Source organism: Phyllobates terribilis, unplaced genomic scaffold (genome assembly GCF_046119375.1).
Source record: "Phyllobates terribilis strain yellow unplaced genomic scaffold, ASM4611937v1 Scaffold_1__5_contigs__length_1240528914, whole genome shotgun sequence".
Taxonomy (NCBI): domain Eukaryota; kingdom Metazoa; phylum Chordata; class Amphibia; order Anura; family Dendrobatidae; genus Phyllobates; species Phyllobates terribilis.
Genome location: NW_027362761.1, coordinates 537,233,467 through 537,302,392, shown reverse-complemented (window position 1 = coordinate 537,302,392; position 68,926 = coordinate 537,233,467). Strand labels below are relative to the sequence as shown.

Genomic DNA, 68,926 nt, shown 5'->3' with positions numbered 1-68,926 from the left:
TGATGGGGCTGGGGAGAGCAATGATGGGGATGATGGGGCTGGGGAGAGCAATGATTGGGCTGATGGGGCTAGGGAGAGCAATGATGGGGATGGTGCTGATAGGAACATCTATGATGGGGATGGTGGCGATGTGGAGAGCAATGATGGCGATGATGTGGCTGGGGAAAGCAAAGATGGGGCTGGGGAGTGCAATGATTGGGCTAATAGGGCTGTGGAGAGCAATGATTGGGCTGATAGGGCTGTGGAGAGCAATGATGGGGATGGTGAGGCTGTGGAGAGCAATGATGAGGCTGATGGGGCTGGGGAGAGCAATGATGGAGCTGGGGAGAGCAATGATGGCGATGGTGTGGCTGGGGAGAGCAAAGATGGGGCTGGGGAGTGCAATGATTGGGCTGATGGGGCTGCGGAGAGCAATGAAGGGGACGGTGGGGCTGTGGAGAGCAATGATGGGGATGGTTGGGCTGGGAAGAGCAATGATGGAGATGGTGGCGATGGGGACAGCAATGATGGGGATGGTGGCTATGGGGAGAGCAATGATGGGGATGTTGGCGATGGGGAGAGAAATGATGGGGATGGTGGGGCTGGGGAGTGCAATGATTGGGATGGTGGCGATGGGGACAACAATGATGGGGATAGTGGCAATGGGGAGAACAATGATGGGGATAATGGTGATGGGGAGAGCAATGATGGGGATGGTGGGGCTGGGGACATCAATGATGGGGATGGTGGGACGGGGGAGAGCAATGAAGGGTATAATGGTGATGGGGAGAGCAATGATGGGGATGGTGGGACTGGGGAGATCAATGATGTGGATGGTGGGACTGGGGAGAGCAATGATGGGTCTGGTGGTGATGGAAAGAGCAATGATGGGGATGGTGGCAATGGGGAGAGCAATGATGGGGATGGAGAGAGCAATAATGGGCATGGTGGGGCTAGGGAGTGCAATGATGGGGCTGATGGGGCTGGGGAGAGCAATGATGGGGATGATGGGGCTGGGGAGAGCAATAATGGGGATGTTGGGACTGGGGAAAGCAATGATGGGGCTGATGGGGCTTGGGAAAGCAATGATGGGGATGGTGGGGCTGGGGAGAGCAATGATGGGTCTGGTGGCGATGGAGAGAGCAATGATAGGGATGGTGGCAATGGGGAGAACAATGATGGGGATGGGAACAGCAAGGATGGGGATGGGGAGATCAATGATAGGGCTGATGGGGCGGGGGTAGAGCAATGATGGGGTTGGGTAGAGTAATGTCGGGTTGGGAAGGGCAATGATGGGGTTGGGGAAGGCAATGATGGGGTTGGGGAGAGCAATGATGGGGCTGGGGAGAGCAATCATGGGGCTGGGGAGAGCAGTGATGGGGATGGTGGGGCTTGGGAGAGCAGTGATGTGGATGGGGAGAGCAATGATGGGGCTGGGGAGAGCAATGGTGGGGCTAAGGACATCAATGATGGGGATGGTGGCGATGTGGAGAGCAATGATGGGGATGGTGGGGCTGGGGAGAGCAATGATAAGGCTTATGGGGCTGGGGAGAGCAATGATGGGGCTGATGGGGCTGGGGAGAGCAATGATGGGGATGGTGGTGATGGGGAAAGCAATGATGGGGATGGTGGTGATGGGGACAGCAATGATGGGGATGGTGGCAATGGGGATAGCAATGATGGGGATAATGGTGATGGAGAGAGCAATGATGCGGATGTTGGGGCTGGGGAGAGCAATGATGGGGATGGTGGGACTGGGGAAAGCAATAATGGTGCAGGGGAGAGCAATGATGAGGCTGGGGAGAGCAATAATGAAGCTGATGGGGCTGAGGAGAGCAATGATGGGAATGGTGGGGCTGAGGAGAGCAATGGTGGGGCTGGGGACAGCAGTGACGGGAATGGTGGCAATGGAAGCAGCAATTTTGGGGATGGTGGCAATGGGGAGAGCAATGATGGGGCTTATGGGGCTGGGGAATGCAATGATGGGGCTGGGGAGAGCAATGATGGGGCTGGGGAGAGCAATGATGGGGATGTTGGGGCTGGGAAGAGCAATGATGGAGATGGTGGCGATGGGGACAGCAATGATGGGGATGATAGCTATGGGGAGAGCAATGATGGGGATGTTGGCGATGGGGAGAGCAATGATGGGGATGGTGGGGCTAAGGAGAGCAATGATGGGGCTGATGGGGCTGGGGAGAGCAATGATGGGGATGGTGAGGCTGGAAAGAGCAATGATGAGGCTGATGGGGCTGGGGAGAGCAATGATGGAGCTGGGCAGAGCAATGATGGCGATGGTGTGGCTGGGGAGAGCAATGATGGGGCTGGGGAGTGCAATGATTGGGCTGATGGGGCTGAAGAGAGCAATGATGGGGATGGTGGGGCTGGGGAGAGCAATGATGGGGATGGTGGGGCTGGGGAGAGCAATGATGGAGCTGGGTAGAGCAATGATGGGGCTGATGGGACTGGGGAGAGCAATGATGGGGATGATGGGGCTGGGGAGAGCAATAATGGGACTGATGGGGCTGGGGAGAGCAATGATAGGGTGGGGGTATAGCAATGATGGGGCTGGGGAGAGTAATGAGGGGTTTGGAAGGGCAATGATGGGTTTGGGGAGGGCAATGATGGGGTTGGCGAAAGCAATGATGGGGCTGGGGAGAGCAATGCTGGGGCTGATGCGGCTGGGGAGAGCAATGATGGGGGTGGTGAGGCTGGGGAGAGCAATGATGGGTCTGGTGGTGATGAAGAGAGCAATGATATAGGTGGTGGGGCTTGGTAGAGCAATGATGGTGATGGGGAGAGCAATGATGGGGATGGTGCGATGGGGAGAGCAATGATGGGGATGATGGGACTGGGGAAAGCAATGATGGGGATGGTGGGACTGGGGAAAGCAATGATGGGGCTGATGGGGCTTGGGAAAGCAATGATGGGGATGGTGGGGCTGGGGAGAGCAATGATGGGTCTGATGGTGATGGAGAGAGCAATGATAGGGATGGTGGCAATGGGGAGAGCAATGATGGGCATGGTGGGGTTGGGGAGAGCAATGATGGGGTTGATGGGGCTGGGGTGAGCAATGATGGGGATGGTGGGGCTGGTGAGAGCAATTATGGGGATGGTGGGACTGGGGAAAGGAATGATAGGGCTAATGGGGCTGGGGAGAGCAATGATGGGGAAAGCAATGATAGGGATGGGGAGAGCAATGATGGGGCTCGGGAGAGAAATGATGGTGCTGGGGAGAGTAATGAAGGGCAATGATGGGGTTGGGGAGAGCAATTATGGGGATTTTGAGAGCAATAATGGGGCTGATGGAGCTGTGGAGAGCAATGATGGGGCTGATGGAGCTGTGGAGAGCAATGATGGGGATGGTGGGGCTGAGGAGAGAAATGGTGGGTCTGGGGACAGCAGTGATGGGATTGGTGGCAATGGGGACAGCAGTGATGGAGATGGTGGCAATGGGGAGAGCAATGATGGGAATGCTGGGGCTGGGGAGAGCAATGATGGGGCTGGGGAGAGCAATAATGGGCTAGTGGGGTTGGGGAGAGCAATGATGGGGCTGATGGGGTTGGGGAATGCAATGATGGGGATGGTGGGGCTGGGGAGAGCAATGATGGGGATGGTCACGATGGCGACAGCTATCATGGGGATGGTGGCGATGGGGAGAGCAATGATGGGGATGGTGGCGATGTGGAATGCAATGATGGGGATGCTGGGTCTAGTGAGAGCAATGATGGGGCTGGGGAGAGCAATGATGGGGATGATGAGGCTGGGGAGAGCAATGATGGAGCTGATGGGGCTGGGGAGAGCAATGATGGGGATGGTGGTGCTGGGGAGAGCAATGATGGGGCTGATGGGGCTGCGGAGAGCAATGATGGGGATTTTGGTGATGGAGAGAGCAATGATGGGGATGGTGGCGATGGGGAGAGCAATGATGGGGCTGGGTAGAGCAGTGATGAGGCTGATGTACCTGTGGAGAGCAATGATGGGGATGGTGGGGCTGGGGAAAGCGATGATGGGGCTGATGGGGGAGACCAATTATTGCAGAGCAATGATGGGGATGGGGAGAGCAATGATGGAGCTGGGGAGATCAATGAAGGGGCTGGGGAGAGCAATGATGGGGCTGGGGAGATCAATGATGGGGCTGGGGAGAGCAATGATAAGGTTGGGGAGAGCAATGATGGGGTTGGGAGGGCAATGATGGGGTTGGGGAGAGCAATAATGGGAATGGGAAGAGCAATGATGTGGATGGGGAGAGCAATGATGGGGATGTGGGAGAGAGTAATGACGCGTTGCTGGGAGAGAGCAATGACAGATTGCTGCGAGAAAGCAATGGTGGGGACGGGGAGAGCAATGGTGGGGGTGCTGGGAGAGAGCAATGATGGGTGGTGGGAGAGAGCAGTGATGGGGGTTCTGGGAGAGAGCAATGATGGGGAAGCTTGGAGAGAGCAATGATGGGGTGCTGGGAGAGAGCAATGATGGAGGTGCTGGGAGAGAGCAATGATGGGGTGGTGGGGGAGAGCAATGATGGGGTTGGTGGGAGTGAGCAATGATGGGGGTGGTGGGAGAGAGCAATGATGGGAGTGGTGGGAGAGAGCAATGATGGGGGTGCTGAGAGAGAGAAATGATGGGGTGGTGGGAGAAAGCAATGATGGGAGTGCTGGAGGAGAGCAATGATGGGGTTGCTGGGAGAGAGCAATGATGGGGTTGCTGGGAGAGAGCAATGATGGGGATGCTGGGAGAGAGCAATGATGGAAGTGCATGGAAAAGAGCAATGATTGGGGTGGTGGGAGAAAGCAATGATGGAGGTGGTGGGAGAAAGCAAGGATGGGGGTGCTGGGAGAGAGAAATGATGTGGGTGGTGGGAGAGAGCAATGATGGGGGTGCTAGGAGAGAGCAATGATGGGGTTGCTGGGAGAGAGCAATGATGGGGTTGCTGGAAGAGAGCAATGATGGGGGTGCTGGGAGAGAGCAATAATGGGGGTGCTGGGAGAGAGCAATTATGGGGGTTTCACTTTGCTTGTACTGTAAAGCCTTGAATATTACAGTTAATTGGGGAGAGTCACAGAGAGTGAATAATTTATATTGGCAGGTGGAGATTATAGTTAAAGGGGGGCACAGTGCTGCTTATCACTTTATATTTTGATTACTAAGTGGCTAATAGTATATTAATGGTGGGGTACATAGCTGTAGTCAAAAGCACAGTGTGGGGGAGACATATGTATATATACAATATATGTGACCTTGTTATTTTTAGGGCTGCACTGATCATCGTGAAAAGACGAGTGGTGGCTGGGAGATGTCGTCATGAAGGTCTGACCAGACGGAGAAGAAACAGCAGAAACCGTCTCTGATCAGATGAGACGTCAGCGGTAAGTACCTGGATATAAATATTATTCTGTATCTGCACTGTGTGACTTGGAGTGATAATGTTATCTGTAAAATCCCTTAGGCCACATTCTCACATTTGTGTGAAATGTCCGTGTGCTGCCAGATTTTTTTTATCAGATGGTCCACGGACTCGTAGAGTTTTATAGATCCATTCACACATCCATGAAAATCACGTATCTGAGAATGAGATCTGTGAGGATCAGAGAATGTCCTGTTCTGATCCAATTTTGAGGATTAGAATAGGACATGCTCAATGCGTCTATAAAACAGGGCTGCACACTAACACTGCACATGGATACAGGAATGTAGCCATATTATGTATAGCATACTCCCTTAGTATATAGTGTACTCACTTATTATGTATAGCGCCATCCTTAGTTATATACAGTAGTTTCATCTTTTATTATGTATAACACCCTCCTTTACATACCATCATCTCTAGCTCTAGGGGGTCACAGTTGTGGATCATACTGTATTGGGGTCACCATACTTTGCCCTGGGAGTTGAGTTGGGGTACAATAGGGTCATTATACTGTGCATTTGGAAGAATTCACCATGAGGGCATCATACTGTGTTTGGGGGGGCACTTTTGTTGGCATCACACTTTATGGGGCAATGAAAGAGGAATCTAGGACTTCAGCAGTAGGAAAATTACTATGTAAAGGATGGAAAGTTGTGAGAGCTGCTCTTCTGTGACCTCGACAATTATTTACATTTTTTAGGGGGGGGCCCAATTAGAATTTCTGCTATGGGGCCCCATGATTCCTATGTACGCCCCTGGTCATGCCGATGTAGTTTTTTTACATGGAAATTGGGCATAGTTTATAATGCCCTTCAAGCGCAGATTAGCAAAGGTTGAATTTTATAAAGACATGTTCAATCAGAATTTCTAAATTTCTTGTTTTTCACAAATTTTTTACAAGCTTTACAGAATGTACACGGGAAAAAGCCTTGAATATAATTTGCTGAATAGTCAGATTTCTTTGGGTTTGGTAAATAATGACTTCTTACTAAAAGATCTCAAAGATTTTTGGATCTTTTTGCTATAATGAGTGGCCTCATTAAATACAGTAGCTCCAGCAGGTCTTCATGAGAACCTTGGGTTCAGGTCTGTTTTTGTTTAGATGTTCTTTTGCATACTTTTGACGCTGAATTTTATGATGAGGACGAAGGAGAGGTTTTCTTCTGATGACTGTTCCATTAAGGCCATATTTGTGCAGGTATCTCTGAGCAATAGAACAATGTACCACAACTCCAGAGTCTGCTAAGTCTTTCTGAAGGTCTTTTTCAGTCAAGCGGGGGTTCTTATTTGCCTCTCTAGCAATCCTATGAGCAGCCCTCACTGAAATTTTGCTTGGTCTTCCAGACCTTATCTTGACCTCCACTGTTCCTGTTATCTGCCATATCTTAACTACATTTCAAGTTGCGGAAAGGGCAACTTGAAAAAGCTTTGATATCTTCTTATAGCCTTCTCCTGCTTTGTGGGCCTCCAGCATTTTCATTTTCAGAGTGCTACATAGCTGCTTAGAAGAACCCATGGCTGCTGTTTTTTGGCACAGGCGGAGGAGGCTGGATTTTTATAAAGCTGGGAAATTTGCATCTCCTGGCCTTTCCAAACGATGATAGTGAACAAGCCATAACCCTAACAAGCTAATTAAGGTCTGAAACCATGGTCAAAGTTATCTCAGCACACAAATCTCCAATGGTGCCAAAATTTTTGTATCAGCCCATTTTCCTTTTTGTAATTTTTAAAATGAAAACAAAAAAGACAACCATTTTTTTTTGCCTAAAATGCAAAGGAAATGTCTCTCTCATCTTTAACTTTAGGCCTTTTGGAGATCATTTCATCTTCAACTTGCTTAACTGTTCACAATAACAGTAATTTTGACCAAACTTTTACATGCCACTGTTGATGTGCTACTGCAGCCACTTTACTCATGTAGTTGGCAGCTGGACCATAATGTTCTGTAAAACCCATGCTTGTCATCATGTATGAAGTGGAAGAAGACAATGTTCTGCGATTCTGGTTGAGCACTAGAGATGAGCAAATAAATGTTCCAGCAGCCCGGTCAATATTCCGTTACTGCTGGATGGTAGACCTGCAAATCGCCTCTTACCAGTCAGCATTCCCGGTATCTCTTGTGTTTAGCTGGTAGGGTGCGATGTTATGTGTGCATCACACCGCAACATTGACAGTCCGACTAATGAAAAGTAAAGCGTGACGCCAACAGATATGAGGAGGTTCACAGGGCTCCCGTCCAGCGGTCACAGAATGCCAACCTGGCATCTGGACCAGGGTCCTGTTAATCAATAAGGTCCTCTCCCTTGAGTACCTCTCGGCACCAGTGTCCATTCCAAAAACATAACTGTATGGATTCTGATACATTTCTATTGAAGCTGACAGAATCTAAGAAGACACATTGCACCAGAATATTACAGATCTCAGTATGACCACACAACATTTTATGCATCACTTTGTTTTAAAACTTTGGACTTATTGTACACTCTTAAGAGGACCTGTTTCTTATTTGTTCCTGAATTTCTTTGGATCGCAGCATGATGTATAGCTTTTAAGGATCTTTTGATCTACTTCACTTTGTCAGGCATGTCCTATTTAAGTGATTTCTTGATTGAGAACAGGTGTGTCAGTAAACAGGCCTGTGTGTGGCTAGGGAAATTGAACTCAGCGCCCCAAAGATGTGATAAACCACAGTTAATTTATGTTCCAAGGGCAGGGGGGATCACTTTTTCACACAGGGCCCTGTAGGTTTGGATTTCTTTTTCCCTTAATAATAAAAACCTTAATTTAAAAACTGCATTTTGTGATTACTTGTGTTTATCTTTGTCTAATATTTAAATTTGTTTTCTGATCTGAAACATTTAAAGTGTGACAAACATGCAAAAGAATAAGAAATCTGGAAGGGGACAAACACTTTTTCACACCACTGTATAACCTTCAGAGAAAGAGGCTCGTACCACAAAAATATATGGTGGCCATAAAAACAACTATTATTTTACCACAATAGTAAAACACTCATTAAAAATGGAATGTCACACATAACTGCAAAACTGTGAAGATCACTCGGCCTGTAAGGTGCACAATTCGAGAAGTACATGTCAAGTATGGAGAGTAACACAGTGAGAAACGACAGCAGCAAGACGAGAATACCTAGTATATAACCAGGGCTGTTGATACAGGATAAATTCCCATAACTCAGAGGCACTAGCTGGGTTATTACGGACTTACGGTGTTATTACTGCACTATATACTGGGTGTGTGACCTCCGATTTTATTATGTGTGACATTCCATTTTTAATTAGTATTTGTGCTATTGCGCACATACCATACATCTTTGTTCCATGAGATTCTTCCTCTGCAGTTTTTTACATAGGAAACCAAGTGGCTCTATATAACATTACACGCGCAGGGTTTGCTGCTTGTTTATTAGGTTCACATTCATCTGAAGCTTGTAGAAAATCCTGCCCTGAGATATATGGGATGGATCAGTCAACAAATACGGTAAGTCTTGTGTGAACTTCGATCCTGTGATGTCTTTAGGGCTCACGTTTACTTAGGAAGATCACATTGCAGGAGTAATACTATTTCTAAGGAAAACATGCAGTATGCTAGCAGCTTTGGCTGTGAATGGAGTATAAGACTTGGTGTATTCCTAAAGATGAGCAAATCGAATCCTGGTCCAGTGACCAGGTCATTAATCCGTGGCTGCTGGACGGGAGCCTTGCAAACCACCGCCTACCTGACAGAATCGAAAAAACAGAAAGCACAATAATGAAATTGACCATGTCAGGAAGCAGATAAAATCGATCTGATATGTTGCTGAGATATGTCAGGAGACATTATAGGGTCTGTGCCCCACTAAGTCTGTTGTCCAAATCTTCCATCCCGAGGAAATCTGTAGATCCAAAAACATCTGAAGATGTAAAAGTGAGATGTAGATTCATGTTACAGACTGAAAATCTGATGCCTACTAGGATTGTTGGACTGGGGTGGCAAAGGCCCACCAGTAACATTGACTTGGGGGGCCCACTGTTCAGCTTCATGCAATTATTATATTACCCTCTTTCACAAATTTACTTCTGCTTCTATATAAAAATAAACTAGTTAGTTTGTTGAATGAATGATGAGATCCTGCTTTTGTCTGTATATAGTGAATTAATCTATTTGCCAACTACTGCTCATGTTGGGGGTAGGTGGCTTACAATTGCATAGGGGCCCACCGAAGGATTCTCCAGTTCTCCTGTGGGCCAGTCCAGTGCACTATTTTTCCGAGGACAGTATGTGCTGAACATACCATTTATTTGGGAACCTTACACCACTATCTGGACAATGCATTTACTATTTATTCTTGTGTTATTATTCAGTCTAACAATATACAGGGTGGTCCAAAAGTAGGTGGCCAGAAAATAATAACATTTATTTTGATTTATATATAAAATTATATTTACTAACACAAGCATAACATTGACAATTAAATTTTATTCTGAACAATAATACAAAAGCCCTTAAATGTTATCAACGCAGGTGCTCAAACTGTTTTCCATTATAATTTGCACAGCTTTGAAGTCGCCTCTTACGCTTCGACAAACTTTTTTGCACAAGTCTCTTTGGGTCTTAATTTCTTGAAATGAATCTCTTATGTCATTTTTCAAATCACTGACACTTTTTTGGTTTTTGACTATAAACTTTGTGAGGAATGATAAGTGGAAATCTGATTGGCTGCTAAGGGCAACTGAGACAGTTTCACTTTACACCATGTTTGATAAATCTCCCCCTTCATAACCTTATTGGCACTCTATTGTTTGATATTTAGTTGGGACTGTACCTTCAATACAGTTTTATGGCACTTTACCAGGCTGTGACTCATTTTGACACTATATGGCATTTCTAATTAGAGAGTTACAGAGTTAATTTAATGTTTTGTTTCATCTTATTTGTCATAAGCGCACCATTCTCCAGCCTCCTGGCTTCCTGGTTTCTGGGGGGGTGGGCACTGCTGCATGATTGACAGTTCTAGCCAGCAGCATTGTGGTGCAGCAGAACCAAACTGTGAGTGCTCTAATGCTGCAATATGAGGCAGCTTTGCTTCTGCAGCAATGGAAGCACAATGTGACTGAGGCTGGACGGGATTGCGAGCTAACAGTGCACTCATCCGATCCCGGCCAGTATCAGTGCAGTGCTTACAAGCTCAGCATCAAAGCTTGTAAGCATTGCTCAGGTTCTGACACCGCTTCCAAATAGCAGCCGATGGAAGCGGTACCTGTATTACATCCATTCTTTCAACGCGCCCATTGAGTTTAGTGAACGTCTATGATGAAAAAAATTATAGATTAGGCTACTGCATGCTGCGATTTTTCCCACAAAACATTCATGTTAATTACGCCATTGAGGTGCATTGGCCCGTATGTTATATGTTTTACAGACATCTCTCGAACGTAGAATAAGCTTGTCTGAATGAGTGATAAACTTTTCAACTCCTCCATATTTTGGACTCAGTCCTCCAGATTTTGGTTGACAAATACTGATGCAAAATATTGCCATGTGAAGTAGGCTGACTGTATACTCTGGCCCAGACATAATAAGACTAACTAAGATATTGTATGCAATGTAAGCCTATGGGAAAGGATGACATGCGCTAATGATGGAAAAAATCCAACAATGTTAGATTAAATTAGTTTATTTCAGAAAGCATGTTAAAGTCCCATCCCTCTTGTTACACTGAACATGGCTCCCATACCGCATGCAAGCTTGTACTGTGAAGTATTGGGGCAATATAACACACTGAAGCTCTAGCCTTCAAGGGAGTCTATAAGCACAAAATGACTTTTCAAACCAAGGAAAGGAGCTCGGTGCACCATTGGCGTGGCCAAGTAGTTCAGCGCACCTACTTGTTTACCATCTATCTACTCCCAACTCTTCCTTGATTGACAGATCAGGCTGTAGAGGAACCTGAGGATGAGAGAGATGGAAAACAAGTAGGTGGGAAGGTGCACCTGAAATGGTTGGCCACGTCAAGGGTGCACCACTTATCCGGGCTTGGTTTGAACAGCGATTGGGGTTGAGCTGTAATACCTCACACACAAGTAAACTTTTGGAAAAAAGCAGCCATGTTTCTCTAATGTTGGACATCCTCTTTAATCTAAAAGGTTTCCCCTAGTCAGACTCAACTAATTAATTCATTATAACTTGACAGAGAAATTCCTGAGTTTTATTTCAAAAAGTTCAAGTCAAAAGAAAAAGGCAAATCTTACACCCGACATGAAAAGAATGAAAGAGTTTAGTCCCTGAGAAGGACCATATAGAAATCATAAACTGCTGTTGAGACTCCACGTATTAAGACCATTGTACAGGAGGACGACTCTGCCGAGTGACATCCGATATTCATACAAAAAGTTTCCTTCTCTGATTTTGGTCTGACATCAAAGACTTTGGGATCCTCAGAAGATTTTGATAATTCAATTCCAGCTTTAATAGAATCACCCATAGAAGAATCTGGAACAGGAGAATGATATAAGTCATCTAATGCTCTTCCCAGAATCACAGTCTTTAACGGATCATAGACCGAACAATCTTAAAATAGATTTCCACCACCTTGATGTTGATGATCTATCCCAGATGAAAGGAGTTCCGATGCTCGGCACACCCACTAATTAGCTGTTATCAGCACTGGCAAATGGCGAATGTAAAGAGGGTATGAAGCTGAACATCACAGCTCTGTACACTGCTTAGTGACTGCAGTTGATCCTATTATGGGGACCCAATGGCAAAGTCTCCAAAAAATCATTAGAACAGGTCTTCCCCTTTTCCTCCTGACCGCATAACTTCAGTAACAATGAGTAGAAACGGGACCGGTCATCAATTTTATACCCCCCCCAAAAAAAATATCAATCTATCTATTTATATGGTCATTCTGAACATATATGCTAATGAGGCGAGTGGACCTATGCATGCCAAGTGCATGCATCAGTCTTCTTCATTACTCTCCACCTGAAGCCAAGGAGAAGAAGGTAGAAGTGGGCAGGAAGTAATGAAGAAGACTGATGCACAAGCTTTGCATTGGTCCATCCCCAATGAACTTCCTGCCTCATTAGTATGGAATTTCCCAGCACTACAGTAACACTTTGGAGCCATTACTTAGGTCCACATGGGCATTTGAGACTCACATTTGTGGCGTTCACTGCAGGCTTACCTATTTATATATGGCTTTAATGTCTATACAGCTTGTTTGATATTCTCATATTATATATTATTGCTCCTACCCTGTGCATCCTTTGAACATTTGATCAGATTGCACGTGTTTTCTTATATTCCCCTGCCTGTTTGTACAATTTTTTATTAATGAAGTTTTCTATATTTCTAAATACCGCAATGGACTTTTTGTATTGTCAGTTTAGGCTTTTTTGCCTCTCTCTCCTGTATCAGGTGCAGGATAGGGTTGTTTTTATTGGCCCGGTAGACTTTTAGTAAATGGTCAGTATTTTACATTTTAGACATACAGTAAGTGGACACAGCAATAAACCACTGCCCATGCTTTTTGAAGATTTACTGCATTCCTGAAAGATTGGGGTGTCAATGGAATTTTTTGAAGTTCTACCTGATAAGTCTACCTGACAAAAGGACCATACAATGGACCGCATCAATGAATAGACCAAAGTCATCCTATGCTTGCAGGTCATTGATTACCTTATTACTGACTCTCTGGTGACTTCTGTGGCTCCTCACTGGTTGGAGCATCACCGACAGGTTCTAAGATTATAAGAAATGGTCGTTATTGTGAAGTTCCCAATTAATACAATATCCCAAACAGCAAAGCACTACCTTCATTCTCAGCACTAGCCACCACCTCAGCTGGCTCTCCAGAAGACTCAACATTCACATCTATATGAAATTCAAGAAAAAAGTAAGCATCACTATGTTATAAGGGGACTCGTGCGCAGAAAACAATCCATTAGCTCACTCAATCGTAACCAGGTGTTAAACACACAATCTACTCCTCTTAAAGGTTTTTTTTATCTTAGAAACCTATTAAACCCTAGTTTTGTACACTCAACTATGGAATTCTGAGAAAGGTCTAACATCTAGGTGTCATTTGTGGCTAGAATTGAGAGTGGTTACAAAGAGTGACTCTTGCTCTGGAGGACCTTTCCTGTCATACATTACACAGACAACCTAAAAAATGTAGTGGACAATGTGTAATTCTTCATTTCCCCTGTGGTGACGCTGCAGAAAATTAGAACAACAGATTATAGCTGATTGCTGGTGGTCCCAGCAATGTTATGATTAAAAGGAGCTTTCCAACAAGCACGGATTGTCCAAAGTGAAGAATCTTTTCAATAGAACCACTCATAAATTCTTCTGGTAATATAAGAAGACAAGTGCATGGCTTCTTGTCACAACCCTGTATATCAGACTTACCAGGTGATTGTACTTCATTTTCTACTGATGGTGCATTATTTTCAGCTGATGGGGCATCAGTCTCTGTGGCTGTAGCTTCAATGGCCTCTGATGGGGCATTCTTCTCTTCAGCTGGAGGATCACTCTCTGCAGATGATGCCTCAGATGACACAGATGAAGCCTCACTTTCTGCAGCTGGAGCCTCACTTTCTGCAGCTGGAGCCTCACTTTCTGCAGCTGCATCCTCACTTTCTGCAGCTGGAGCCTCACTTTCTGCAGCTGGAGCCTCACTTTCTGCAGCTGGAGCCTCACTTTCTGCAGCTGCATCCTCACTTTCTGCAGCTGGAGCCTCACGTTCTGCAGCTGGAGCCTCAGTGGCTACCGATGCAGCCTCATTTTCCGTAGCAGGAACCTCAGAGTCCTTGGCTGGAGCCTCATTCTCCACAGGTGAAGCTTCACTGTCTACTGCTGGAGCCTCATTCTCTATACTAGCAGGCTCATCGGCCACTGGAGGAACCTCACCCTGTTTGGGTGGGGCCTCGTTTTCTACAGATGGAGGCTCATCAGCCACAGATGAAGCATCAGTGTCTTTGGATGAAGCTTCATTCTTTGCAGATGGAGGCTCTTCAGCCACAGATTGAGCTTCAGTGTCCACTGGTGGAGCCTCACTCTCTGCATTTTCAGCTACAGTGACGTCTGATTCAGCTACATTTTCATTTTCTGTAGGAGAAGATTTACTGTCCTCTGCAGGGACATCAGTTTTCACTGATACATCCTTCTCAGGGAATGATGCTTCAGCCTCTGAAGACACGGCTGGTAGAGCCTCAACTTCTGCATCCACACTGGACATTTCTGAAAAAGGAAAAAAGAGAAGTAAAACTGATATTATCAATATTTCTTCTATTTATTCATATGCTAATGGATTTAAAAATGATAATTCCAGACCGTTCTCCATGATCACATGGTTACATACATTACAAAAGCGAACAGGTCCATCAAGTTGAATCTTTCTCGATCAATAATATATTCTCTTGATTTTTTGTAACCCTCAATACCATGTGTTGTGAGAAAAAGAAGCCAGACACTTTTTAAATGACAATACAGTATCTGACATTACTACCTGGGATGTAGCTATAGAGGGTAAAAGGCTTGCAGTCACACTCAGGGCCTGGAGCATAGTGAGACCCTAAAGATCTTTTTGGCCCATATGAAAAAAACAGTGATAGTTGGGGAACATTGTCATCGGTTTTACATTAGAGCTCATAATCTTCAAGTTACACCACAAGTACTACCTTTTCCAATTGGCCATTACACAGTTTGACAACTGTAACTGTAAAGAACCCTTTCCCATTTAACTGCCGGAATCCTCTTTCCTTCACATGTAATGAATGTCCCCTGGTCCTTTACAAGGTCATTGGAATCAATAAATCATGTGCCAGTCCTTTGCATTGACCACACGTAGTGATTAGTGTTGAGCGAGCACTAAAATGCTCGGGTGGTCGAAGCTCGGGCCGAGCTTGCCGTGATACTCGGGTGCTCGACCCGAGCAACGAGCCCAATGCCGCTATGGGAGACCCGAGCATTTTTGCGGCGGCACCCCCGGCAGTCTGTAGAAAGCCTAAAAAGTGCCTAAAACGATAGAGACAGTGCTCAAATGACATGGGGACAGCATGGGCATCGCCCCAGGAAGCATTTCTGACCCCCAGGTCACTGCTGTCAACAACGTGGTCAGATGTATTAAGCCACTTTTACGGGCTCACAATAAAACGTTCAAAAACGAAACTGAAACGGTTTTCCTGTGAAATATGTTAAGGAACTTCCTTTCCAGGGTAAAGACTTGTATATAAGGTAAAATAAAGAACCAAAAACAAAAATACTCCTCCACACCTTGGGCTATGTTCACAAGTAGCATTTTTCATGCGTTTTTGCACTTTTGTATTGCTTTCAACCGTGACACATGCATTCACCGGGAAATGTCATTTTAACATTTTACAATCTTATCTGGCCATGTGCTGTGTGACACAAGCATACAGTGCTAAAAAGACATGGGAACAGCATGGGGAAGACCCCTGGAAGCATCTCTGACACCCAAGTCACTGCCTAAAAGTGTGCCCATCAGAAATGATCCTTTCCGCATCAGAAGATGCAGACTTGCAACTATCCCCGTGCAAGTCCTTGTCCCAGGGCAGTGTTCAATTGTACCTCCCCCATTCCTTGCAATGTAAGCGTAAGTGTGCAACCTGCCACCCACCCACCCCCGGGCTGCAATACCATACTGCTAGCTTGCTTGCACTTGAAATGGGGCCTTTTAGTTTGGAGGAGGCCGAAGCTGGCCACTACCTCATGGCTGCTTCGGCAGCGTGGTATCCATACTCAGTCCATACACGGTCCCGAGCTGCCTGGGGGCGGCCAGGTGTCCATAAACGGTCCCCAGCCACCCCTATTTCTCCTTGCAACATCCCCCCCACACACTTTTCTTAGCACGGCCTGCTTTAGGGCAGCATTGGACGAGCCCACCAGAGAACCAGACTCCTCCGGTGGGCCCTGGCTTCTCCATCAGGGGAGTTGAGAGTGCCAAGGTGAGGAGCATGATGATGATAGAAGTTAGCATCTGCTTTGTTTTCTTGGAATGCAAACGTAAGTGTGCAACCTGCCACCCACCCACCTCCAGGCTGCAATACTGCTAGCTTGCTTGCACTTGAAATTGGGCCTTTTAGGCATGTGGAGGCAGACGCCGGCCACCATGTCATGGCTGCATCAGTGGCCTGGTATCCATACTCAGTCCCCAGCCGCCCGGTGGCTGGGTGTCCATACTCGGTCCCCAGCCGCCCCGCGGCCGGGTGTCCATAAACGGTCCCCAGCCGCCCCTATTTCTCCTTGGAACTTCCCCCCACACTTTTCTTAGCACGGCCTGCTTTAGGGCAGCATTGGACGAGCCTACCAGAGAACCAGACTCCTCCGGTGGGCCCTGGCTTCTCCATCAGGGGAGTTGAGAGTGCCATGGTGAGGAGCATGATGATGATGATAGAAGTTAGCATCTGCTTTGTTTTCTTGGAATGCAAGCGTAAGTGTGCAACCTGCCACCCACCCCCAGGCTGCAATACCATACTGCTAGCTTGCTTACACTTGAAATTGGGCCTTTTAGGCATGTGGAGGCAGACGCCGGCTACCATGTCATGGCTGCGTCGGCGGCCTGGTATCCATACTCAATCCCCAGCCGCCCGGTAGCCGGGTGTCCACCCTCGGTCTCCAGCCGCCAGGGGGCGGCCGGGTGTCCATACTCGGTCCCCAGCCGCCACGCGGCCGGGTGTCCACACAGACGTGGATTACAGCATTCTAAAAACCTTCTACCCATTATTGGGGAGTGGGTTTCCCTTAGTGTTCGCCTATGCATTGAAAAGCAAAAGCAGACTAAAATTAGGAGGAAATGCAATGCCTGTTGGAAGAATGGTGGAGTTCGCAGTGATATAAAAAGACAATATCAATGCCCCTTGAAAAAGTGGTGGAGGTCGCAGTAGCTTAAAAAGACGGTTTTAATGCCCCTTGGAAGAGACGTGGAGGTAGCAGTAGCTTAACAAGACGGTTTTAATGCCCTTTAGAAGAGACATGGTGGTCGCAGTAGCTTAACAAGATGGTTTTAATGCCCCTTGGAAAAGTGGTGGAGGTCTCAGTTGCTTAACAAGATGGTTTAAATGCCCCTTGGAAGAGACATGGAGGTCGCAGTAGCTTAACAAGATGGTTTTAAAGCCCCTTGGAAGAGACGTGGAGGTTGCAGTAGCTTAACAAGACGGTTTTAATGCCCCTTGGAAAAGTGGTGGAGGTCTCAGTTGCTTAACAAGATGGTTTAAATGCCCCTTGGAAGAGACATGGAGGTCGCAGTAGCTTAACAAGATGGTTTTAAAGCCCCTTGGAAGAGATGTGGAGGTCGCAGTAGCTTAACAAGACGGTTTTAATGCCCCTTGGAAGAGACGTGGAGGTTGCAGTAGCTTAACAAGACAGTTTTAATGCCCCTTGGAAGAGACGTGGAGGTCGCAGTAGCTTAACAAGATGGTTTTAATGCCCCTTGGAAGAGACGTGGAGGTTGCAGTAGCTTAACAAGACGGTTTTAATGCCCCTTGGAAGAGACGTGGAGGTCGCAGTAGCTTAACAAGACGGTTTTAATGCCCCTTGGAAGAGACGCAGAGGTCGCAGTAGCTTAACAAGATGGCTTAAATGCCCCTTGGAAGAGACGTGGAGGTTGCAGTAGCTTAACAAGACGGTTTTAATGCCCCTTGGAAAAGTGGTGGAGGTTGCAGTAGCTTAACAAGACGGTTTTAATGCCCCTTGGAAGAGACGTGGAGGTTGCAATAGCTTAACAAGACGGTTTTAATGCCCCTTGGAAGAGACGTGGAGGTTGCAGTAGCTTAACAAGACGGTTTAAATGCTCCTTGGAAGAGACGTGGAGGTCGCAGTAGCTTAACAAGACGGTTTTAATGCCCCTTGGAAGAGACGTGGAGGTTGCAGTAGCTTAACAAGACGTTTTAAATGCCCCTTGGAAAAATGGTGGAGGTCGCAGTAGCTTAACAAGACGATTTTAATGTCCCTTACAAGAGCCATGCAGTACAGCATATTAAAAACATTATTCCCATTACTGGGGAGTGGGTCTCCCATAGTCTTTGCCTATGCCTTCCAAGCAAAAGGTGGCAAAAATTAGGAAGGAGAAGAGCAAAATACAGCCGAAATGAGGAAGCGTACACCCATGTGTGGGTGTGAAGCGGTGCATGGGAATACACCTCCCGAAATAACACAGTGGATTTGACTTTATTACTCTGCTGTCATTTGGTGGTGATGAGAAGTCTGGCCCAATCCAGCCCTTGTTCATTTTGATAAGGGTCAGCTTGTCAGCATTGTCAGTTGACAGGCGAGTGCGCTTATCAGTTATAATTCCCCCAGCGGCACTAAAAGCACGCTCTTATAACACGCTAGCGGCAGGGCAGGCCAGGACCTCGAAGGCGTACAGAGCGAGTTCATTCCAAGTATCCAGCTTGGATACCCAATAATTAAAAGGCACAGAGGAATCACGGAGGATGCTGGTATGGTCGGCAAGGTACTCTCTCACCATCTTTTGAAACTTTCCACTCCTTGTGAGAGTACTCAGCGCCTCAGGGCCTGTAAGCTGGGCGGGTCTCAGAAAACTGTCCCAGAATGTTGGCAGTATTCCCCTGCCTCTGCTGGATTGGAGTTGCGTCTCTCTTGCCTGTATGCCTTGGTTGGTCAATGAACTGTGACCTCTGCCGCTAGCATGTTCAGATGGGAATTTTTTTAACAGTTCTGCAGCACGGGCCTTCTGGTACTGCCACATTTTTGTAGACCTCTCCACCTCAGGAAGAAGAGAGTGAAAGTTGTCCTTGTAGCGGGGGTCTAAAAGTGTCACCAACCAGTAATGACTGTCACCCAATATTTTGACAACGCGAGGGTCACGGTTAAGGCAGCGTAACAGTCAGCCATGCGTGCCAGACTGGTAAGGGGCAAAACTTCCGTGTCCTCACCAAGATGATGACTGACCATGCTCTCCTCCTCCTCCTCCTCCCCCCTGTCCTCAGGCCACCCACGCTGAACCGACTGTATGACAGTTGTACAGGTACTACCGTCTACAGCGCATGATACCAGCTCCTGTTCTTCCTCCTCCTCCTCCTCCTCTCCCTCATTGTCCCCCAATGCACATTGGGATGAGATGAGGCTGGGCTGTGTGTAATCGCCCGCTACGGCTTCTTGATCCATCTCATCATACTCTGGCTTCAATGCCTCCTCTTTAATTCTCTGCAGAGAGCGTTGCAAAAGACAGACAAGTGGGATGCTGACGCTAATGATGGCGTCATCACCAATCACCATCTTGGTGGACTCCTCAAAGTTTGTCAGGATGGTACATATGTCAGACATCCAGGTCCACTCCTGAGGTCTTATGTGTGGATTCTGACCTAAATATTGATGGCCTTGTTGCAGCTGGTACTCCACAACTGCTCTCTTCTGCTCACAAATCCTTTGCAACATGTGGAGGGTAGAGTTCCAACGTGTGGGGACATCACACACCAGTCGGTGTGCCGGAAGCTGCAAACGCTGCTGCAACACAGCAAGGGCGGTGGAAGCTGTAGCCGACTTGTAAAAATGAGCTGACAGGCGGCGTACTTTGACGAGCAGATCTGGCAACTCGGGGTACGATTTAAGAAACCACTGAACCACGAGGTTAAGCACATGAGCCAGGCATGGTACGTGTGTGATCTCGCCTCGCCTCAGAGCCGCCACCAGGTTACGGCCATTGTCACACACAACCATGCCTGGATGTAGGTTCAGTGGTCTCAGCCACAGATCTGCCTGCTCTTTCACAGCTGTCCACAACTCACTGTTATGTTCTGCTACCAGAGCTAAGGAAAGAGAGGAGATCTGTCCCTACGATAGAACTCAGCTTAATCCCTACGATGTAACAGGGAACCTGATCCTGCGATCAGACCTGCTAAAGTCCTAAGCTAGTCTGTACGGAGACCTATAGATGTGGGGAAGGAATCCCTACAAGTACTAAGGACTGGGAGGAATATGGGACACCTCCTAACAGAAATAGTAGCAGACAGACGAACAAACAAAATATATAGAACATAGAGGTCAGTAGACCAAGCAAACTAACAGAGCAAGACACAGAGCACAGGCTAGCTAGAAAGTAGATATACAATGAAGTCCAGCAAAGCCAGAAGGGCGGAGCAGGATTAAATAGGCCAACAAGGTCATGTGACCAGCAAAGGAAAAAAGACCTAAGAGCAAGGTTCTAACACTCACAAGCAGTGGAGGTTTATCACCTAAGCTTATGAGTTTCAGCACAGCCTGTTGCCGCTTGGCGGAGGCAGTACTGCAGTGCTTCCAGCTTGTAACTGATGTGGTGATATCTGAGATGGAGGCTGAACATGAGGAGGAGGAGGAGGATGATGCGTACATGGAGCTGTACACTGTGGGGGCAACTCTGACTGACATAGGGCCTGCAATCCTCGGTGTGGGGAGGATGTGTTCCATCCCAAGGTCCAACTGGGTCCCGGCTTCCACTATGTTTACCCAGTGTGCCGTCAGGGAGATGTACCGTCCCTGGCCACAAGCACTTGTCCACGTGTCCGTTGTCAGGTGGACTCTCCCAGTAACTGCGTTGCTGAGGGCACGGCAGATGTTTTGGGACACGTGCTTGTGTTGTGCGGGGATGGCACACCGGGCAAAATAGTGTCGGCTGGGAACCGAGTTCCGAGGGACGGCCACCGCCATAAGGTTGCAGAAGGATTCCGTCTCCACCAGCCTAAAGAGCAGCATTTCCAACGCAAACAGTCGTGAAATGTGCGAATTTAGGACTGTGGCCTGTGGAGCGTTGGCTTCGAATTTGCGCTTTCGTTCTAAGGTCTGGGATATGGACAACTGAACGCTGTGGTGGGACGTGGATGTGGACGTTGATGCTGTTTCTTGAGAAACTGCCATAACAAGTGAAGACTGAGAGGAGGGGGCATATTTGCATGCAGTATGGACAGGGGATTGCCTTGCACGCACAACAGGGGGTTCTATTACACGCACAACAGCGGAAGAAGCAGTGGTGACACCAGCTGACACTGGTCATGGACCCTGGGGTTCACCCCACAAAGTCGGGTGCTTTGCTGCCATGTGCATGATCATGCTGGTGGTGGTCAGGCTGGTAGTTTTGTCACCCTTGCTGATGCTGGCATGGCAGGTGGTACAAATGGCATTTTTGGGGTTATCAGCAGAGTCTTTAAAAAAATTCCTGACTCTGGAAGACCTACCGGTTGTACTGGCAACGTCCCTCGTGTTGGCGTTACGGGGAACGGTTGCCCGCCTTCTGTCTGCGGCCACCACACTGCTTCTTGGGGTACTCTGCCTCCCCCCCCCCGTGTGCTGCTGGCTTTGCTCTGCGTGTCCTCCTGCCACCTCATCCACCACCTCCTCCTCTTCCACTTGCGCACCACAATCCTCCTCCTCACTTCATGGCAATTGTGTCTCGTCATCGTCCACCTCCTGTGACAAATTGCCAGCGTCGACTTCCTCTGGCCATGGCTGTTCAAATATTTGGGCATCGCTACATGGGATCTCCTCTTCCACCACTTCAAGTGGAGCAGGCGAGGGGCACAAATATGGAAATGGACCAGTGAACAGCTCTTCAGAGTGTCCAAGTGTGGGATCAGTTGCTGTCTGACGACACTCGGCATGGTGGGAGGAAGGAGCATCAGGGTGAGGAGGAGTATGCGTTCGAGACTCACGGCTACTAAAACTTGACCGTGTGGAAGACAGACCGGAGGTGGTGGTGCCCAGGTAACTGGAAGTATTATCTGCTATCCAATTAATAACTTGTTCAAACTGATCAGTTCGCAATAGTGGTCTTGTTGTTGTGTGCTTCCCTAGTAATTCGGTCAAGAACTGGGAGTGAGAAGATGTGGCTGTTGGTTGTGGCACATTTTCACCTTAGCCACGGCCCCATCCTCTACACGCACCATCACCAGAACGTCCAGTTCCACGTCCCTTGCCACACGCCTTGCCCATTGTAAATGAAGTAAAATAGCTTACACTCGCACTATCAATGGAAAAAAGGTAATAAAAAGGAGATTAGAACCGTGGAAGAGGAAAACCACAGTTCTATTTTTCTGGCCTACACCAGAATCTTTCAAATAGATATATTTGTGTCTGAACAATCAGGGAGACAATATTACTGTTTTTCTTTACGGAAAAAATACCAAAAGCTGGATAATACAGAGAATTGACCCGTGGAACTGCAAAACCACAGTTATATTTTTCTGGCCTACACCAGAATCTTTCAAACAGATATATTTGTGTCTGAACATTCAGGGAGACACTATTACTGTTTTTTTTTACGGCCAAAAATGCCAAAAAAGGATAATACAGAGATTTGACCTGTGGGACTGCAAAACCACAGTTATACTTTTCTGGCCTACACCAGAATCTTTCAGACAGATATATTTGTGTCTGAACAATCAGGGAGACACTATTACTGTTTTTTTTTACGGCAAAAAATGCCAAAAAAAGGATAATACAGAGATTTGACCTGTGGAACTGCAAAACCACAGTTATACTTTTCTGGCCTACACCAGAATCTTTCAAACAGATATATTTGTGTCTGAACAATCAGGGAGACACTATTACTGTCTTTCTTTATGGAAAAAATACCAAAAGCTGGATAATACAGAGATTTGACCTGTGGAACTGCAAAACCACAGTTATATTTTTCTAGCCTACACCAGAATCTTTTAAACAGATATATTTGTGTCTGACCAGTCAGGGAGACACTATTACTGTTTTTTTTATGGCAAAAAATGCCAAAAAAAGGATAATACAGAGATTTGACCAGTGGAACTGCAAAACCACAGTTATTTTTCTGACCTACACCAGACTCTTTTAAACATATTGGTGTCTGAACAGTCACAGACACGCTGAATTTTTTTTTTTTGAGGTGGGGGGAATACCAAAAGGTTAATAAGACGCGTATTTGGACAGTCTGACTGAGGAAAAAAAAAATACAGGATTTAGATAAAAAAAAAGGATTTTTCCTGGCCCCTGAGACCGGGGAATAAGTCTAGCAATTTGACAGCAGGAGCACACAGGACTGTAATGCAGTGTTTGCTGTTATAACCTCTGCGTCTCTTATACAGCCTGCCTGCCTGCCTTCCTGATATCTGGGATGGATATTAGTCCTGAGAAGGACTGTTTGTTTGATTTAGCAGGCTTTAGAGACCCTACACTACCTATTTCGCAGTATAAATCTCTCCCTAGGTCAGCAGCACTCTCCCTACACTGTCTGATCCGGAGCGACTGTGTCCAAGATGGCGGTGCCTGGTTTTAAATACTCGATGTGATGCTGTGCAGCCAGCCAATCACTGTAATGCCCACAAACAACATGGCTGCTGCATTACAGTGACTGGCTGGCAATCCCTGCATGTTCATTGGCTCTGTAAAGAGCACCAAACGTGCAGGGCGGAGACCCGAGCTCCCGCCCGAGTAACCCGGAAATGCTCGGAGCGCTCCGAACATCCCGAGTAGTGAGATGCTCGGGCGAGTACCGAGCAGTGTCGACCATGCTCCCTCAACACTAGTAGTGATACATGTAAATTAAATTATTTTTTTCCAAAATGCACAAAAAGACTTTAAAAACTTCTCATTATAGAAAAGACCTTCCATGCCATGTAATAATCTAGTTGCAGCCTTTGAACTGACTCTAGCTTTGCATTATTCTTTTTAGAATGTGGAGCCCAAAACTGGATCCCATATTCTAGATGTGGCCTCACCAGTGATTTATAAAAGGTTAACAATACGTTGGGATCACAGTATTTTACATCTATTTTTATATACCCCAAAATCCTGTTTACTTTTGCAGCTGCTGCCTGATATTGAGTACTGCTGCTCAGCTTACTTGTAACCAGAATACCAAAGTTCTTCTCCTGTTCTGTTCTGTCCCGAATATATTTCCATTTAATATATATGCATCAATAAATTTCTGTGTACACTGTGCATAGGCAGAAAGCTGCCAATCAGTGGTGGGGGCATGGTTACAGAGCTCATGAATATTGAGGAGTACATTGCAGCAGGTTTAGCAGCAGTCCTACTTAATAGTTTACTAGTGATAATCTCCTGCTTATAAAACTGTGATTTTATCAAAACTACAGCAAGCAGTCCAGTAAGTGACACATTGCTGGAATCAGAGTCTCTGTCTTTACATTATTCTGCGCTCAAATTAAATGACAAAAACGCTGTTGACAGATTCCCTTTAATCTCCAGCTGGAGAGAATTTCTTTGAAGCATGAAACTTTATATGCTGCTTACAATATTCAGAGTTCAGACCCTGCAGCAGTAAAAGTGCACACGCTACATTATCAAGAGCAAATTCAGGTCAGTGCTGCAGGGGCTGGAGGTCAACCACGTGAGCAAAGTTTTGACATTTTTTCTTTCCGCATGAAAATCAGTTGTCAGGATTTCCTAACTGCAGCATTCTTGATCTAGCACCTATTTGTGAAAACATCCCCCATAGGCTTTAATGAGGAAAATTGCAGCATGAAATAACATAGTAAAAATAGAAAAAATGGGATTGATACATAAACCCAATGTTATAGCAAAATATTATTTGTTGTGTTATTTCGAAAAGTTATATCAAATGGTGCTGTGAGCAGATATAGGTAGACTCTTGGGAGAAAATGGGAAAGATTATCCTACTGCTGCCCCACCCTTTCCATGACAAGCATGTTTATCCAGATCCTAATGGACCCCAAGCACTGTGATCCCAGATACCTGTCTGCCTGTATCTGTGCTGTTACACAGGACTGTAAGGTGGTTGGTTTAAGTTATGGGGGAGCCAGCCCACTCTGTTTTTATAAGACGAGAAGGTGAGCCCCTTTAAATATATGTTATAGGATGTAGTGTCTCTAGGTGGTAGTAGAGGGATAACAGAAATGTGCAGGTGTAAACAATTAGTTCAAGAACTTTACTCACAAGAAGGCAATAAGCTTGATGGTTTCAAAGGTTTCACGTTAGGCAACAAGTTGATTTTAACAGAGATAGAAGTTATTTTTGACAATAAGTGTTCAGTCCTCAATAAAACTTCCATCACTTTTCAATAGTCTCGTGGTCCCTCTCTCAGCAGCACAGCACACAGTCACAATCCTTGTCACACACCTCTCTTTAGCAGCAATATCCTGCAGTAGTTTGGCTGGCACTGTGCACACTCTGGTGGCCTACTTTTAACAGTTAACACTTTAAAGTTCCCCACAAAAGCACCAATCTCCTAGCTGTCTCTGGCACGGCACTCCACTTAATAGGGTTGTCAAGGTTTGGGGCGGCTCAAGTCTGCAGTCACCCTGTATGACTGTAGACTTGTGAATCCTCACACCACGTACAATGCTCGCTGTAAGGATTCTCCAATGCTGGCAGTGTGCGGGGCAGTCATGTGACTGCAAGTATACGATTTGTATACTTTCGGCCACATTCCGGCTAGACGTGTCTGGCTTTGATCTAATCACATAAAGTGGATGCAGACTTGAACCCCAAGTCTGGACAATCCCTTTAACACTCAAGCATCAGTTTTCAGATTCCTCTGGTAAGGCTTTCCTCTCTCCACTCAGGCAGATAACCCCTTGTCCCTCACAAGCAGATGTACTCTTCACAGAAAGAAAAAGCTTCCCCCTAATGTGGCAATTAATCCACTCCAGTCGGTACTCTGTTATGCAGGTGTTCTGGTCTCCTTTACCTATGACTTTGCTCACATGCTACATAGAATCATAGAATGTTACAGTTGGAAGGGACCTCCAGGATCATCATGTCCACCCCCTGCTCAATGCATTTCATGCTGGAGCTTTTATTTTGCTCCACTTTGGACCTAATTAAGTACCTTAATAGTGATTGCTTACTCACTCCCACTTGCTAGCTAACTAAGACGTGGATGTTTTTCTGCAACACAACCTCCCCCTTCCATTTCCACGTGTGTCTGACCACTACTGGTGAGAAGAAATTTCATTGTAGGCTCTCAGGAACACTAACAGGCGGTATGACTATGCTTGTGGCATTGATCTCGCGCTGACCCTTGATGCAGCAATTAAAGTGAACATTAACCTTTTAAAGGACACAGTGTAAAATCCTCACCCTTAATTGGCAGTACATAACAAACCTAAACAGCTACTCAGCAACACCCTACACAAAGTGATTAATGACCGGTGGCGTATCTCCATATTATTACTAGATACACGTCACTCACCAGCATCTATCATGCGGTATTTCACACATTCAGGTCGCACATCACAGAACATAATGAATGGCATAATACACATATGGGTGAAAGAATTATAGCGTAACTTACCTAACCAGGTAATATCCCTATTGCCCCAGGGTCCAGGATACAACTGAAGAGTCCTTTTTTGTAAGAATGTTAGAGAGTTATCACTGTATTATGTGTGGTGTTACATAGGACTGCTAGTAACATATATTACTTTATGTGTACTCAGAGACATAGCACTGTGTTATGTGGCGGTTGCATGGGACTGCATTTAACATCTACTTCATTAACTGTACTCAGTTATAACTTATATCTGGGGTTACATAGGAATGCAGGTCACTACATTATCTGTACTCAGAAAGTTATCACTGTGTTGTCTCTGGTGTTACATAGGACTGCAGGTCACATCTATTGCATTATCTGTACTCAGAATTATCACTGTGTTATCTGTGGTGTTACATAGGACTGCAGATAACATCCAATACATTATCTACATTAGGAGAGTTATCACTGTGTTATCTCTGGTGTTACATAGGACTGCAAGTAATTACATTATTTGTACTCAGAAAGTTATCACTGTGTTGTTACATAGGACTGCAGATAACATCTAATACATTATCTACATTAGAAGAGTTATCACTGTGTTATTGCTGGTGTTGCATAGGACTGCAGATGACATCTACTACATTATCTGTACTCAGTGATGTATCACTGTATAATCTGTGGTTTTACATAGGACTGCAAGTGACATCTATTACATTATATGTACTCAGAGAGTTATCACTGTACTATCTCTGGTGTTACATAGGACTTCATGAGACTACTACTTTATCTGTACTCAGAAAGTTTTCACTGTTATTTGTGGTGTTACATAGGACTGCAGATAACATGTATCAAAAGCAAAATTCAGCTATGCTACATTAAATAATATATTTAAATATGAAATATGTAAATGATAATTTAGTTTAATGAGCGAGTTCTTGGATTTTCCCTAATATTACATCAGTGATACGTTGTCACACTGGACAGTCCGGAGATGAATGTGGACATGCATACATTCTCTATAAACTCCCCAGCTCTGTTTTTCCCCCATTTCCATCATTCGCACTTACCTCGTATGACTCGGTAACTGCTCTGCGGGGAGAGGATAATGTCCGCACAGTCAGTAAGGTCGTACACTGGAAGGAGGGCTGTGCACGAGGCATCATATAGCTGGGTGTGTCAGGAGAGCCACTGCCCTGGTTAGAATGCCTCGGGAATGAAATGGTTAAAAGGGAACAGTTCCTTCATGTCAGAATCTGAACTTCAGATACTGAAGATATAAAAACTTTCTGAGTGGTAATATGAGCCATAGAGAACTACACACTGCATTCCCCACATTATAAGGTGGTGTATCTAAGACTGTCATATGTGATACTGGGATACCCATTATAATTAGAATATCATCAAAAAGTTACATTATTTCAGTTCTTCAATACAAAAAGTGAAACTCATATAATATATAGAGTCATTACACACAGAGTGATCTATTTCAAGTGTTTATTTCTGTTAATGTTGATGATTATGGCTTACAGCCAATGAAAACACAAAAGTCACTATCTCAGTAAATTAGAATACTTTATAGTAACAGCTTGAAAACGGTTTTTAAAATCCGAAATGTACGTTCAGTAAATGCCCTCATTACTTGGTCGGGCCTCCTTTTGCATCAATTACTGCATCAATGTGGCGTGGCATGGAGGCGATCAGCCTGTGGCACTGCTGAGGTGTTATGGAAGCCCAGGTTGCTTTGATAGCAGCCTTCAGCTTGTCTCCATTGTTGGCTCTGGGGTCTCTCATCTTCCGCTTGACAATACCCCATAGATTCTCTACAATAGATTCTCTATGGGGTTAAGATCAGGAGAGTTTGCTGGACAATCAAGCACAGTGATACTGTTGTGTGTAAGCCAGGTATTGGTACTTTTGGCAGTGTGGACAGGGGCCAAGTCCTGCTGGAGAATGCCATTTCCATCTCCAAAAAGCTTGTCGGCAGAGGGAAGCATGAAGTGCTCTAAAATCTCCTGGTAGACGGCTGCGCTGACTTTGGTCTTGATAAAACACAGTGGACCTACACCAGCAGATGGCATGGCTCCCCAAACCATCACTGATTGTGGAAACTTCACACTAGACCTCCAGCAGCTTGGATTGTGGCCTCTCCACTCTTCCTCCAGACTCTGGGACCTTGATGTCCAAATGAAATGCAAAATTTACTTTCATTTGAAAAGTACACCGTGGACCACTGAGCAGCAGTCCAGGTCTTTTTCTCCTTGGCCCAGGTAAGACACTTCTGGCGTTGTCTATTGGTCATGAGGGGCTTGACACAAGGAATGCGACACTTGTAGCCCATGTCCTGGATACGTCTGTGTGTGGTGGCTCTTGAAGCAATGACTCCAGCAGCAGTCCACTCCTTGTGAATCTCCCCCAAATTTTTGAATGGCCTTTTCTTAACAATTCTTTCAAGGCTGCGGTTATCCCGGTTGCTTGTGCACCTTTTTATACCACACTTTTTCCTTCCACTCAACTTTCCACTTTGATATGCTTGGATATAGCACTCTGTGAACATCCAGCTTCTTTAGCAATGACCTTTTGTGGCTTACCCTCCTTGTGGAGTGTGTCAATGACTGCCTTCTGGACATCTGTCAAGTCAGCAGTCTTCCCCATGATTGTGGAGCCTACTGAAACAGACGAAGGGACCTTTTTAAATGCTTAGGAAGTCTTTGCAGGTGTTTTTTGTTAATTATTCTAATTTACTGAGATTTATTTGTATAGTAAATTGCAGCCGAATATGTTTTCCTGTAGTTTAAAAAATCTCCTATGGAAGCCAGGGGAGAACCATACAATTTATTGTTTTTTATAAAATTTATAATTCTAAATCATACTGCTCCTGTTACTCAGCATGTAAGTATAATAAAATATATTATTATATTAAGTATATTTAATAAGTATAGCTGTATCTTGATCAACAGCTCTCCTCACACAATATGATGCCCCCACAGCCCCCCATGCAAAGAATGTGGCATCTATATGCCCTCATAAATAGCATGATGCCACTACCCCCATACCAAGTATGATTCCCAAAAGCTCACACACACATAGAATGATGCCCACAGCTTGATACACACAGTATCATTCCTCTACAAACCCCACACACTATGATTCACCTACAGCCCCCCCACACACAATCTAATGCCCCCACAGTACTTCATACAATATGATGCCTCCACACAAATATTATGTCCCCACAGTCCACACAGAAGTATGATGCCCCCAGACAGTATTATGTCACCACAGCTCCTCACACTATATTGTGGCCCCCAAACAGTATTATGTCTCCTAAGCCCCTCACACAGTATGATTGTGTGTCACCCAGGGGGAATATAGGGGACTCGGTACCCGGGCCTTTTACCTTGTTTAGGAGGTCACGGCAGTCGGCTCCCGGGCCCGTACTCTGGGTCTCTCTTTAAAAAGGGGTTTTAGTGTACAGTTTGTCTCGTGACGCCACCTGTGGTTTCCGGTAATGGTTACCAGCACTGCTGCAGACCTCCGGGGGGGTGATGGGATGGCAGCTGGGATGTTTCTGCTCCCCACAGGCGGAGCGGGGCCCCGGGGCAGTGTAGGTGCAAATGGTGGTGATGCTGGGGCTTGCAGTGCAGGAGAGATGGCGCAGCAGGAGTAACTGACAGAGACAGGGGATTCACTTCAGTACCTTTACTGGTGCGGATGTCAGGTACGGTCCAGGGTACTCGGTAGGAAGGTTGCACTTCAGGACTTCTCCCCAGTGAGCGGGTATAAGGCCTCCTGGTCCGTGTCTCCCTCTCTCTAAGCTCCTGGCGAGCCTGCAACTGGGCCTAGCTTCTGTGTCGTGCTGTTCCTTCACCTGTCGCTTGGTAGTAGGACCTTTTCCTGGCAACCACTATCCTTGGATGTCGGGGCCTTCATGGTTCCTAGTCCTGTCAAGGGTTTACTTCAGGTCGACCAGGGACTTGTAGTCCTCCTGGTATGCCGGTGATCCCTACTGGGTATAAAGGACCCTGTAGGCGCGGACCCGGTGTCCGGTTTGTGTCTTGGGGTGAGCCTATGATGCTCCTCTGCCCCCTCAACTCCTCTCTCCTCTCCTCCTTGCCTCCAGCCACACTCGGGGCCCTCAATACAGCAGCAGACGTGCTGCATCTTCACTGCTCTCAGTGGCTGCACACTCTCTGACTAAACAACTAACTGAACAACCTGGCTCCACCCTTCAAATATATATCCCCATCAGGGCTCCCTCTGGTGGTATGAGGTGGAAGGGTGGAGGTGTCTGCATGTAATGAGGGCCTCTTGTGGAGAAGTCCATCCATGTGGTACCTGTGAACAGCAGGGTGCCACATCCCCCCCTAGTACAATTCAGTACTCCTGGACTGAAGCATTTTGTAACAGGTTACAACAATAACAATAGTTATAATAATAACAACAATAACAATAATAAAGTTACAGTAAGTCCCGTAACCTGGTGTCCATTTCACCGATGAAAGTGCAAAATGAGTAACCTGATGGACCCACCTGAAAACCCTCAACGTAGGCCCTTGGTGTGGCTACAGGGCATAAGTGATCCAAGTGTTGGACCACGTCTTCGGCCACGCCAAACGGGTTTTTGTTCAGTGGTCAAATAAGGGGGCACTTTTGATGAGTGCAACTATTTACAAGGACAGTTTTTGGCTGCTCACAGTCCTCAGCCTACAAGTCTCTGTACCCTGATGGGTAACTACAGGCACACATTAATTTCAGTTTACACAATAAACAATAGGCAATACCCAACTGGGTAACTATTTATAATGTAGGCACTTTGTGTTTATTCCCTAAACCTGGCAGGGATTTGTCCTTGTGTGCTGCGTGTGGACCTTCGTAGCACTGGGGTGATACTGGTGTCTGTGCATGCACTCTCTGCTAACCTATCAGGTGTACGTGCTGGTAGATTATAAAACTGCCTCAATCTCTCTATGGAACTGGCAAGTGCACTGATTACTGGGCCTTCAGGCTCTGCTTCAACGGGTGTTCCTCCTCTGACTGGGGACTCTTCCTGTTCCTGAGCAGGTTCTTCTAGGGCGCTCACAGGTTCTTCTTGTGGGTGATAGAAGTGTATTGCTGGTATAATAACTGCTCCATCAAGTTGAGGCCAGTCCAAAGGGAAATCTCCTAGAACTGTGTGAAGCACATCTTCCTTGGGTTCTTCCGGTGCTATAGGAGGTACTTCTTCCTCTGTTGTCTTTAGTAGACCTGGGCACACTTTCAAGTGGTCTCTTGAGACTATTGCGGTTGTCTTACCTCCATCCTTACTAATCAGGCAGGTTTTACTGTTGTCAAATCTGGAATTTAGCACAGTGTAGGGCTCTCTTTCCCACTAGTCATCGAGCTTGTGACCTCTTCTTTTTCGCTTTAGCACGATCTCTCCAGGTGCCAAAGGTTCTGCTGGTGCATGTTTGTTATACTGCTCTTCCAGTCTTTCCCTCACCTTGTTTAGACTGTCTTCGACACAGGCCTGTACCTTCCTGTACTGCTCTTGCCGACTTGTGTCCCAGTGTTCAGCGAACGTATCTGCAGCAGGTTCTACCACTCCGAGCTCCAGGTCCATGGGCAATTTTCCAGGTCTTGCTCTCATAAGGTACGCTGGGGTACAATTAGTAGAACTCACGGGTATGTGGTTATACAGGTCCACTAGGTCAGGTAGTTTTTCTGGCCACTGGTTCCTTTCTTCCAAGGGTAGGGTTTTCAACAGGTCTATAACGATGTTGTTCATTTTCTCGCACATACCGTTGGTCTGCGGATGATATGGCGTAGTCCGGATCTTCTTGCATCCATACAGGTGGCAGAATTCCTTGAATAGCTCAGTTTCGAAAGCAGGGCCTTGATCTGTGAGCACCTTTTCTGGATATCAATGGGGTCTGCAGAAGTAGGCTTGGAACGTCCTTGCTGCAGTTTCTGCTGTCAGGTCCTTGACAGGGGCTACCACCAAGAACTGGGAATAGTGATCTACCATGGTCAGTGCATAGGAATAACCTGATCTGCAGGGTGACAGCTTGACGTGATCCAGAGCGACAATCTCCAGGGGTTGGGTTGTTTTGATGGACTGCAAGGGTGCTTTCTGGCTGCCGTAGTCTTTTCTTCTAAGGCTACAGGGCCCACAATTCCGGCACCACCTCTCTATGGAACTCCGCATTCCAACCCAATAGAATCGGTCCTTCAACAAGGTTTCCAGCTTCTTCCAGCCAAAGTGACCTGCTTGATCGTGGTAGGCCTCCAACACCATCTGGATATCCGTCCTGGGTACCACAATCTGCCACACCATTTCATGGGTCTTGGGGTTGACATACCTTCTGCACAGCTTCTCTCTGTAGATGAACAGCCGGCTTCTCTCATTCCACAGGTGTTTGGCTTGTGGAGGAGCATCCTTCTCCAGGTGAGAACCTTCTTGGGTTATCAGTCTTTTGATGAGGCTGACAACCGAGTCACTGTCCTGGGTCTCCTTCCAGCTGTGATGAGGTAGAGGGTTTGGCGTCCTACCATGACATCTTCTGGAGGCGTGCTGCTCGTGGACCATTCCATTTCTGTGGAAAGCAGGTAGTTCAATTTCTTCGAGATCATCCACTTCATCCTCGGTGTCTGACTGGTGGGGCATTCTCGACAAGGCATCAGCATTGGTATTCTTGTGACCTGTCCAGTACTTGATTGTGAACAGATAATTCGACAGTCTGGCCACCCAACGCTGTTCCGTGGCTCCCAACCTGGCTTTTTCCAGGTGTGTCAAGGGATTATTGTCAGTAAAGGCTGTGAATTTAGTTGAGGCTAGGTAATTCTTGAATCTTTCAGTGATAGCCCAGACCAAGGCCAGGAACTCCAGCTTGAAGGAACTGTAATTCTATGGGTTCCTCTCAGTAGGGTGAAGCTTCCCACTGGCATAGGCAATTACCTTCTCTCTGCCATTTTGCTTTTGGGACAACACAGCTCCCAGTCCCTCGTTGCTGGCGTCGGTATACAACAGGAAAGGCTGGCTGTAGTCAGGGTAAGCCAGGATTTCTTCACCAGTTAGGACTTCCTTCATTACTGCAAAGGATTCAGCCTGTTCCTTACCCCACTTGAATGGGGGATTTTTACCTCTCTTGGACTGTCCTACCAGGAGATCTTGTAAAGGTGCTGCCTTTTTGGTGTAATCCTTTATGAACTTCCTGTAGTACCTGACCAGTCCCAGAAACTGACGTACTTCCTTGATGTTTTTCGGTTCAGGCCACTTCTGGATGGCAGTGACCTTCTCCGGGTCTGGTGCTACTCCCTCTGAGCTGACTACGTGTCCCAGGTACTGAACCTTCTGCTTGAGCAAGTGGCATTTAGAAGGCTTTAGTTTCATCCCATACCGGGACAATGCTTCAAATACCTCTGCCAGGTGCTTCAGATGGTCTTCATATGTCCTCGAGTACACGATAACGTCATCCAGGTACAGCAGCACTGTCTCAAAGTTCCGGTGTCCTAAGCAACACTCCATCAGCCTCTGGAACGTCCCAGGGGCGTTGCAGAGCCCAAACGGCATACTGTTGAACTCGCATAATCCCATCGGGGTGGTGAAGGCTGTCTTCTCCCGGTCTTCCTCAGCAACAGAGACTTGCCAGTACCCGCTAGTGAGATCCAATGTAGAGAAGTAATTGGCAGATTTTAGTGCAGCCAGGGATTCCTCTATACGGGGCATAGGGTATGCATCTGTAGCACCCTGAGGATTCGGCTGCTACAGGGGTATTGCACCTCAACCCAGAGGTGTGATATTCCACTCCCGGGTAAGGATGGAGTGTGGAACTGAGCTAGTAGGCTGCATGCACTACACACATCCCATTTCCGGGGAACAGACCAATGGTACTCCCACTAGAGAAATGTGCAGGTACGACAGTGTCTGTTCCTGGCTGGAGTGGGAGGGGGGTGGAACATCCCAGTAGTGTAGGGGCAGATAGGGGGAGCAGCCTGGGTAAAGTTAGGAGCTCATTGGGTGCTGGTCACCTGAGCTCACACATAGAGGGAGTATTTAAGGTGGGCACCATCTTAGATCAGGGTCAGTCAGTCGGTCAGTCAGTCAGTCAGTCAGTCAGTCTGTCAGAGTGTAACCTGAGAAGCAGAGCAGAGGAGAAGAGAGAGAGACCCAGAGGCGCAGAGGGGACCCCAAGAGCCCATAAGAGAGCTAATAGGGTGAAGGGTCGGCAACAGGGTACCGGATCCCAAGCTGGCAGAGGCTACAGCACACCTTAGCCAGGAACCGGAGGTCGTGGGCAGGATCTGCCACGATCACCCACTAAATCCACCCGGAAGGCAGACCAAGAATAGGGTCAGGGAGCCCAGAGGAGGCTTGACCAACAAGAGGCCCGAGGGAGCCGGACTTAGGTGGATCCCTGGTGGGAACGGCCAGAAGAAGGGAGAGACAGAAAGGAGCTCAGGACCACACTCCGGAGTTGCCTGGGAGTTGACCGAGTCCAGGACCTGGTGGACGCAGCACGGCTTGGGTGGTCACTGCTGTACACAGTGACCCGAGCAACACCAGTAAGTAAAACCCTGGAACTGCATTTTATGCCTCTGAGTCTCCTTGCTGCACCTTCACAACCACCATCCTCCACGGCTGACCCCCTGAGGCTATACCCCTCCCATTGGGGGTTATACTACCTAAGCTGCACTCACATCATCAGCCTCAGTGGACCCTGCTGCAGCGGCGGCCGTATTGACCGCAAATCAACGGGTGGCGTAGTCGACACAAAGAACTCTAATAACATCTGTAGGACTGCCACACACTGAGTTTGACACCCTGGGCACGGACCGGGTCACAGCCACTCGGAGACTACAACCCCCATCTGATCCGGCTCCGGGTATCCCTAACAGCACTGGCCCAGGGGGCGCGTCACATCTTTATGTGTTATTCGATTAATTTGTCTGTAATCTACACACATCCTCTTGCTACCGTCCTTCTTTCTGACCAGGACCAGGGGAGCTGCCCAGGGGCTACAGCTATCCCTTACTACCCCTGCCTTTTTCATGTCATGCAACATTTCCTTGGCTTTTTGGTAATGTGCTGGTGGTACGGGTCTGTAACACTCCTTAATGGGTGGATGATTACTGGTGGGTATGTGGTGTTGTACCCCTTTAACCCTTCCAAAATCAAGTGGGTGCTTACTAAACACTTGTTCATATTCCTGAACCACTCTGTAAACACTGTGTTTCTGATGGACAAGAGTGGCGTCAGTTCCAACATGGAGCTGTTGACACCAATCCTCCAGCTGAGCTTCGGAGTCATTGTCCTCCACTGTGTCTGGAGGGGACAATGATTCCACTGTGTGTATGGCATCATTATTCACAGTATACAATCTGGCAACAGTAGCGTATCTTGGCAAATTAGCTTCCTCCTCCCCACAATTTAGGAGACGAACAGGTACCCTTCCATTGCGTACATCAACTACCCCTCTAGCAGTTAGGAGTATAGGTCTGTGCTCTGAGCTAATGGGCTCCACTACCGCCTGGTAGTTCTGTCCCATGAGACCTATTGCTGCCCTACACCAAATCAGCATTTCACTCATTGGGGGAATCACAATGGGTATCGGGCCTGTCACCCGTACATTACCAGTCTCGCCACCTGTTAGCTTTACCTGTTGCTGGTACAGGAGGGCTCGAATTTCTTTCTGGAGCACCTGCCTCTGCCCTGGTTTTGCAGTGTCAGCAATCTGTTGGAGTAAAAACAACACTTCTCCCAAACAGTTACCAACAATATTTGTTCCAAGTATTTTACGCTCGCGCCCGGACTGACTGGCGTGAGCATGATTAGTGATCCCACTGTACCATGAACCGAGGAGTGCCTGGAGGGGCGTAACTAAGTATCAACCCGATCCGACCAAGGTCGCACGGCGGCTCAGTCGACTCCGTGAACCAAGGAGGAACCGAGCAGAGGGACCAGGTACTACTCCAGGTCAGACCCCGGTCACAGCTGTTGACCCACACCGGGGAATGCAGGAACAGGCATACAGACAGGTGGGTATTGGCAGGCACGGCTGGTATGCAGACAGGTGGGTACTTGTAAGCACGGCTGGTATGCAGACAGGTGGGTACTGGCAGCACGGCTGGTATGCAAACAGGTGGGTACTGGCAAGCACGGCTGGTATGCAGACAGGTGGGTACTGGCAAGCACGGCTGGTATGCAGACAGGTGGGTACTGGCAAGCACGGCTGGAGTGCAGACAGGGAGATACTGGCAAGCACGGCTGGAATGCAGACCGGGAGGTACTAGCAGGTTGGAGCGCAGGCTGGATAGGGTCCAGTACAGACTGGGAGACAGGAACAGAGCCGCAGAGGCGGTAGAAAAGCAGAGTAAAGCGAAACCGCCTGAGCGGAGGACAAGGCAGAGCAGAGCGGAACCGCCGGAGCGGTGGACAAGGCAGAGCAGAGCGAAACCGCAGGTGCGGTGGACAAAGCAGAGAGGAACCGCCGGAGGGGTGGGCAAGGCAGAGCAGAGAGAAACCGCTGGAGCGGTGAGCAAGCAGAGCAGAACAGGGCTGAAGGTGCAGGCAGAGAGGACAGGGCTCTGTTCACATGGAACAGACTGGAAGATACAGGAAGATGGCTAGAACACAGGTGGTAGATACGGAGGAAGGGAAAAGGGACAAGCAGAACCAGATACACACAAGGTACTTACAATGAAGTAGCGAGTGGACACAAAACTCACAAAAAGAAGTACAGAGACGAGTTGGAGTTAGGTGCAGGTTCAGACACTGCAGGAAAAGGGAGGGTACGGACATAGAGACAAACAGGTAACAGGCTAGGAGGCAGTTCAGACAGGAACTGATACTGCAACGAGATACAGGAATGAGCCAGGGTGGCGCAAATAGACTAGAAGTCACAGATAACAGGCCTGGGTATACAGCCCCCAGGATGGCGGAAACAGACAAGAAGTCAGAGATAACAGGCCTGAGTATGCAGCCCCCAGGGTGGCAGAAATAGACTAGAAGTCACAGATAACAGGCCTGGGTATACAGCCCCCAGGGTGGCGGAAACAGACAAGAAGTCAGTGATAACAGGCCTGGGTATGCAGCCCCGAGGGTGGCAGAAACAGACAAGATACAGGACAAGACCTGGCAACTCAGAGGCAAGGAGCACACTGATAGATAGTGTTGCTCAGGCACCTCCTTCTGGGTGGAGGGGGTTTAAATTTCCAGTGACTCACAGCAATAGGCTGGAGACGCATTAGGAGTGCGCCCACAGCAGTTATAAGAATCAGGAAGTAACCGGGCCGCCGCCCTAAGCAGTCAGACAAGAAACATGCACACAGCATGAAGCAAGGTTTGCAGGCTGGACTGATGGGTAAGATTGCGGTCTTGCATGGTGGGAGGTGGTGCACTATGCAAGCACGCCGCCAGGGATGTTACAGTACCCCCCCTTTATGCCCCCTCTTCTTCAAGCCTGCAAGGGTCTTCTGCAGAGAATTTGGAGGCCAATCCTTCTCTTTAAGAGGATTACCTCTTCTGTCCACTAGAGGAAACGAAACTGGTCTCATCATCTTGGTGACTAGGATGCTTCCTTCTATCAAGCCTTCTTCAGCAACAGATGAAGTGGGTGAAGTACCAGGTACAGCACACAGGAAAGTCTCTCTCCAATTGTTATCAGGTAGCACCCTGGTAGATTCAGGAGACAACTGGAGGTCCTCCGCCTGGTTGGAGGGGTGCAGAGACTCGGGGGTAACCACCGCCTTGACATACACTTTGCCAAGCTTACTAGATTAAGTGGGCGGCGTACCAGGTACTGGGTGTAAGAAAGTCTCTCTCCGTTTATCAGGTAGCACCCCGGGGAATTCAGAAGACAACTGGAAGTCATCCGCCTGGTTTGAGGGGTGCAGAGACTAGGGGGTAACCACCGCCTTGACGTACACTTTGCCAAGCGTACTGGATGAAGTGGGCGGCGTACCAGGTACCGGGTGTAGAAAAGTCTCTCTCCGTTTATCAGGCAGCACCCCGCGGAATTCAGGAGACAACTGGAGGTCCTCCGCCTGGTTGGAGGGGTGCAGAGACTCGGGGGTAATCACTGCTTCAAAGTACACTTTGCCAAGCTTACTGGATGAAGTGGGCGAAGTACCAGGTACAGGGTGTAGGAAAGTCTCTCTCCATTTGTTATCAGGTAGCACCACGGAGGATTCAGGAGACAACTGAAGGTCCTCCACCTGGTTGCAGGGGTGCAGAGACTCGGGGGTAAACACCGCCTTGATGGACGTAAGACCAAATTTATTAGAGACGGAGGGTCCTTGCTTTGGGACCATCTTCAATCTGGTTTCAGAGATGACATGTCTGTGAGGCGGGACGGTACCTGAAGCCAGATCATTGGTACAATCATCGAGACTGTGTGGGGACATCGCCTCCGCTTCTCTTCCTTCGGAGACTTCAGCGCACAGCGAGTCAGCGACTAGCAGATCTGGTGAAGAAGAAGAAACTGCTGACTGTCCTGAAGATATGGGGACTGGACACCCCTTGTACCTTAGCAGTCCCCCAGGATACACCATGCAGGATCTCCAGACCTGAGCGGGCACTAGATCTCTCGGCTCTGGACGACCTGTGGGTAAGCCAGTCAGCACCTGGAATGTGAACTTCTTCATGTGTAATGCTCCAATCTGGAGCTTAATTTGTACAGACATATTTTGAGTGTTTCTGAGTAGGGCTCGTCCTTCGGCTGACAATGCCCAAACCGGCTTCTGGAGTTTTCGGACGGGAATCAGACACCGACTCTTCAAGGCTTTAAGCCCGAAACTTCCGGTTAATCTGAGGCCTTCACTTGCCACGGAGACAGTCATGGTCATCTGTGGAGAGGAAACACTTACGCCAAGGGCAGCCTCTCCTACAGGCCTAATGTCTTGGGATTCTCCAACCTTCGCTGGACAAAGACCGCCAGGGGGTTCCAAACAACCACAGCGGGACCGCAATCCGATTTTGTGACTGAGTTCTGGCCTCTGCTTTGCCTGACGAACATAGTCATCCTTCATGGATTCTGTGCGGAAAGCTGCCTCTACAGGCTGGGGAACAAGAGGTCTTTGGGAGGACAGAACCTGGCGTGACGGTTTACCTCTACGCCTTGCACGTCTGGACTGCCTCTTGAGGTTGGGAAGAGAAGTATTCTGTGCAGCATATCCATACTGTGTGGATTCTGGGTGAGCAGCAGTCTCTTTGGGCTGGAGAACTGGTAGGCTACCTACACACATTACCCATCGGGGCTGCTCCGGGATATTGGGAAGGGAAGCTTTAGCAGAGGCTTCAGGATTAGGGTCATCGAAGACTATTAGAAAGGCCACAAGGAAGGCCTGCAGGTCAAAAATGATAAGGTCCCATGCTTCCCATAGGGGGGTGATCCATTTCAAGGCGTCATCCGCTAGGTAGGACATCATAAATGCCACTTTAACCCGATCGGTAGGAAAATAGTGAGCATAGAACTTGAAATGCAGCATGCATTGCTCCACAAATGCACGGCTTTGTTTTGGATCCCCATAGTACCGTGGCGGATCCGCAGGAACGAGTGCTGATAGACCCATTTGGGCTGGTGCGTAAATCGCCTGGGCCACTGCTTGAGAAATTTTTATTTCTTTTTTCTTGGTGCACGTATTCGCCAGACAAGGATTCAAAATGTCTCTGAGAGCGAAGGGCTCAACGGGAACCATGGCATGAGCAAACTGTTACGCTCGCGCCTGGACTGACTGGCGTGAGCGTGATTAGTGATCCCACTGTACCATGAACCAAGGAGTTCCTGGAGGGGCGTAACTAAGTATCAACCCGATCCGACCAAGGTCGCATGGCGGCTCAGTCGACTTCATGAACCAAGGAGGAACTGAGCGGAGGGACCAGGTGCTACTCCAGGTCAGACCCCGGTCACAGCTGTTGACCCACACCGGGGAATGCAGGAATAGGCAGGTTAGACTGGCATACGGACAGGTAGGTATTGGCAGGCACGGCTGGTATGCAGACAGGTGGGTACTGGTAAGCACGGCTGGTATGCAGACAGGTGGGTACTGGCAAGCACGGCTGGTATGCAGACAGGTGGGTACTGGCAAGCAGGGCTGGAATGCAGACAGGTGGGTACTGGCAAGCACAGCTGGAGTGCAGACCAGAAGATACTGGCAAGCACGGCTGGAGTGCAGACAGGGAGGTACTAGCAGGTTGGAGCGCAGGCTGGATAGGGTCCAGTACAGACTGGGAGACAGGAACAGAGCCGCAGATGCGGTAGACAAGCAGAGTAAAGCAAAACCGCCTGAGCGGAGGACAAGGCAGAGCAGAGCGGAACCGCTGGAGCGGTGGACAAGGCAGAGCAGAGCGAAACTGCAGGTGCGGTTAGCAAGTAGAGCAGAGCGAAACTGCAGGTGCGGTGGACAAGGCAGAGCAGAGCAAAACCGCCGGAGCGGTGGACAAGGCAGAGCAGAGCGAAACCGCAGGTGCGGTAAGCAAGCAGAGCAGAGAGAAACCGCAGGTGCGGTGGACATGGCAGAGCAGAGCGAAACGGCTGGAGCGGTGGACAAGGCAGAGCAGAGTGAAACCGCAGGTGCGGTGGACAAGGCAGAGCAGAGAGGAACTGCCGGAGCGGTGGGCAAGGCAGAGCAGAGAGAAACCACTGGAGCGGTGAGCAAGCAGAGCAGAACAGGGCTGAAGGTGCACTCAGAGAGGACAGGGCTCTGTTCACATGGAGCAGACTAGAAGATACAGGAAGATGGCTAGAACACAGGAGGTAGATACGGAGGAAGGGAAAAGGGACAAGCAGAACCAGATACACACAAGGTACTTACAATGAAGTAGCGAGTGGACACAAAACTCACAAACAGAAGTACAGAGAAAACGAGTTGGAGTTAGGTGCAGGTTCAGACACTGCTGGAAAAAGGAGGGTACGGACATAGAGACAAACAGGTAACAGGCTAGGAGGCAGTTCAGACAGGAACTGATACTGCAACGAGATACAGGAACGAGCCCGGGTATATGGCCCCCAGGGTGGCGGAAATAGACTAGAAGTCACAGATAACAGGCCTGGGTATACAGCCCCCAGGGTGGCGGAAATAGACAAGAAGTCAGAGATAACAGGCCTGGGTATGCAGCCCCCAGGGTGGCAGAAACAGACAAGATACAGGACAAGACCTGGCAACTCAGAGCCAAGGAGCACACTGATAGTGTTGCTCAGGCACCTCCTTCTGGGTGGAGGGAGTTTGAATATCCAGTGACTCACAGCAATAGGCTGGAGATGCTTTAGGAGTGCGCCCACAGCAGCTATAAGGAAGTAACCGGGTCGCCGCCCTAAGTAGTCAGACAAGAGACATGCACACAGCATGAACTGGAGCAAGGTTTTCAGGCTGGACTGATGGGTAAGATTGCGGTCTTGCATGGTGGGAGGTGGTGCACTATGCAAGCACGCCGCCAGGGATGTTACAAGTATCATATACGGATTGGAATCACTAGGATTAGATTCTATGACAATTAGTCCTTGGTCCTTTAGTTCCACTCTCCCCACCTTCACTGTCACGTTCTTAACCCTACTAGGTTAAGAGGAAGGCTGTTAGAGGCATACACAGAGAGGTTCGGGGCTGGCGGGTGGAGTTCATGTATGGACCAATACCTTTTGTAGAGGACATCAGGTATGATGGTTACCTGTGAGCCGGTGTCCAGTAATGCAGGTGTTGCTATGCCGTCCAGCACGATGGACAGGAAAGGCCTTCCTCCTACAAACCGGTCATACCAGCTTGATGGGCCTGGTTGATTTACTCCTGGGTGTCGGCCCTTGGCCCCAGGGTTTGCCCGTTTAAAGGACAGTCCCGCGCGGTGTGGCCTGCCTTGTGGCAACGGCAGCAGATGAAGTCTCCTGGAGGGCGACGTTGGTCGTTGGTCCTCCTATGGGGTGGCGTTGTCCTCCTCCTTCTCCTCATCCAGGGGACATCCTCAGGACTGTCGGCGAGTAGGATCCTTCCTTCCGGCTCGGGCTCCGTCTGTAGCTGCAGGGTGCTCAAGACAGTGGTCAGGGTTTTACTTAGCTGACGCACTTCGGAGTGCAGGCTGTGCAGCTCGCTAGGGGGCACTGTTTGCATCTTTGTTTCAGCCGTTAATGAAGGAGCAGTGGGTGCTGTGGGCACTGGGGTGGCCCCACCCTGGTAACGCTGGATAGCAGCATCTGTTGGTTCCAGGGGCTGCAGACCCTTAATAGCCATGTCCTTCAGGGCCTCAAAGGTGGCATTTGGATGATCTAAGGCCCACCACCATACGGTTCTACTCTCCTCCTGGGACCTCAACCCCCGGATCAACTGTTCTGTCAGCATTTTGTCCTCACCATGTATGCTGGCTGGACTAACCTGTTTCAGGGCTCGCAAGGCTTCCAGTAAGCGCAAGGCGTACTGTCCTCAGGTTTCTGGGTACAGTGGTAGAACCTCATCCGGAGATCTGTCTCAGTGCGGTTTTCAAACACAGTTTGCATTCTCTTAAAGATAATGGATATTGATTCCTGGTCTGCGACTGGCCAGGTTTCAACTTCCCGCTCTGCGGCACCAGTCAATTGTCCCAGCACAACAGCGGCTCTCTGTTTACCAGTCATTGAGTACATATCCAGTACACCGCATATTTTCCTTTTGAATCCAGACAGGGTGTCTGGTTTGCCGTCATACTGGGGAAGCCATTTTGCTCCAGGGATATACGGCAGAGCCATGGGTATCAACGGAGTCATGACCCCTGCTGGTGGGGCAGCCGCTCAGGCCTGAGCAGCGCAGGGCGTGAGTTGAGCATCAGGAGCGTTAACCAGTGCTCCGGCGTTTTGCTGGTCGTCGGCCATGGTTGCGCCCCCCCTAGTAAACCGTAGCCTACCTCTTGTTTCTTTTTCGGGTAGGCCGCAGCTCCGCAAACGACGGTCTCCTTCCAGGACCTGACGCTTCCTGGTGCTGCGTCAGAGCACGAGGCGGGGCTTGAGCTTCGCGCGCTACCAACGGTCACGCCTCTCTGGTTACCGCAGTTACGCCCCTCTTCTTACCGCGCAGCGGCGCGGTAATGGCGGCGATGTTGTTCACCACAGTGCAAATACAGTTCAATATGGCACACAGTACCCGGTGGCAATGGGCACGAAATCCTGTTTGTGACGCCAGGAAAGAGAGATGTGTCACCCAGGGGGAATACAGGGGACTCGATACCCGGGCCTTTTACCTGGTTTAGGAGGTCACAGCAGTCGGCTCCCGGGCCCGTACTCTGGGTCTCTCTTTAAAAAGGGGTTTTTAGTGTACCGTTTGTTTCGTGACGCCACCTGTGGTTTCCGGTAATGGTTACCGGCGCTGCTGCAGACCTCCGGGCAGGTGATGGAATGGCAGCTGGGATGTTTCTGCTCCCCACAGGCGGAGCAGGCCCCCGGGGCAGTGTAGGTGCAAATGGTGGTGATGCTGGGGCTTGCAGTGCAGGAGAGATGGCGCAGCAGGAGTAACTGACAGAGACAGAGGATTCACTTCAGTACCTTTACTGGTGCGGATGTCAGGTATGGTCCAGGATACTCGGTAGGAAGGGTGCACTTCAGGACTTCTCCCCAGTGAGCGGGTATAAGGCCTCCTGGTCCGTGTCTCCCTCTCTCTAAGCTCCTGGCGAGCCTGCAACTGGGCCTAGCTTCTGTGTCGTGCTGTTCCTTCACCTGTCGCTTGGTAGTAGGACCTTTTCCTGGCAACCACTATCCCTGGACGCCGGGGCCTTCGTGGTTCCTAGTCCTGTTAAGGGTTTAGCTTCAGGTCGACCAGGGACTTGTAGTCCTCCTGGTATGCCGGTGATCCCTACTGGGTATAAAGGACCCTGTAGGCGCGGACCCGGTGTCCGGTTTGTGTCTTGTGGTGAGCCTATGATGCTCCTCTGCCCCCTCAACTCCTCTCTCCTCTCCGCCTCCGGCCACACTCGGGGCCCTCAATACAGCAGCAGACGTGCTGCGTCTTCACTGCTCTCAGTGGCAGCACACTCTCTGACTAAACAACTAACTGAACTGCCTGGCTCCACCCTCCATATATATATCCCTATCAGGGCTCCCTCTGGTGGTATGAGGTGGAAGGGTGGAGGTGTCTGCATGTAATGAGGGCCTCTTGTGGAGAAGTCCATCCATGCACCCTTTTAGGTCCTGTGGTACCTGTGAACAGCAGGGTGCCACAATTGCCCCCACATTTCAACCACACAACTACTCGCCTCACCTTGTTCCCTCCGATGTGATGCTCAGTTCTTTACACTGAGTGTACTGAATCTCCGCACAGCAGGCACAATTTAGTGATGACATTGTGCCCGCTGAGCAGATACTCAGTCGCACAGGATAAATGATGGACTAGGGTGCCGGAGGCTTCCAGTTCCATCATTGTGGAGAAGCCGAGCAGGGGACAGCCTGTTATGGGGACGGTTGCAAACAAACTTATTATAATGGAAAGCAACTGACCCCGGGGTCCGCAATGCAGCCTGGTGGACAGCGGCCGAACACCTTCCGTGTGAGAAGGAAAGCAACAAACTTAAATATAAACCCTTCCGTGTTACAGCACACAGGAATGGGCATAGCGGTTCGCTCTATCTCCATTAACTTCACGGGAGATGTGCGACCGTGGAAGTAGCTGTAGCCCTGTTAACTACACAGGGGCTACGCAGTAGGCGCTAGGGTGCGGGTGTGATACCCGCCGGGTATACGTGCTCTCAGCTGGCGTGCTACCGGACTGAGGAGACTAGGTCCACGTGGCTCACAGGCGGTACCGGGAATACGGCGTCTGCAGACGGCTCGGGGTGTATGGCGACCCCCTTGTCAGAGCCAGACCGCCGGGCGAAGCTACCTGCCTATTTCCACTAACCTGCCTATTTCCACTAGACCTGCCTATTTCAACTACAGCTCACGGGGAGCTCAAACGCCCAAGCGTACACACCACACCACCACTGCTCAAAGATCAGAGCGCGCCGCCATGTTTGTGGGCGGGCCTTTTAAAGATTAAGCCCTGCCCACCGTCGCACCATTGGTGACGTCACCCACAACCAATCAGGTGGTGCCAGGTCACCGGATCAGCTGACTCCCGAACCACCAATCACAGTCCGCTATGTCACGGGCATGCTCAGTGCGATGCATCTTGGACTTAGGCTGCCGGAGCCCTGACTCCCTCCGCAACCTATACTTCATATTGCTAGGCACAAACACCCAAGACACAACCTGTGCATCTCGTGCACTAGCTAGGTGTTGGGACTGATGGTGATGCTGTGCAGCATCAGCCCTGGCTGGACCAAAATGGGAGACCACAGAATCCACTGAAGATTCTGAACCCATTTCAGATCCAGCAACCGCCTGGCGCCTAACACAGCCTCAGTATCTTTCCCTGTTAAGAGGCCTGATAGGAACAGCCAAAGGACCAGATGTAGCTTCTGGGCAGCACTTTGCCCAGGTCTGCATTATACCAACCTTGACTTAACCCACCATTATCAACATGTTATTTGAACCCACTGTTATCAATGAGCATCGGGGCCCCTGACTCTCTTCCAACAGATGATGTTGGGGGAAATAAGGATCCGATTTCTCACTACTAATCCTTTGGTTCTCTAAGACAGGGTTCCCCAAGTCCAGTCCTCAAGGCCCACCAACAGGTCATGTTTTCAGGATTACCTTAATATTGCACAGGTGATAATTGCATCACCTGCACAGTCAATAATTCCATCACCTGTGTAATAGTAAGGAAATCCTGAAAACATGACCTGTTGGTGGGTCTTGAGGACTGGAGTTTGGGAACCCTGCTCTAAGAGATAGGCCACCATAGATGTCTGGCAGGGGCTCTCTTTTACAGAGCATAGGAGCTCTCGTCAGAGTGAGCGCTCTTGTCAATGGAAGAGTCAGGCAAGATAGCTGTAGGCTAAACAATCGGATGGCTATCTAAACTGTATGGGGGCTTTAGACTCTTGGAGATTGTCAGTTTAACCCCTGATCCTTTTGTTTCCTTGACAGAAAAGCCACCTTGAGTGGTGTCTGGCAGTGGCCTTCTCCTTTTCTCCTCATTGAAGATACATGAAACCTGAGCCGTCTTTTTTATTTATGAGATAGTTGAGAGAGTTCTAAGCTTTATAGGAACCGTAAACGGTTACTCCTATCTCAGAAACTTATGGCATATTCAAAGGATATGCCATCAATGTAAGATTCGAGTCTCATCAGTGTGGTCTGCATTTATCCTGAGAATGGGGCCCTGAGACACTCAGGTGTCAGTGAATAGTTGGTCCAAATTCCCGTACAAAGGAATGGATAGATCTGCGCACGTATGACAATTCCAACCATCTCACCACTGACAGCTTCACGTGTCAAGAGTGGACCCCGTTCTTGAGACCATTGTGAATTCCTCAGTACATTTATGACATATTCTGTAGGTATGTGGATACCCAATTAGGCTTAGATGTAAGCAGCTCAGCACACTCTATCACAGGATAAGCCTATTAGAAGTCACTGTATCCAAGCCTATTTTGTGTGATACAATCCCAGAGAACAACATCTCTCCACAATTCCCATCATGTCATCTAATTCTTCATTAAAATTCCCAGCATATCACATTATCGTGTCACGTCCACGAGGCTCGGCACTTCCCCCATCTAATATATTTGCAACATTTATAACTATTACATTAGCATTAGAGATCTCTTTGGCTCCCTCGTATCAGATGAGATCTGTCAGGTTTGATATCCCGGAGCGTCACCTTCAGTATCAATGTTTTTAATGTTTAGACACGTCTTTTCATTTATCACATTTTCCTGCTGATACAGCTAGATCAGCAGATCCTGAAATATTAGAGTTACACATGTTCAGTCAACACCAGGATGTACATGTTATTTATCCTCCCCCAGGAATTACGCACAATATCAAAATCTTCAGAAAGTGCTTAAAAGGGTTATTCAGTACCGAGAAAACTGCCTGCACACCCAATTATTTAGAAAAATAAGAGAAAAACAACAACCAAATTCTCACCTCCAGCACCCCAACACCGGCACCTTTCCAGCAATGTCGGCGCCTGGGTCTGCTGGAATATCTTTCTTTTTTGACATTCGTCTGAAGAAAGTGAGTTCAGTAGCCCAATAATGGCCGCTGATATGGCTGCAGGGCTTATATGGCATAAAAATGGCACACAAACTCCGGCAGATCCGGTGCCGACATTTTTTGGAATGGCGCTGGTATGTATATGTTTTTATATTTGACAAGGCAGACAACTTCATTTAAGATGGGAACCTTTAAAGGGAACCTGCCATGTCTCCAAATACTATTAACCTGCAGATATGGGGTTATTCTGCAGGTTAATAGCATTAGCCACCTTGCTGGGAGAATATGAACTTTATTCCTCCTGGGAGCCGCCGGCTTTCAGGCATAGAGGCGTGCCCGGAGGGGCTACACTCATCACTAGAGATGAGCGTTGTTCTACTCGAACTGTTCGCCAATCTCAAATTGGAGCTGTTTTGGGCGGTGTTCGAGCCGTTCGGCGAACACGAACAATTTGAGAAAAATTCGGCTGTTCGAGGTTATGTTCGATAACTGTTCGTGCACCAAAATCATAACTGGATTTTTTCTCAGTAATGATGAAAATTAATGTTAATACGCAGTTTGAGTGTACAGCGGGGTGGGGGGAGGGGCAGGGGATGGATCTCTGCAGGAACAATGAAGATCTCCATTTTTTTTTTCTCTTTCCCGCATTTACAGTGGGGAGGTGCAATCTGTCAGCCTATCAGCAGCGCACACACGGAGCGAAGTGCTTTTTTTCACACAAGCAAGTGCATGTGTCATTGGCAGTGTATGTCACATGTCCTTGCCCTATAAGACCAAGCCATTTTCCCCGTCGCAACCATTTTCTCACTGCTGCAGCTGCGTGTTAGACGGCACCGCTGTTGCTGTGTGCGCTATACCTTGTTAATTTCAAGCCAATTTTCGCACAAATCTACAGATAGCTTGGGAGTAGGGAATAGTTGTGATTGCAGTCCTTTTAAGGACTAGGTTACAGCATTTCCTACGACTTTTATCAGGCAGGTCTGTGCTCTTAAATAGATAGATTGTGGGAGTAAAGACTAATTGTAATTGCAGTCCTTTTCAGGACTAGGTTACATCAGTTCCTATCAGTTTTTGCCAGGCAGGTCTGTGCCAGTGCTGTGCAAGTTTTTTTCACAGCATTTGGCTGAATCTAGCAAAGCTAATCCTTTTTGGCCTATTGCAGAGTGTGTTAGTCAGTGGAGTAGTCTATCTGTGTTGCAAGATATACCACCTGTGTATAGAATACCAATTTTTTTACTGCACCTAGTGAAGTAAAATCTTTTGGGCATAGCATCATTCTATTAGTCCATCTATACTGACCTCCATCAGGTTGCAAATTGAATATCATTTTTTTCTGCATCTAGCTCTGAAAAAATATTGGGCTTCTAGCTGTGTGTGGGACTTGTTGTATTAGTCCATCTATACTGACCTCCATCAGGTTGCAAACTGCATATATTTTTTTCTTCATCTACCTCTGAAAAAATATTGGGCTTCTAGCTGTGTGTGGGACTTGTTCTATTAATCCATCTATACAGACCTCCATCAGGTTGCAAACTGAATATATTTTTTTCTGCATCTACCTCTGAAAAAATATTGGGCTTCTAGCTGTGTGTGGGACTTGTTGTATTAGTCCATCTATACTGACCTCCATCAGGTTGCAAACTGAATATATTTTTTTCTGCATCTACCTCTGAAAAAATATTGGGCTTCTAGCTGTGTGTGGGACTTGTTGTATTAGTCCATCTATACTGACCTCCATCAGGTTGCAAACTGAATATATTTTTTTCTGCATCTACCTCTGAAAAAATATTGGGCTTCTAGCTGTGTGTGGGACTTGTTCTATTAATCCATCTATACAGACCTCCATCAGGTTGCAAACTGAATATATTTTTTTCTGCATCTACCTCTGAAAAAATATTGGGCTTCTAGCTGTGTGTGGGACTTGTTCTATTAATCCATCTATACAGACCTCCATCAGGTTGCAAACTGAATATATTTTTTTCTGCATCTACCTCTGAAAAAATATTGGGCTTCTAGCTGTGTGTGGGACTTGTTGTATTAGTCCATCTATACTGACCTCCATCAGGTTGCAAACTGAATATATTTTTTTCTGCATCTACCTCTGAAAAAATATTGGGCTTCTAGCTGTGTGTGGGACTTGTTCTATTAATCCATCTATACAGACCTCCATCAGGTTGCAAACTGAATATATTTTTTTCTGCATCTACCTCTGAAAAAATATTGGGCTTCTAGCTGTGTGTGGGACTTGTTGTATTAGTCCATCTATACTGACCTCCATCAGGTTGCAAACTGAATATATTTTTTTATGCATCTACCTCTGAAAAAATATTGGGCTTCTAGCTGTGTGTGGGACTTGTTCTATTAATCCATCTATACAGACCTCCATCAGGTTGCAAACTGAATATATTTTTTTCTGCATCTACCTCTGAAAAAATATTGGGCTTCTAGCTGTGTGTGGGACTTGTTGTATTAGTCCATCTATACTGACCTCCATCAGGTTGCAAACTGAATATATTTTTTTCTGCATCTACCTCTGAAAAAATATTGGGCTTCTAGCTGTGTGTGGGACTTGTTCTATTAATCCATCTATACAGACCTCCATCAGGTTGCAAACTGAATATATTTTTTTCTGCATCTAGCTCTGAAAAAATATTTGGCCTTCTAGCAGTGTGTGGGACTTTCTCTATTAGTCCATCTATACTGACCTCCATCAGGTTGCAAATTGAATATAATTTTTTTCTGCATCTAACCCAGCCAATAGTTTTGGCCTAATACCACAGTTTGGCCACTCAGCTCTGCTCGGTTCCCATCCATTGTTTTTTTTGTGCAAACAACTCCAGAGTTGTTAATTAGTTAACCACCAAAATGAGTGGAAAAAGGCCTGCTGCTGGTGGAAAGGGGAATAGGCGTGTTGGGAAGGGGAAAAAAGGTTGTGTCCGTGGGGTAGGTGTTAAAGCAACAGTAACATCTGCAGAAGAAAGACCATCTTCCAGCCAAATTAAAATGTCTACTTCTTTTAGCGGACAATGTGATAAGATCCCTTTCTTACGGCCACGCCAATCGCTACAAATTCCAGATGAGGCACAAAAACAGCAGGTGCTTCAACGGATATCAAGTGCTCCTTTAAGTGGGCTCTCCTCCACATCAACTTCAACATCACAAATACTCCAGTCCTCAAAGGTGTCACCCCAATCGCACTTGCTTCCTCACAGCTCCCAAATCTCCAGCTGCCCGTCTGAGTATGAGGTAGAACAGATGGTTGAGTCTGCAGAGCTGTTTACTCATACTATAGCCTGGGAATCAGAGGTCGACTCCAGCGCTTCTGTGAATCCAGACGAGGAAATGATCTGCACTGATGCCCAGAATCTTTATGAGTCGGATCCAGGACCAGACGCAGGAGGTTCTGACCATAATGTAGACCCTCATTCCCAAACTGTAACTCCTGTTGGTGGAGACAATGAGGAAGACGATGATAAGACTCAAATACCTGATTGGAGCGACAACTTTAGTTTTTTGTCAGGGCAGGAACAGGTTGGCTCTGAGGACGACGGGTGTGATAACGCACAGGGTGATGATGATGAGGTTGGAGATCCCACTTACTGTCAACCCACAGTCAGCCAAGAGATGAGGTCAGCAGAGGAGGTGGAGGAAGATGCTAGTGACGACGAGGTCAGGTTGCGCCTTCCTGGACAGAGACGTAGTACTGGAAGCACGTCAACAACTGCATCCTCAAACACAACTCTGCCTCTCACCACAAGTCGTGGTGGCTCTTCAGGTCGCATGGGTGCTAAGCCTTGCATAGCCTGGGCATTTTTTCAGATCGATAAAGATGACCCAACTCGTGTTATCTGTAACATTTGTCAGCAAAAGCTAAGTAGAGGCCAAAAAATACATAGTTTGAGTACTTCATGCATGAACCGACACATGGACATGAAGCATAAGTTGCAGTGGGAAGCTCAGTGTGCTACAATGCGGCCTAGCCGGCCGGGCCAACCACCGTCTGCCATATCTTGTGCATCCGCGGCCTCTTCATCCTCTGTGACTGGGGGGACAGCAGTCACACCTGTTTTGGGGAGCAGACCTGCCACCTCTTTACCCGCAACAGCTAGAGTGATTGGCAGGTCATCATTTTCTTTGGAGGTGGTAACACCAGCTGGTGTTGAGCGCTGTCCGACATCGATAGCACCACCTTTGGATCAAGGCAACCTAACATGTCCGCCTGCATCTTCCTCACAGACCGGCAGTTTGCCGGGGACACCCTTATCAACCCCGTCTAAGCACAATAGCCAGCCCTCGGTCCCTCAGATGTGGACAAGTAAAAGACCATTTCCTCCTAGCCATGAGAAAGCTAAGAGGTTGAATTTCACCATCTGCAAGTTCTTGGCTACAGAAATGCTGCCTTTCCGCCTGGTGGACACAGAGGATTTTCGAGACCTTATGTCCGTCGCAGTGCCCCAGTACCAGATGCCCAGTCGGCACTACTTCTCAAAGAAAGGTGTGCCTGCGCTCCACCAGCATGTCGCACACAACATCACCGCTTCTTTGAGAAACTCTGTGTGTGACAGGGTGCATTTCACCACAGACACTTGGACGAGTAGGCATGGACAGGGGCGTTACATGTCGCTGACTGGGCACTGGGTAACTATGGTGACAGCAGGACAAGGGGCTGCTGTCCAAGTCTTGCCGTCCCCACGAGTTGTGCGTCAATCCTCTTTATGTCAAAGTTCCTCCACTGCTTCTGCCTCCTCAACCTCCTCTCGGTCTTCCACCTGCACATAAGCCTGTCTGATCATGCCCCAAGCTTTCTAACTGCGCAGAAGGGATCCTGCACACCTCCTTACTATGCTGGCAGTAGGGCTCAACGTCATCAGGCGGTTTTTACATTGAAATGTCTGGGAAATGTGAGTCACACAGCTGAGGAGTTGTGGTCAGCTCTGGAGAACCAATTTCATGAATGGTTGTCTCCACTGGACCTGAAACCAGGGAAGGCCGTGTGCGACAATGCTGCAAACCTGGGTGCGGCCCTTCGCCGGGGCAATGTCACACACGTGCCTTGTATGGCTCACGTGTTGAACCTGGTTGTCCAGCAATTTTTAGCCCACTATCCCAGACTAGATGGCTTTCTGCAGAGGGCACGGTCGCTGTGTGCTCACTTTCGCCGTTCGCATCCCGCAGCTCAGCGACTTACATCTCTACAGAAGTCGTTGGGCCTGCCACTTCACCGGCTAAAATGCGATGTGCCTACCCGGTGGAATTCAACTCTGCACATGTTGCAGCGACTGTGGCAGCACCGACAAGCCCTGGTGCAATACGTTCTGACGTATAGCCTGGGCCAACGAGATCCAGAGGTGGGGCAAATCACGCTGGAGGAGTGGTCTCAGATCAGGGACTTATGCACCCTTCTGCACAGTTTTGAAATGGCGACGAAGATGTTTAGTGCTGACGATGCCATTATCAGCATGACTATTCCGGTGATTTACATGCTGGAGCACATGTTAAACAGAATTCGGAGTCAGGTGGTGGCACAAGAGGAGGTGGAGGAAGTAGAGGAGGAGGAGTTGTATGCGGAAGGGCTAACATCTGCAAGGTCCAGACGGTTGGCAGCACCAAGGCGGCAGGCATGTGAGGGTGGGGGAGATGGTTTTACCAGGGCGCATGGTAGCAGCCAAACTAGTGAGGAAGGTGCAGGAGCCCAGGAAGAAGTGGAGGACGAACTGATGGAAGACTCATCAGATGAGGGAGACCTTGATCACATTTCTGTTGTGCGAGGTTGGGGGGAGAGGACAGAGGAAGGAAGCATGATTGTTACCTCGCCACCAACACAACAGGGACTTGGTGCTCCTGGATGCGCAACACACATGAGTGCCTTCTTGCTGCACTACCTGCAACATGACCCTCGAATTGTGAGAATTAGAAATAATCCTGACTACTGGGTTGCCACACTGTAAGATCCCCGGTACAAAAGTAAATTTGCAGAAATTATTCCTGCCATAGAAAGGGATGCACGCATGCAGGAGTATCAGCAGAGACTGTTGCAGAATCTTACATGTGCTTTTCCACAAAATACCAGTGGTGCACGTAGTGAATCTCACAGTTCCAACTTGCCAACCGTGGGACCGTCAAGTGTTCAGCACTCAAACCGTAACAGAACCACAGTATCTGCTGGTAACATCAATTTTGCGGAATCATTTCACCACTTTTTTAGCCCATCCTTTGCAAGGCCACAGGAGACAAGAAGTCTGACACATAGTCAACGCCTAGAGACGATGGTACAGGAGTATCTCCAAGTAAACATTGAAGCCACGACTGTGTCACTGGACCCTTGCTCTTTTTGGGCTTCCAATCTGGATAAATGGCCGGAGCTAGCCACTTACGCCTTGGAGATCTTGTCATGCCCCGCAGCCAGCGTTCTGTCTGAACGTGTGTTCAGCGCTGCTGGTGGTGTGCTGACAGATAAGCGCACGCGGCTCTCCACTGATAATGTAGACAGACTCACGTTCATAAAGATGAACAAATCATGGATCCGAAACGACTTTTCTACCCCTGTGTCATCCTGGGGAGAGTAAAAGCTTGATGATTGGTTAAAATCACCCTACCAACCGTTTTAAGCTTTCAAATTACTAATCATGTTTATCTGTATCTTGGCTGGAAAATAATTTGGGCTTTGTAGCAGTGTGCAGCACTGATTCTATTAGGCCATCTATAATAAGCTCCACCAGATTTAAAATTACTAATCATGTTTATCTGTATCTTGACTGGAAAATAATTTGGGCTTTGTAGCAGTGTGCAGCACTGATCCTATTAGGCCATCTATACTAAAGCTTCACCAGATTTAAAATTAATAATAATTTTTAGCTGCATCTAGCCCGGAAAATAATTTTGGGGCTCCGAGATGCGCAAGACACATAAGTGCCTTCTTGCTGCACTACCTGCAGCATGACCCTCATATTGTCAGAATTCGAAGTAATCATGACTACTGGGTTGCCACACTCTTAGATCCCCCAAACTTTTCGATCAACCTTTTCATTTTAATAAAGACCAAAAAAATGGTCATTTTTGAAATTATAAGCATTAGCAGGTTGTTAGAAACTGAAATCAAACAGTTTTCAACTCAAAACTTTATTCTAGGTGATGTTACATTTTCACATAGGACCCCTTGTTTGAAAGGAGCTTCTGAACTCTCTCGTCCATTGAATTTGTCAGGTTTTGGATGGTTTCTGCTTCAATTGTTTTGCATGAGGACAGAATACCCTCCCAGAGCTGTTGCTTAGATGTGAACTGCCTCCCGCCATCATAGACACTCCTTTTAATGATGCTCCAAAGGTTCTGAATGGGGTAGAGGTCAGGGGAGCATGGGGGTCACACCATAAGTTTGTCCCCTTTTATGCCCATATCAGCCAGAGATGCAGATGTTTTATGTGCAGCATGAGATGGTGCATTATCATGCAGAAAAATGATCTTGCTGTGAAATACACGGTTCTTCTTCTTGAACCATGGCAGGAAGTGCTGTTTGAGAAAATCCACATACATTATGGAGTTCATCTTTAGCGCCTTCAGGGATCCTAAAGGGGCCGACAATCTCTCTCCCCATGATTCCAGCCCAAAACATTACTCCACCTCGTCCTTGTTGGTGCTGTAGCCGTGTTTGCGTGGGGTGTCCATCAACCAGCCATGCTCCACTCCATCCATCTGGACCATCGAGCGCTGCACGGCACTCATCCGTGAACAAAACAGATTTGAAATCAGTCTTCATGTAATGTTTGGCCCACTGGAGCCGTTTCTGCTTGTGTGAAGTGGATAGAGGAGGTCGACAGGATGGCGTATGCACAGCTGCAAACCTCTGAAGGACCCTGCATCTTGTTGTTCGGGGGACGTTGGAGGCACAAGCAGCTTCAAAAACTTGTCTGCTGCTATGACAAGGCTTTTTTGCCGCTGCTCTTTCAACCTGACGTAATTGCCTGTAGGAAAGAGTCCTCAATTTGCCCTTATCAGCACGCACACGTGTGTACTGTGAATCAGCTACATTCTTCTTGATTGCCAAGACACTTCATCCTGATCATCGCACAATGTTGATTGTAGTCATGCCTTGACCTAAACACTCCACAATTTGTTGCTTCTCAGCAGCCGACACATCCTTTTTCTTTCCCATTTTGGCAGAAAATGTAGGCTGCTTAATAATGTGAGACAGCCTTCTTAAGTAGTCTTGCCTTTCATTGGACACACCTGCCAAACTAATTAGCACAGGTGTCTGCAATTGCTTACAGTGATATAAAGAGCCCTGACACACATCACCATCAATGAGTTTAACTGACAAACAAACAAATTCTTCCCTTATCACTCCTAAACACTTTTTGCATAATAATTTGGAACACAGTGTACATGTGCTTTTCCACAAAACACCAGTGGTTCACGTAGTGAATCTTACAGTTCTAACTTGCCAACCGTGGTCTGTATGGAGTTGTTCAATAAAGGGCCCAAAATTAAGATAACATAGATGGGAGAGGTCTCTATGAATAGGAATTCCTAAGTATTTGATACCCTGTGAGGGCCAGGCAAAGGGAAAGTTGGACTGGATGGAATCCTATATGGATTTGGGGAGGGAGACATCGAGGGCCTCAGACTTCGCTGCATTGATTTTAAAATTTGACCATGTAACAAAGTGATCTATTTCAGCCATAACAGCATGGATGGATATATGTGATTGAGTGATATATACTAGGACATCATCAGCAAATAGAGAGCACTTGTACTCGGTGCCTCCCACCTCAATCCACCTAATATTGGGGTTATGGCGAATTGATGAGAGCAGGTGCTCCGTCACTAGGATGTATAAGAGAGGGGACAGAGAACATCCCTGCCTTGTCCCATTGGTGATTGTGAAAGGTGATGAAAATGTTCTGACGCGCCCCCTGGGCCTTGGGACACCCGGAGCCGGACCCTTTTTGGTGGATGCTGGTGGTTGTAGTCTCCGTGGCAGCAACCCGGTTCCGTGGCTCAGGGTGTCCCTGCCACTTCTGCTCAGACTTCTCTGCACTGAACTAAGATGGTGCCCACCTTTTATACTCCCTTCTCAATGCACCCAGGAACTGCTTCCTCCCTGCTCCTGCACTACAGGGTTCCCCTTCCTCAGTGTTCCCTCCCCCCACTCCAGCCAGGGACAGGGACTGTCGTGCCCATCTCAGGGGCATATTGGTCGCCCTGCCCTATGGCAATGTGGTGTAATGCATGCAGGTGTCGGGTCCTGATCCACACTACATCCTTACCTGAGAGTGAGATATCACACCTCTGGGTGAGGTGCAATACCTCTGTAGCAACCGAGCCCTCAGGGTGCTACAGTTCCATTTATCTTCAGCCTAGGTGACGTATTGCGATACAGGGCCGTGATTTTGGCTATAAAAGGGTCCCCTAGACCCCTACCCCGAGCTTTTTAAGAGAATCATATATGGCGTGCCAGGAGACTCTATGGAATGCTTTCTCAGCATCCAACGAGAGTATCTAATTACAAATTTTTAACTGCATCTAGCCCAGGAAATACTCGGACTGGCAGTAGGATGCCTTGCGGTGGACAGCCGAGCTCGATCCTTATAAAAGCTTTTTAACTGCAGCAGCTTTAGTGGACGCTACTGGAGCTGGAATTACGCGGCTGCTGGCATGAGACTTGCCCTCCAATAGATCCTTGTAAATGGATTTAAAGTGTATTTATTCAAATTAGAGAGACAATTTAAATTAAAAAGCTTAGAGCTGCCTCCACCACAGGGGGGCTCGCTCGACCCACCAGCGGACAGGCACCAGTATTGGGAGAGGGGGGCTGGCCGTCAGGGTTCACCGCGGCTCTGGCACAAACCCGGCGACACGGAGGTGGCACGGGCAGGAGCGGACTGAACGTGTCGGCTTCTCACTTTTTGGATTTTAGAAGGGCATGACATGCCTATATCTGTGTCTCCCCCTCCTTTTACTCCTCCACCTCTTTTCTTTTCGCATGACTATATGTACTTGTCACTTTTCCATGTGTTAGTTGTGTCTTCTGAGCAGTTTGTCAGCTTTTGGACACCTTTGAAGGTGTTTTCTATGTGTTTCTATGTGTTTTTGTTTGCCTGCCATTGGTTTTAACGGTGTTCGAAGGTGTTCGACGAACAGTTCGACGAACAGTTCGGCGAACACACGGGTGTTCGACGAACCGAACCGAACTCGAACACTACGGGGGTGGCTCAACACTACTCATCACTCACAGCATTGTGAGCAGCTGTTGTAAGCATGCCCTGGCACTTTGATTGACAGCTCGCTCTGTACAGATGTGCTGCAGAACAAGCTGCCAATCAAAGTATTGCTAAAGTATACTGAGCGGTGACTGAAACCACTCTGACCACGCCTTTATGACTGAAAGCTGGTGGAATCCTAGGAGGGATAAAGCTAATTTTCTCCTAGTAGCCGCACTTTTAGTAAGGTGGTTGGATAGCATTGGAGCACTATTAACCTGGAGATTAACCCCTTTATGTTCAGGTTTAGCTTCCTTTTAAAGAAAACTATATTCTAAAAAATCTGTAATCAGGCAAAATAGCAATCAGGTGGTATTTCAAGTATTGATTGTATCACTCCTCTCGCGGATGGCAAAGAATGCCGCATGGATGGCAGCAGTCAGATGCGTATTATTGGCATCGGCACTCTGTTAACCACTTGCAGTAGAACTGTGCTTTCATACCAATACTGTTACATGTGGCCGCCCATACAGTATGGTTTTTCTACATGTTAGAAACACATTTTCCACACACAAGGTCACTTGTCAGACATTCACAGTCATGAGACATCCAAGCTTATAAGAGGTTTGAAAATTGGCCCTCCACCCTCTTACAAATATTCAGCCTCTCAAACCTGGTGATTTTTTTCATTTTTGCGCTCTCATTTTTTTTGTCCCTCCTGTTTTTTTCTTCCTTGTTTTTCCATCTACATAGCTGTATAAGAGCTTGTTTATTTGTGGAACAACTTGTAGTTTTAAAGTCATTTAGTCATCAGTCATTTTAGCATAAAATGTTCTGAAAAATGAAAAAAAAATTAAAATGGGGGAAATGGTGAAAAAAAGTTAAATTTCTCTATTGCTCTTTTAAGGTTTGTTTTTGCTGCGTCCCTAACAATAAGATTCTCCAGGTCTCTATGATTACGACGCTAACAAATTTATAAGGTTCAGTTATATTTTATTGAACTTTTCAGCTGCGTTCATACTATTTTCATCCGGCGGCTGCCAGTGCTGATCTCAGCTAGTCTGTGGGGGTGCCTGGTGTCTGCCTCCCACCGACTCTAATTCATATGCTGTCACCATTCAACCCCTTTAAAAAGTAACTAAACTTTCTTCTTCTTCTCTCATATATAGCAGGAACTTGAATTGCCTGCATATCAGTGGGGGTCCAGGTCCTGTTCACGCAATAGACCCCCAGTAAATGCTCAGCTCAGCAAAAAAGAGCACACAGATCCTGCCTGAGTGCACACACAGCCAAGAGTACAGATTTGATAGAAATCATAGGCAACGAAACTTAATTAATCTTTAAAGGGAACCTGTCATGTCCCCAAATGCTATTAATTTACAGATAGGGGGTAAATCCGCAGGTTAATAGCATTTTAATGCTGTCCGGTCACCGTAGTAAAAGCGTGGCTATCGGAAGAAAGCAAACTTTATTCTTCCCAGGAGCCACCGGCTTTCAGTCATACAAGCATGCTGGAACAGCTACAGTCATTGCTTACAGCATTGTAAATGGCGAATGTAAGCAATTTGATTGACAGTTCATTCTGCACAGATACACTGTAGAACAAGCTGTCAATCATGCCAGTGTGTGGTTATAGCTGCCGCTTACTGTGTACTGAGCGGTAACTGTAGCCCCTCTGGCACAACTCTACGACTGAAAGCCGGCGGCTCCCGTGAGGAATAAATGTAATTTTCTCCCAGTAGCTGCGTATTCAGTCAGGTGACCAGGCAACATTGTAACACTATTAACCAGCAAATTAACTTTATAACTTCAGGTTAATAGCATTTAGAGGTATGACAGGTTCGCTTTAAGGATTGTTGCCACCTGAACCCCACTTTTTCATGCTGACTAGTGATGAGCGAGCACTAAAATGCTCGGGTACTCGTTGCTCGGGTCGAGCAAATTGGAATACTCGGGTGCTCGACCCGAGCAACGAGCCCAATGTAAGTCTATGGGAAACTCAAGCATTTTTCAGGTGGCTCCCTCCGGCGGTCTGCAGAGGGCCTAAAAATGGCCCAAATCGATACAGTGCTCAAATGACATGGGAAAAGCATGGGGAAGACCCCTGGAATCATCTCTGACTCCCAGATCACTGCTGTCAGCAACGTGGTCAGAGTATTACACCACTTTTATGGACTCACAATAAAACATACAAAAACAAAACCAAAATGGATTTTCCTGGGAAATATGTTAAGGAACATCCTTCCCAGGGTAATGACTTGTATATAAGGCAAAATAAATAACCAAAAACAAAAATACTCCTCCACAACTTGGGCTATGTTCACACGTAGCGTTTTGATGCATTTTTGCACGTTTGAATTGCTTTCAACCAAGACAAATGCATTCACCAGGAAATGTCATATTAACATTTTACAACCTTATCTGGCCATGTGGTGTGTGACACATCATCAGACACATGCATACAGTGCTGAAAAGACTTGGGAACAGCATGGGGAAGACCTCTGGAAGCATCTCTGACTCCCAGGTCACTGCCTAAAAGTGTGCCCATCATAAGTGATCCTTGGCGCATGCGAAGATGCCTCCCGCCATGAACCTGTCGTTGCAGACTTGCAACAATCACCATCCACGTCCTTGTCCCACTGCAGCGTTCAGTTGTCCCTACCCCATTCCTTGGCATGCAAGCGCAAGTATGCAGCCAGCCACCCACCCACCCACAGGCTGCAATACTATACTGCCAAATTTTTGACAGCTGCTTGCACTTGAAATGTGGCCTTTTAGGCTTGTGGAGGCAGAAGCTTTTCACAACCTCATGCCGGTGGCGGCCGAGTGTCCATACTCGGTCCCCAGCCGCCACTATATTTCCTGGTATCGCCTCCGCCTTCCACAAGCACGGGTCCCACACCTGGGCCTGCGTCTCCCTCGGGAACCCCATGAGGTCCCCTTCCCGGTTGTCCCATCGGAACTCCTCTCCTCCTGGGCAGGCGACCGGGGGTGCAGGAGTGGGAGTTAGAGGGAGTCCTCCCTGGTCGGCATTCCTGGCGGACCAGTCATACGTGGGGCCTCCGTAGGCCCACTCAGGTGCGGGGGCTGGTGGCTCTGGTAGGGGGCCCAGGAGCAGGTCAGCGGAGCAGGCGCCCGGGTGGTATGGAGATTCCGCCAAGGTAACGAGGAGCAGATCGGTGGAGCTGCCAGGTGATAGGGGGATTCTGCCAGGGGATGAAGGAGCTGGTCGGCGGAACAGGAGCTCGGTGTAGTGGATTCTGGGCCTGGGAGCAAGTCAGGAGCGTGCGCGCCCGGGTATGGACTCGCCGCCAGGGGGCACAGGAGCAGGTCAGCGCGGTCTGTGCCCGGGACAGGGAACTCTTCCTACCTGCTCCCGCGGCCGCTCCTTGGCTGCTCTCTGCCTCCTGGTCCTGGTTTGGCTCCGCCGGGGCTGGGATGCTGTCGGTGGAACACAGAACTCGCTGCCGCCTGGCCTCTATCTTCCCCAGCACCTCCTCCTTCCAGCCAGCGATGGCTGTCCTCTCGGCCTCTCCTACCCACCGGCTGAGCTCACGCATCTCGGCATGGAGGAACTCCGCATCCTCCAGGGTCAACTTGTAGATCACCTCTGCCAGGGTAAGAGGTGTCTCGCTTGGCTGCAGGCCGCGGACCGGGGTCTCAGGCTCACCTCCCTCCATCTTGCCTGCCGGGTGTGGTCTGTCTGGTCTGCTGGAGACCACACCCTGTTTCCCAGTTTTCTCTTCCCTCTCCCCTTTCTGGGGCGGTCCCATGGCTGCTTGCTGTCGGTCACACCTGGGGGCGTCTTCCCCACTTTGATGGACACATCTATGTGTGTGGCCACAGTTGCAGGGGGTGGGTTGCGCTTTTGGCGCCATTCTGGGACCCGGCCCACGATGGGAGGTTCTGTATTGTTGTCTTTGATCACGCACATAATGGCGCCCATTCTTCTGGGGAGGGCGCCACATTCAGTATTAGACACAGTCTCTAGGCGCACAACACCCGGTGATAACGGGTGGGTTACATATCCTGTTCATGACCCCAAGTATGACGCGCCCCCTGGGCCGTGGGGTACTCGGTGCTCGGCCGGTCGTTGCTAGGGAAGATGTCACAGTGCAGGTGACCCGGTCCGTGACCCAGGGCGGTCAATAACAGGGGTTTATTTACAGGGGATTTATGTACAAAGTTTGTGACGCCACCTGTGGTATGTGGCTAAGGGAGCCGCCGCTGCGGAGCAGGTCCTCTGGAGCTGATGTTACTGCAGCAGGGATGGTGTGGCTCTCCACAGGTAGAGCTCAGCTCCAGGGCAGTGTAGATGTTATGGATTGTGCTGGGCGTTGTAGTGCAGGGGGGTGATGGCGCAGGCAATAATCACAGAGACAGTGGGGTGCAGTAGTCCAAGTTTACTCACAGTTCTTAAGTTCTTCAGGCTGCACTGTACAGGTACAGCCTCCCACGTCGCGCTACGTTCACCAAGCAGGGGCTCAGCAATCCCCCAATTACACCTCTGGCTCCTCTGTTTTTAGTATTTACCCTGGGCTCCAATACCGCTAATTGCTGCTCAGAAGTGCCGTCTGCACAGTCAACGCTTGCTCCAGTGTTATTGGGGTTCAGTAACGTCAGCTGATCCCCAGCTGTGTGTCTGGCAAATTCTCCTGCTCTGTCCACATCCACTGTACTACTAATTTAAAACTTGCTCCAATTACACCTCTGGCTCCTCTGTTTTTAGTATTTACCCTGGGCTCCAACACCGCTAGCTGCTGCTCAGAAGTGCCGTCTGCACAGTCAACACTTGCTCCAGTGTTATTGGGGTTCAGTAACGTCAGCTGATCCCCAGCTGTGTGTCCGGCACATTCTCCTGCTCTGTCCACATCCACTGTACTACTAATTTAAAACTTGCTCCAATTACACCTCTGGCTCCTCTGTTTTTAGTATTTACCCTGGGCTCCAACACCGCCAGTTGGCGCTCAGAAGTGCCATCTGCACAGTCAACACTTGCTGCCGTGTTATTGGGATTCAGTAACGTCAGCTGTTCCCCTGCTGTGCGTACGGCAATTTCTCCTGCTCTGTCCACATTCACACTACTACAGATTTTAAAGTTGCTCCAATTACACCTCTGGCTACTCTGTTTTCAGTATTATCCCTGAGCTCCAATACCGCCAGTTGGCGCTCAGAAGTGCCGTCTGCACAGTCAACACTTGCTGCCGTGTTATTGGGGTTCAATAACGTCAGCTGTTCCCCTGCTGTGCGTACAGCAATTTCTCCTGCTCTGTCCACATTCACACTACTAGTCTACTACTGATTTTAAAGTTGCTCCAATTAGGCCTCTGGCTCCACTCTGTTTTTAGTATTTACCCTGGGTTCCAGCACCGCCAGCTGTTTCGCAGCAGTGTCTTTGGCACAGGTACTCCCTCCTGCCCAGCCTGGTTCCAGGACGCCAGCTGTTTCCGGGTAGTGTCAACGTCACTTTGCCTCCAATGCGTTGTCCTGTCGTGTTGCGGTCTGGTTAGCCGACTCTATGGTGCCTGCAGTTTAGGTGACTCCTATGTGGGCTGCGGGATCTGGCAATGAAGGCTGGTTCCATAGTGCCAATAGGACAAGTATCCCCTGTAGGACTGTGGGCTTCGGTAACTGCTGCCGGCTCGCAGCCTTGCAACTTTTTTTTTCATGGGTACCTTCTGTTACCCATCCGAGTTCCAGTACCGTCAGCTGGTTCTCGGCAGTGCCTTTGGCTTAGGTGCCTCCTTCGCGGTATCCAAATTCCACCAATGTCTGCTGGTCCTTGGTAGTGCTTTCTGGCACAGGTACCTCCTGCTTAGTAACTGGGTTCCAGTACCGTCAGCTGGTCCTCGGTAGTTCCATTGGCTCTTGTACCTTCTGCTACCCATCCGGGTTCCAGTACCGTCAGCTGGTTCTCGGCAGTGCCTTTGGCTTAGGTGCCTCCTTCTCGGTATCCAAGTTCCACCAACGTCTGCTGGTCCTTGGTAGTGCTTTCTGGCACAGGTACCTCCTGCTTAGTAACCGAGTTCCAGTACCGTCAGCTGGTCCTCGGTAGTTCCATTGGCTCTTGTACCTTCTGCTACCCATCCGAGTTCCAGTACCATCAGCTGGTTCTCGGCAGTGTTTTTGGCACGGGTACTCCCTCCTGCCCAGCCTGGTTCCAGCACGCCAGCTGTTTCCGGGTAGTGTCAACGTCACTTTGCCTCCAATGCGTTGTCCTGTCATGTTGCGGTCGGGTTAGCCGACTCTATGGTGCCTGCAGTTTAGGTGACTCCTATGTGGGCTGCGGGATCTGGCAATGAAGGCTGGTTCCATAGTGCCAATAGGACAAGCACCCCCTGTAGGACTGTGGGTTTCGGTAACTGCAGCCGGCTCGCAGCCTTGCAACTTTTTTTTTCATGGGTACCTTCTGTTACCCATCCGAGTTCCATTACCGTCAGCTGGTTCTCGGCAGTGCCTTTGGCTTAGGTGCCTCCTTCTCGGTATCCAAGTTCCACCAACGTCTGCTGGTCCTTGGTAGTGCTTTCTGGCACAGGTACCTCCTGCTTAGTAACCGGGTTCCAGTACCGTCAGCTGGTCCTCGGTAGTTCCATTGGCTCTTGTACCTTCTGCTACCCATCCGAGTTCCAGTACCATCAGCTGGTTCTCGGCAGTGTCTTTGGCACGGGTACTCCCTCCTGCCCAGCCTGGTTACAGCACGCCAGCTGTTTCCGGGTAGTGTCAACGTCACTTTGCCTCCAATGCGTTGTCCTGTCGTGTTGCGGTCGGGTTAGCCAACTCTATGGTGCCTGCAGTTTAGGTGACTCCTATGTGGGCTGCGGGATCTGGCAATGAAGGCTGGTTCCATAGTGCCAATAGGACAAGCACCCCCTGTAGGACTGTGGGTTTCGGTAACTGCGGCCGGCTCGCGGCCTTGCAACTTTTTTTTTCATGGGTACCTTCTGTTACCCATCCGAGTTCCAGTACCATCAGCTGGTTCTCGGCAGTGCCTTTGGCTTAGGTGCCTCCTTCTCGGTATCCAAGTTCCACCAACGTCTGCTGGTCCTTGGTAGTGCTTTCTGGCACAGGTACCTCCTGCTTAGTAACCGGGTTCCAGTACCGTCAGCTGGTCCTCGGTAGTTCCATTGGCTCTTGTACCTTCTGCTACCCATCCGGGATCCAGTACCGTCAGCTGGTTTTCGGCAGTGCGTTTGGCTTAGGTGCCTCCTTCTCGGTATCCAAGTTCCACCAACGTCTGCTGGTCCTTGGTAGTGCTTTCTGGCACAGGTACCTCCTGCTTAGTAACCGAGTTCCAGTACCGTCAGCTGGTTCTTGGCAGTGCCTTTGGCTTAGGTGCCTCCTTCTCGGTATCCAAGTTCCACCTGTAGCGCCCCGAGGGTTCGGTCGCTACAGAGGTATTGCATCTCACCCAGAGGTGTGATATCTCACTTCCAGGTAAGGATGGAGTGTGGCCCAGGACCCTAACACCCACATGCACTACACCACATTTCCGGGGGACAGGGTGACAATGCTCCCAAGGGTGAGCACAACTGTCCCTTGTCCCTGGCTGGAGTGGGGGGAGGGAACACCTAGAAAGGGGGAACCCGGTAGTGTGTGGGTGGGGAGAGTAGATTCTGGGTGCACTGGAAAGGAGGAGTATATAAGGTGGGCACCATCTTAGAGTCAGAGAGTAGAGAGGTGAGAGAGCAGAGGAGAAGGAGGCTGGGAGCAGGGACTCTGTACGAGCTCTGCTCCACGGGCAGGCCAAGTCACAAGGCCTGGGCCTGGAGGAGAGGAAAAGGAGAGGAGAGGAATGGAGGAGGCTCCAGGAGTGGAGTGAAGGGACCCCAGGGGTGCGGAACGGCCAGTCGCCACCATACGCCCGCCGCTACCAGAGTAGGGGGTAAGGCCAAGAAAGGGAACCGGATCCCTCATCTAGTGGAGGAGAGCAACTGCCCTCAGCTAGTAACCGGAGGCCGCGGCATTGCACGTGTTACGGCCCCTCACTACACCCGTTAAGAAGGCACCATATAGGGCCAAGGGAAACGGAATATACGTTTGCCCGCCAAGGCCCGAGGCAGCTGGACTGAAACGTGGTCAATTGTGGGGTACGACGGGACAGAGAAAGGACACACGAAGGGGGTCCTGAAAAGCATTCCAAAGGTACCTGGAAGTTGGCCGAGCCCCTCACCTGGTGAGCACACTACGACGTGGGCAGCCATTACCTGCAGAAGTGGCTTGGAGTGTAAAACTGTGAGTAAAGACCCTGAACTGCACTGCACGGACTCTGAGTCATTTCTATTGCGCCCATGCACCACAACCCTCACCATCTGCACACGCTGCCCTGAGACTATACTCCTCCCGTGGGGAGTTATACTACCCTCTGCAGCACACACAACATCAGCCTCAGCGGTCTGCCCCACAGCGGCGGTTCTCAGTGACCGCAATCCACGGGTGGCGTTGTTGGACATTTCAACATTAAAAACCAAGTAAACAGATCCGCCACTGGTTTGACCACCCTGAGCCACGGGACCGGGTCGCCGCCACGGAGACTACCACCCCTGACATTACACAGAGACCCGGCTCCGGGTATTCCCCCACACACGGCCCAGGGGGCGCGTCAACTTTGGCGTATTCGGCAGGATTTCGTGCCCGCAACCACCGGGTACTGCATGCCTGAAAGGAAGGACAAAGGGACTGTTTCACTGTAGTGGATGTGGCGCCTGCCCCAGAAGAACAGGCGCCATTATGTGCGCGCCAAAAGACAACAAGAAGCCACCTCCCATCATGGGCCAGGTCCCAGAATGGCGCCAAAGACGGAGCCCACCCCCAACAGCCATGAGCCACACTGGCTGTAGAGATGTCCATCAACGTGGGGGGGCTGCCCCTAAGAGTGATTGTCAGCAGATTGCCCCGGGACTACCCCCAACAGGGGCAGAAGGGAAAGAAAACCGAAGGGCAGGGTGTGGTTTGGATCAGTCTTGGCAGACCACACCCGGAGATGGCGAGGAGCGTCAACCCTGGTACCCTGATGAGTGGCCTGCTGAAGGCCGAAGCGGCTCCGTGCAGCCTCGTGGAGCTGATGGCCCAGCTCCCCGGAGAGGACCCTGAATTCCTCTGGGCAGGACTGGAGGATTTGGACAGAATAATGGTCCAGGCGCAGCGGGAGGCCATCGCGGGGTGGAAAGAAGAGATGGACCGGCGGGTCGCGACCCGGCAGCAAGTGGTGCTGCAAGCACCCGACAGCATGCCTGCCCCTGAGGACAGAGAAAGACCACCGGAGGCTAAGAGCAGCGCTACCCTGAATCCTGCTACATGGAGGACCCGAACGGGTCTGAAGAATACGAGGAGCAGGAACGTCCACAAGGGGGACACCGCTGCTAGAGAGCAGCAGCACGCACTGTATATAGTTACCCGTCAGGGTGGAAGAGGAAGAGTCACGCCCGCTTGCGGATTATAAAAAAAAAAAGTTCACCCGGTTCGGGATTGTTGTCAGTTTATTTGTTAAAATTACCCGAAAAGGGTCTGTGAACTATCCGTCTGAGGACTGGGAGCAGCCAACCCTTTCTATCCGGCTGAGGACTGGGAGCAACCAACCCTTTCTATCCGGCTGAGGACTGGGAGCAGCCAACTCTTGTAAATAGTTGCACTTATTAAAGTGCCCCCATTGGTTTTATATTAATACAACCTATGACCTCAGAACAAAAACCTGTTGGAGGTGGCCGAAGACGTGGTCCAACACCTGGATCGTCTATGCCCTGCAGCCACCCCAGGGCCTACGTTGAGGGTTTGGGACGGGTCCCTCATGTTCGCAAATCTGCACTTTATGTAAAGATGGACACCTGGTTGTAAAGTGCACTGTGACCAGTTGATAAAAGTGTTACATGAAGAATGTTTATGAAGAAAAATGTTTTATATGTGACAAATGTGTTTATGCAAATGAAAAGAGTTTTATAATGTTTTATATATGTGAAGAAAGTATTATAATATTTTTGAAAAGAGAAAAGTTTTATGACAAGTAACGTTAAAAAAAAACAAAAAACAAAAAAACTTTAATTCTGCATGTCTTGAAATCAATTGTCTTTTGCTCTGTTCCAGCCCGCGGACGTGCTGTGATTTACCAGGGGGGAATGTAGCGCCCCGAGGGTTCAGTCGCTACAGAGATATTGCATCTCACCAAGAGGTGTGATATCTCACTTCCAGATAAGGATGGAGTGTGGCCCAGGACACTAACACCCACATGCACTACACCACATTTCCGGGGGACAGGGCGACAATGCTCCCAAGGGTGAGCACAACTGTCCCTGTCCCTGGCTGGAGTGGGGGGAGGGAACACCTAGAAAGGGGGAACCCGGTAGTGTGTGGGTGGGGAGAGTAGATTCTGGGTGCACTGGAAAGGAGGAGTACATAAGGTGGGCACCATCTTAGAGTCAGAGAGTAGAGAGGTGAAAGAGGAGAGGAGAAGGAGGCTGGGAGCAGGGGCTCTGTACGAGCTCTGCTCCGCGGGCAGACCAAGTCACAAGGCCTGGGCCTGGAGGAGAGGAAAAGGAGAGGAGAGGAATGGAGGAGGCTCCAGGAGTGGAGTGAAGGCACCCCAGGGGTGCGGACCGGCCAGTCGCCACCATACGCCCGCCGCTACCAGAGTAGGGGGGTCAGGCCAAGAAAGGGAACCGGATCCCTCATCTAGTGGAGGAGAGCAACTACCCTCAGCTAGTAACCGGAGGCCGTGGCATTGCACGTGTTACGGCCCCTCACTACACCCGTTAGGAAGGCACCATATAGGGCCAAGGGAAACGGAACATACGTTTGCCCGCCAAGGCCCGAGGCAGCTGACAGAAACGTGGTCAATTGTGGGGTACGACGGGACAGAGAAAGGACACACGAAGGGGGTCCTGAAAAGCATTCCAAAGGTACCTGGAAGTTGGCCGAGCCCCTCACCTGGTGAGCACAGTACGACGTGGGCAGCCATTACCTGCAGAAGTGGCTTGGAGTATAAAACTGTGAGTAAAGACCCTGAACTGCACTGCACGGACTCTGAGTCATTTCTGCTGCGCCCATGCACCACAACCCTCACCATCTGCACACGCTGCCCTGAGGCTATACTCCTCCCGTGGGG

General features: G+C 48.7%; 1 protein-coding gene across 2 annotated transcripts; it reads right to left on the bottom strand.

Annotated features, from left to right (window-relative positions):
- Window positions 1–9,859: 9,859 nt before the first annotated feature.
- On the bottom strand, window positions 9,860–27,824 carry LOC141168720 (uncharacterized). Of its 2 annotated transcripts, XM_073655072.1 has the most exons (5): window positions 27,674–27,824; window positions 13,796–14,626; window positions 13,199–13,258; window positions 13,064–13,126; window positions 9,863–11,872 (listed from the first exon to the last, which is right to left on the bottom strand). In XM_073655072.1, the coding sequence occupies exons 2-4, from the start codon at window positions 14,622–14,624 to the stop codon at window positions 13,068–13,070; spliced, it is 948 nt and encodes a 315-aa protein (XP_073511173.1). In that variant the 5' UTR covers window positions 14,625–14,626; window positions 27,674–27,824; the 3' UTR covers window positions 9,863–11,872; window positions 13,064–13,067. The 2 variants fall into 2 exon arrangements, with proteins under 2 accessions (XP_073511174.1, XP_073511173.1); XM_073655073.1 differs by lacking the exon at window positions 13,199–13,258 and having other exon boundaries at window positions 9,860–11,872.
- Between the last annotated feature and the right edge of the window lie 41,102 nt (window positions 27,825–68,926).

What these genes read in the sequence shown, in the direction of transcription:
- LOC141168720 (XM_073655072.1), bottom strand. Translation starts at nt 14,624, where the DNA reads ATGTCCAGTGTGGATGCAGAAGTTGAGGCTCTACCAGCCGTGTCTTCA. An exon ending in AAATGAAGTACAATCACCTG is followed by an intron (nt 13,259 to 13,795) that starts GTAAGTCTGATA and finishes AATTTCATATAG; the next exon opens with ATGTGAATGTTGAGTCTTCT. An exon ending in GGCTAGTGCTGAGAATGAAG is followed by an intron (nt 13,127 to 13,198) that starts GTAGTGCTTTGC and finishes TTATAATCTTAG; the next exon opens with AACCTGTCGGTGATGCTCCA.